The sequence below is a fragment of the Enhydra lutris genome, unplaced genomic scaffold, assembly GCF_002288905.1.
Source record: "Enhydra lutris kenyoni isolate GAN:26980312 unplaced genomic scaffold, ASM228890v2 scaffoldscaffold36, whole genome shotgun sequence".
Classification (NCBI taxonomy): Eukaryota; Metazoa; Chordata; class Mammalia; order Carnivora; family Mustelidae; genus Enhydra; species Enhydra lutris.
In genome coordinates, this window is record NW_019154120.1 from 7,704,933 (window position 1) to 7,777,021 (window position 72,089).

Genomic DNA, 72,089 nt, shown 5'->3' on the forward strand with positions numbered 1-72,089 from the left:
GATCTACTAAAGAAGGAGGAGCATCAAAGAAGGAATAAATGAAGGTAAAATAAAAACTTTTCCTAATTGACCTAACAGATAACTTTTGTTCAAAATAATAGCAAGAATGTATTCAACTATTGTGCGCTGATGTCTATACCTCGTGTACGTACATATGCCTATATATGCTGATAACTGAAATGAACGACAGCAATGATTCAAGGGCTAAGAAGGAGGACTAGGATTATTTTGTTGAGTAAGGCATTCACAATATCCAGGAATCAATAAGCAATTCAGGGCTATTTAAAGGTGAACTTGGGTTAGTTGTAAGAGTACATGGCAAACTCTAGGGCAACTACTAAAAAAAAAAAAAGTAAAAATAATAAAAATAAAAGCACAACGGATGTGCTAAGAATGAAGAGAAAATAGGATTATAGAAAATGCTCGATCAAAACCATGAAAGACAGAAAAAAGAATGGAAGACAAAAGTAGGTATTAAAAAAAGAGTAACAAATAGAACACAGTAACAAATATAGTAGATATTAATCAAACTATATCAATAATCACTTTGAATGTTGATGGTCTAAATACACCAGTTAAAAGACAGATTGTCAGAGTGGACCAAAAACAAGACCCAGCTATATGTTGTCTATAGGAAACCCACTTTAAATATAAAGGTACATACAGTTAAAAGTAAATAGGTGGGGATGCCTGGATGGCTCAGTTGGTTAAGAGTCTGCCTTTGGCTTAAGTCATGGTCCAGGCATCCTGGAATCAAGCCAGGCATCAGGTTCCCTGATCAGCGGGGAGGCTGCTTCTCCCTTTCCCTCTTCCTGCAGTTCCCCCTGGTTGTGCTCTCTCTCTCTCTCACCCTCTCTCTGTGAAGTAAATGAATACGAATCTTAATAATAATAAAATAGCACAGGGGTGAAGAGTTAATTTATCTGAAGTCTCTAAGGCAAAGCCTCACTTAGAGTAAATACTATATAATTATCTTTTATTATTGGAATAATTCAATAATATCAATAGATTTTTTAAAAAATATATTCTATATATTTTTTTAATATAAACATTTGGAAGAGTTAAAGAACTGATCATATTTTAAAACATTAAGAACACCTCAATAGATACTAAAAATCACACAATATAAAACACATTCTCTGGCTAAAGTGCAATAAGTAACCAATAATTTTTTTTTAACTGGTAAAATTTAAACATCCTCTCCCTGCCACTTAATCCTAATTCTAACCCTGAATATCTTTTTTTTTTTAATTTCTTTTCAGCGTAACAGAATTCATTGTTTTTGCACCACACCCAGTGCTCCATGCAATACATGCCCTCCTTAATACCCACCACCTGGCTCCCCCAACCTCCCACCCTCCGCCCCTTCAGAACCCTCAGGTTGTTTTTCACAGTCCATAGTCTCTCATGGTTCACCTACCCTTCCAATTTCCCTCAACTCCCTTCTCCTCTCCATCTCCCCATGTCCTCCATGTTATTTGTTATGCTCCACAAATAAGTGAAACCATATGATAATTGACTCTGTCTGCTTGACTTATTTCATTCAGCATAATCTCTTCCAGTCCCGTCCATGTTGATACAAAAGTTGGGTATTCATCCTTTCTGCTGGAGGCATAATACTCCATAGTGTATATGGACCACATCTTCCTCATTCATTCATCCGTTGAAGGGCATCTTGGTTCTTTCCACAGTTTGGCAACCGTGGCCATTGCTGCTATAAACATTGGGGTACAGATGGCCCTTCTTTTTACTACATCTGTATCTTTGGGGTAAATACCCAGTAGTGCAATGGCAGGGTCATAGAGAAGCTCTATTTTTAATTTCTTAAGGAATCTCCACACTTCTCCAAAGTGGCTGCACCAACTTGCATTCCCACCAACAGTGGAAGAGGGTTCCCCTTTCTCCACATCCTCTCCAACACACGTTGTTTCCTGTCTTGCTAATTTTGGCCATTCTAACTGGTGTAAGATGGTATCTCAATGTGGTTTTAATTTGAATCTCCCTGATGGCTAGTGATGATGAACATTTTTTCATGTGTCTGATAGCCATTTGTATGTCTTCATTGGAGAAGTGTCTGTTCATATCTTCTGCCCATTTTTTGATATGATTATCTGTTTTGTGTGTGTTGAGTTTGAGGAGTTCTTTATAGATCCTGGATATCAATCTTTTGTCTGTACTGTCATTTGCAAATATCTTCTCCCATTCTGTGGGTTGCCTCTTTGTTCTGTTGACTGTTTCCTTTGCTGTGCAGAAGCTTTTGATCCTGATGAAGTCCCAAAAGTTCATTTTTACTTTTGTTTCCTTTGCCTTTGGAGACATATCTTGAAAGAAGTTGCTGTGGCTGAAATCGAAGAGGTTACTGCCTATGTTCTCCTCTAGGATTCTGATGGATTCCTGTCTCACATTGAGGTCTTTTATCCATTTTGAGTTTATCTTTGTGTACGGTGTAAGAGAATGGTCGAGTTTCATTCTTCTACACATAGCTGTCCAATTTTCCCAGCACCATTTATTGAAGAGACTGTCTTTTTTCCACTGTATAATTTTTCCTGCCTTGTCGAAGATTATTTGACCATAGAGTTAGGGTCCATATCTGGGCTCTCTACTCTGTTCCACTGGTCTATGTGTCTGTTTTTATGCCAGTACCATGCTTGGACATCTTATTTTATGAAGGTGGAGAGCTGGTTGATTATTGGTGATGGTGTTTCTCATGGAAACATGAGAAATTTTCCCCAAGATAGTTGGTCTTAAAGTCCTTGAGTTCTGGGTTTTCTTACCTTAAAAAAAAAAAAAAAGGCTAAATTTGTTTTGTGAGACACAGTCAGGGAAATGAGTTGTGCTTGGAGAGTAATAGATAAGGTGACCCAACTTGGAAAGACTGTTGGATTCCATAGATTAAGGCTTGGGGGCTTCTGTAGGACTTGGTGGTGGGCTGGCTCCTCGGCCCCCAGTAAGGAACCAAGCACCATGGGTTTTGGAGTTTCGGCCAGGATCTGCAAAACCAAATATAATCTTGAGGGTGCAGAAGCTACCATTAGAAGTTGCCTTCTAATAAAATATTTTACAGTCATCTATTACTATATTACAAACTATCCCCAAACTTTAAATTGTTGTTGACTTACGACAAAAGAGTTATACTACAATTTCTGGTTAAATCATTATCCAGCTGTTTACATTATTATAAGCAAGTAAATTTTTTAAAAGATTTTTTTTCTTTATTTGACAAAAATCATTTTGTTATATTGCACAGTTTTGTGGGTCTGGAATGCGAGTATGGATCACCTGGGTGATTCTTCTGTTCCATGTGGGTTTGACAAAAATGACTCTGGTATTCAGTTGACAGATGGGCTGGCCTAGAGGGTCCCAGGATGACTTCTGTACATGAAGACTCATGCATGCATGTCTGGACAAGGATGGTTGAAGAACCAGTAGAACCAGGTGTATTAAGTAGAGCACCATGCATGACCTCCCAGCATGTGATGTCAGTGTAACCAGACATTGTACCTGGTAGTTCAGGGCTCCAGGAGTGAAGAAGGCAAAAGCAGCATGGTCTTGTATAATCTAGGCCCACACGTCACCTCATGCCACTTCTACTGTTGACTGGTAAAAACCATCACAAGCCAGCCCAGATAAAAGCAAAGGGCACATAACCCCAACTCTGACTAGTACCAAAAACTTAACAGCCACTCTTTTAAACCACCACAACTATATAGACATGGGCTTAGACCACTTAGAACTTCCAAAATGGACTGAAAATCAGGGGCCCTTCTACAATTTTAGGAACTGCATAAACCACCAGAATTCATATATAACATGCTTAATGGAAACAGAACCAAAAGGAGGTTGACTATTGGCTTAGTTATGTTTTTAATTACATTAAGAAAATATCAACTCTTATTTACTAAAGCTTTAAAAATATTACATATTTAAAAGATTTATTCACATAAAAAGTAAAATGTTCTACAAAGCTTAAATAAAATACCTCTTCCTTGCCATATTAGTTTTCTATTGGCTGCTATAACACATACCACAAATTCAGTAGCTTCAAACAACACATATTTATTATATTACAGTTCTGTAGGTCAGAGTCTGGCACAGGCCTCGCTAAGCTAAAATCTTAAAGTCCACAGGGCACTTCCTTTCTAGAGGCTCCAGGGGAGAATCTGTTTTCCTTGTTCCTTCAGGTTCTTGGCAACATTTGGTCCTTGAGGTTGTAGAACTGAGGTCCCTGTTTCTTTGATGAGGGTTGATCCCGACTCTTAGATGCTACCTGTGTTCCTAGGGTCATGACCACTCCTGTGGTCACATCTCTCTCTCTCTCTCTTTCTCTCTCTCCCTCCTCTCTGACCCCAAATGTTCATGTGATTGGATTCACTTAAATAACCCAGGATAATCTCCCAATCTCAAAATCCTTAATTAAATCACATCTGCAAAGTTCCTTTTACCATGCTACTTAACATAGTCATGTTTTCTGAGGATCAGGACAGAAGCATCTTTGGGAGGTTCTACCTACCATACTCACTACTCCCCATCCCAATTCCAAAGTCTTTTTTGTTATACCAGTGTATAGCATGATTTCTGGATGTTCTTTTAATTTAACCCTTAACACTAAGATAATGATTTAACTCTTTTATGTGCCCACACATTCACACACACATACATATTCTGTCTTCCCCCATTCTCCCAAAAAGAGTTATACCACAATTTCTGGTTAAACCATTATCCAGCTGTTTACATTATTATAAGAAAGTAAATTTTTTTTTTCAGATTTTATTTATTTATTTGAGAGAGAGAGAGAGAACACAAGCCTGGGGAGAGACAGAAGAAGGGAAGCAGACTCCCTACCGAGTAGGGAGCCCAAAGCAGGGCTTGATCCCAGGACCCCAAGAACATGACCTGAGCTGAAGGCAGATGCTTAACTGACTGAGCCACTCAGGCACTCTTAAGCAAAGTAAATATTTTGGTAACTAAAAACATGTTATGCTATGATTATTTCTTTCCTGCATAATTGCAATCACTATTTGCCATCTTTCTTTCACTCACTTAATTTTCAGTATATTGATCATCTTGGAAGTTTTCATCAGAATTGGAAATCATTTCTCAATACATTTTAACACAGCAAGAAATCTATCAAATGTTTTCCTTGCTTGAAAACATCCCTCCTTCGCCTTATTCCCTTTCATTGGAACTTGGATTGATTGCTATCAAATCTATTATAGCTATTGAACTGGAAATATTCTTTTAGTATCACTTCCAGAATTGACTTTTTATTTCTATGTTGAGGATCACCTGTCTCTTGGTCTACTCCCTTTTTTTTTTGCTGGAGTACATGTACCAGTAACTCTCTGAGAAAAGGCGCATGATTTATTTTATTTTATTTTTTAGTTTGTATGTCTTAAAATCTTTTTTTTTTTTATTCTACCTTCATATTTGCTTAATGTTTAGGTTTTTTATAGTATGCTGGGTTGGACTTCTTCCTCCCCCATCTCTAAAATGATGTCAAGATTTGAGTGAGGATGGTATGGGGAGCAGCCTGTATGGTATCTTATAGCAAAGGAATAACAGAGGTCAGTTGTAAAGAGGGAGTTAACCAGAATGACATCTCCACCACAAGTTTGTTCTTAGGCACATCATTTTTATAAAAGAGCAGATGGTATTTGAGGATCTGGGAAAGGATTCCTTTAAACTATCTATGCTTGCATATTTTAGAATAGTTATGTACTTGAATTCTTGACTTTCATATACCTAACCAATTTGAACACTTCATTTACTTAACCAGTTTGAATAATGCTATTCTAAAGCATCAACTCTTCCTGGAAGACGGGTACCTCCAGGAGTAGAGGTAACACTGGCTCCCTCATTCTCTCCTTCTTTTTCACTTACCATCCCTGAGGACCAGAAACAAAAAGCTTTAGAAAACAAAAGTAATTTCTTTCTACTATATCACATCCTTCTTCCACCCTATAAATGTGGTTCAATGGCCTCTTTGTGAGTCTGTTGCTTAATAACCCAAATTTCTCTAGAGTTTAGAATACTTATAAATAAAATCACCAATAATGGCTATTTTCATTTATTTTTCCTTTTAAAATTTATATCAGAAATTTATATGGTCCCCTTTGAAAGATGATAAGAATTTAAGAAATATATACATTATAAATTTTTTAAAAAGACTCACGATTTGTAAAGATTCAAGATAAAGAAAAAAAGAAAGACTTCAATGATTTTCTAATCACATTTATCATGAACAATTTTGGCCTATGTTTCTACTAATGAAAACCATTATTAATTTTAGTCAAGTTGTAAAGAAAGTAATCAAGTCCTAGACACTGGATATTATGGTAATGTTATAACCTTATTTCCCAGGCTTTTATAATCTCCTTGTAGAAACCAGACAGTTTTATAGTGAACAGTTAAGCAGTCTATGATTAACTGCTAAAATGAGAGCTATAAGCATATAATATCTGACTCCATATCATGAAAGACCTAGGTTATTAGCAAATGTGTTGCAGAACTTTATCCTATAACCTACTTAAATAAAAAATAAAAGTTACTAAGCTGTAAGTTGGTGAGAAATGCAACTGAAAAACTCATAGTAAAACTCAAACAGATTATCTTAATATATATATTCAACCTCGTGGTCCAAGCATATTCATGTCTAACACAAGTTCTGAATAGAAACAAACATTATGATATTAAAATTGAATTTTTACCCTAAAGCTAACATGGATGAAAACTGAAAAAAAAAAAAAAAGTACATTTATTTCTTTTACCCAGATTTTTCCTAAGAGTTTTAAGTTATTTGTACATTTGGACCTTTTGCATTTTAACTTCCTCTGAGAACAATAGAAGTATATTCCCACCCTGTTACAACCTTATCAGCCAGTTCTATAGAGAAACCCTTTCAACTAAAACAGTTAACAAGGTTAAAATCCAGATTCTATCAATTAATGATGAAAGTTAGCAATTTAGTAGTTGATCAATGTTACATGTTTAATGAACTTAGATGAACAGTTTCATGCCTTTGAACTAACAACTCACAATAATTAATTCAGTTAAATGCAGAATTCATATTTGATCTCCCTATCACATAGCAAATGTAGACAGCTTGAAAAACCATAAATGGCTACAAACAATGTAAATGTGCAGGAATTTCAGTATAGAAAAGCAGAAAGGAAAAAAAATCTAGAGCTGGTCCAAATTGTTCTAAAAACTAAAGTTTAGATTTCCCTTTCTATTTGGCAGTTGCTGAATTTCTGGATTCCACCAATTGTCTTTAAATTCTAAACAGTGAAAAACTGCTTCCTCAGAAGTACTGGGGAAAAAAAAAAGAGGAAAGAAAAAGGAAACTAAATTGCTTTTTAAAGTATTCAAAACCAACCATCAAATATCACTGCTGGGGAAATAAGCAGCCAGTATTTGAGTGAGACCTCAAAGTATAAATACCAACTTCTGTAGTCCATGCCTTGGCTCTACTTCTCAACTGAAGACTCCTAAATTACATGATTTCTAGGAAGAGAATTACATTTACATTTTTCCCATAATCAGAGGATCCAGATCAAAGTTTGATTTCATAATCTTGTTGCTTCCTGAAGAGGTGTTCTGTTGTGAAAATGAGGTCATTGCCTGGGTTAATTGAGAGACCAGCTCAGAAAGTTATCAAAACTATGAAAAAACTGGTTTTGTGATTTAAGGATGTACAAGCACATTTTATTGAGAGCCCCAAGGTCCCAGGAAAGTACTGATGTATATTTTTGCCTCATGCTTTGGCATATTTTTTTTTTCATTACAATGGTTACATTTGGAGATCCATAAGGAAGAGCAGTGCTGTACCAAAGGAAGGAAAAGGGGTTGGGCATATTAACCTTTAATGGAATAATTTCAGCAATTTAAATTTCCTTTTAGCTTTAATCTATTCATATGCTAAGACTGGAGGAAATATTTTGGGATTGACTCTCTACCCCAAAAAATCAATTCTTGTTTTTGAAAAGGGAGTTTTTGTTAGACCCTGGAGTAACATGCACAAGTGCAAACAGAATTAGTACAAATGCTATCTCTGGAATAAAAACAAAGGCTGGGTTGGGGTTAAAAGACTCCTGGGATGGAGGCCACAAGAACACAGTAAAAGCAAATTAACTACAGGATGTTTTCCATCCAGAGTGGATTCATCCACTGACAATGAAAGGGGAAAAAGTTCTCTTGGTTATGGATTGGGTTTGTCTAGAATTTTTAAACAACCAAAATACCATTGTAGGTTCATATGCCTGTGAGAAATATCATTACAACTAAACATTAAACTAAAGAAGGAAAAAAATTGAAGTTTTGCCCATTAGCCAATACTAAGTTCTTTAAATTGTTATCATAAAAGTTGCTCATTTAAATAATTCAGTAAGACAAATATTTTTCTTTATTTCCATAAATGGGTCAAAGGTACAAGCAATACCTGGTAATGTTCTATAGAGTTCATTCTGGGCACAGCTGCAGAATCTTTATACTACCACAGACAATTTTTTTAGGAAAACAATGAAAATTGGCAATGCAGATGCTACAGGAAATTTTATGCTTAGGCAATCTTGCATCTATTCTGTAATTCATGTATCTGAAAATTGCTAGCTATTAAAAGATTGTTAATCAGAGTTATTCTTAATTACGATGCTTTTGAATTTTTAGATATGTTTTAGTTTAGATAATATTTATTAAAATTTAAATATAGTAAAACCAGTAGCAAAGTTAAGATAGTCTCCCCCCTCTGTGTTCCTCATCTTAATGCTCCTTAAAAATCATCAAATTTTGGGGGGTGCCTGGGTGGCTCAGCTGTTAAGCAGCTGCCTTTGGCTCAGGTCATGATCCCAGGGTCCTGGGATCAAGCCCCGCATCGGGCTCCCTGCTCAGTGGGAAGCCTGCTTCTCCCTCTCCCACTCCCCCTGCTTTTGTTCCCTTTCTCGCTGAGTCTCTCTCTGTCAAATAAATAAAATCTTTAAAAAAAAAATCATTGAATTTTTAAATTAAGAATTCCAAATAGTGTGTTCCCTTTTCTTCTCACTCCTTAGGCCCAAACAACTAGAAAAGGCTTTATTTTGACACGATTTTTACATTTTCTTTGATCTCTATTAAACTCATGTACACTGAGTGACATAGTCACTAGATTTACTAGGTTAATAAATGGTAGTTGGAGATATAACACAACAATTTCTGACTAGAGATGAGCTCCCTCAGAATGAGCACAGAAAGGAAATTTTTCAATCAGTAAAGCTTGTTCAGCCATTAATGAATCAATAAAAAATCTTTAAATCACATGACACCTAAAAGATTTCAAATGTTTTCACATAATTTTCCAAGAAATAGTCAACACTGGTATACTATACTGTCTCACATCTCTACATTCCAGGTACTTTATTCCTTGATAGGCCAGATAATTCCCTATTCCACCAAAAAAACAAACAAATCACACACACACACACACACACACACACACACACACACACAAACCCTAATTATGCCTGTAAGTAGGTGACCTTACTCTATTATTCTTACACTACAGAAAGAATGTGAAATATCCCACAATATTTAAATATGTTTCATATAAAGTGTTCATTTTAATACAAAACCATTAGTGGTAAAGTACCTACATTTTTATACATATTTAAATGTTTTTATTTTATTAGCAGATGTTCTTTATTCATTAACATATCTCCCTAGACTGAAACATTCATATACCACCTTCCCCACTTCCCCAATAAGGAGGGAGCAACCCTCAGAACAGACTCCTGTTTCCTGACCACAGGAGTAGCCATGTGACCCATCATTCTGGCCACAGTGAAGCATGAACATGTGATCCAGTTAAAGCAATGTGGAGTCTTGCCTAGGACTCTCTGCTGGACCTTAGTGGAAAGAAATTCCAGTTCTCTGCTGATGACACAACTCTAACAATGTGACCACAGGCCTGCCAGCCGCTACGTTCCCCACCTCATGGAAAAGTTTAAGAGAATAAAGTTGATGTGCTGACCATGGCTAACCAGGCTCAGGACAGCACAAACTTCCAGGTTTGAGTTCCCGAGACCCACCAACCAAACCACAAAATTAGAATCTCTGGTTTGGGAAAGTAGGGGCATTCCTTCTTTAACGATGGAGTAAACGACATTCTGCTTCCAGATAATACCTCCCCAAAACAAAACAAGTTAGGTCTTGCTGAATCCTATCTTTCCTTGACACTCATCTCCCTTACAATGACTTTTACAGTCCTGGCACATAATAGGAGCTCAATAAATACGTTCTGAGTGAACGAATGAATGAATCAATGAATATGTTAGCACTGAACTATACCGTACAGTTAGTGAAGGTGAGTTAGTAAACAAAGGAACACAGTAATTTAGAGCTTACATTGAGAGGTGTCTTTAAATGGCTCTGTAAGCAGAGTATTTTCTGGGTACCATATTCAGCTTAAGCAAAGAACACCCAAAGAGAGTGAGGGTCCCATGGAGAGAGGAGTCTGGTGCTATACAAATGGGGCAAGAGACTTCGGGCTAAAAGCTGGAGAAATAGGTCTCCCAGCTACCAACTGGGATCTGAACCACATCAACTGTTATGGATGGAATGCCTGTGTCTCCCTAAAAGTCATATGTTGCAACCTCCAACCTTACCTAATGTGACAGTATTTGTAGGTGAGAATTTTGGGAGGTAAATAGATTTAGGTGACAGCATGAGGGTGGGGCTCCCATGATGGGATGCGTGTCCTTAAAAGACCCCAAAGAGCTTGCTTCCTCTCTCTCTATCTGCACATATGGAGGAAAGGCCATATGAGGACACAGGAAGAAGGTGCTGTGAGCAACCCAACAAGAGAGGCCTTACCAGACTTGGATCCTGCTGGCACCTTGATTTTGAACTAGTAATCTCCAGAACTGTGAGAAATAAATGCCTGCTGTTTAAACCACCCAGTCCATGGTATTGGTTATAGCAGTCCAAGCTAAGACAAATTTTCTTATCAGGATCAGGCCCTATGTCTCAGAGTCCGCCTCACTACAGAATGTGATGGCTAGTCTCAGCTCCTCATAGAACACTTAATTTTATTTAAGATAAGTTTTACTGTGTTTACTGAGGCTATACAAAGCATAATAAAATTTACATTTTATAAAGTCATACCATTTGTTCACTCTGAATTTTATTTGGCTACTATTTTTCTACTAGGTTGAGTTCCATGATTGACTATTGAATATAATAAACATTTATTATGTACCTTTTACATATTGAATTCATTCTAGATCGAGGGATATTGAACAAAATGCCTGTCCTTATAGAGTTTATATTCTAGTCGAAGGGGGATGGGGTGAAACAGGGGATAAACCAACAAACATGTAAACAAATAAACATGTAGTATGTTAGATAGTGGCCTCCAGTTCTGGCCATGACAAACCATTTCATAACTGATTAACTATCTCATCAAAAACAACTACAGGAAAACATGAAGAAGGCACTGGAGAGCAACCAAATTTGACAGATTACAATGCTCAAAGCAGGAGAACATAGGAGGTCCACATTTACCCTGTCATTTTCCCTAAGCATATTTTCCAAAAGGCAGAACATAGGAAAAGTGTCCAAGCTGAATGGCAGTCTTAGCAGAAAAAGAGACAACAGTCAGTATTTGGAGCTGTCAAAGCATTTGGATCTGGGCAAAACCAAAGAAAGAAGAGAATCACAGAGAAAAAGCCTAAAGATCTTCACACAAAGTCCTCCCAAGTCATTGTCTGACCCTGAACATTTTCATGGACAGTGTAAGCCTTCCTGAAGAAGAAAATAAAGAACCCTGGAGAAAAAAACAGAACAGGGTGGCGAAAGAGTCAAACAGAACCTTTAGCATCTAAGAATTACTGGGGAAACAGATGTCAGAGTTCAAGGTAGAATGATCTTGGTTAACATTCAAGCTTGAATTTGAGATCCTAGAGTGGCCGGGAACTATGGCTTTGTCATAAAACTAAGGGGATAACCTTAAACAGACCAGACTTAACAATGCTTGCAATCAAGTTTCAAAAGAATCAAGATGATCTGCCAATTTCCTAGTTGCCTTCCAGAAGAAAATTAGACCTCTTCGGAAGAACAGAATAACAGTCCAGAGTTCTTAAAATGTTTTAACCATAAGGTTCATCATCCAAACAAAAATTACCAGGGGTAAGACGTAAGAGGGTGGAGGAGTAGCAGACTGAAATGACATCAGATCCCAGGAGTTCAGCTAGATAGGTATCAAACCATTCAAAACATACAAACTCAACAGGAGATAGAAGAGAAGAAGAGCAGCAATTCTAGGAACAGAAAATCGACCACTTTTTGAAAGGTAGGATGAGCAGAGAAGTGAGTCCCAAGGGATGGGAAGATAGACTGCGGGGGGAGGGGCTGGCTCCTGGCAAGCAGCAGAGTGGTGGAGCACAAAATCAGAACTTTTAGAAGTCTGCTCCACTGAGGGACATCGCTCCAGAGGCCGGGGGCTTGGGGAGGGAGGGGAGATCCTTGCAAGGACAGTGTGGTCTCAGGTCCTGTGGGGTCACAGAAAGATTGGGGGTACCAAAGTGTGGCAAAGCTGCCAGGTATTGGAGTGGGGAAGCCGACTACAAAGACAGAGCCAGAGAGTGAGCTTTCAGCTCAGGGTTACATGAAACTGATCCGTGGCACAGTCAGACCACTGCTCTTTGAGCAGAGACCGCACAAGTGACAGATCCGGGGAGACTCACCTTTCTCCACTGGGAGGAACAGTGAGGCAGGAATCTGCTGGTTTTGGAGACTCCAAATGGGGCTGTGCGCCAGAGATACAAACACTCAGTCACAGGCAGGTGAGCTCCGAGTGTAGCCAGAGACCAGGGAGACAGGAGTGATTGACTGTTTTTCTCTGAGGGCGAACTGAGGAGTGGGGCCCCAAGCTCTCGGCTCCTCCAAGCCAGAGATTGGGAGGCCGCCATTTTCATTCCCATCCTCCAGAGCTGTTGGAAAAGTGTTCAGGGAACAAAAGCTCCAAGAGCGAACCTGAGCAGATTATTTAGCCCAGCCCCTGGCAAGAGCAGTGCAATTCCACCTCAGGCAAAGACATTTGAGAATCACGGCAAGAGGCCCTTCCTGCAGAAGGTCAGCAAGGACATCCAGCCCGACCAAGCTCACCAATAAAGGAGAACAGCGCAACTCCAGAGCTAGAGGAAAGCAATGCATAGAATTCATGGCTTTCCCCCATGATCCTTAAGTCTTGCAAAGTTAAATTTTTAAAATTTTACTTTTTTTCTTATTCTATTTTTTTAACTTTTCCTCTTTCTGCTTTTAATGTTTTTTAACTAGTTTAACAATATCTTTCTAAAAAATCTTTTTAAACCATATTATCATAATCATATTTTATCCCTTCATTGTATTTAACCTTATTTTTTGTATATCTATAGATTTTTTTTTTCTAAAAAATTTTGGGATACAGTTTCTTATAATAGATCAAAATATACCCTAATCTAGCACATGGCTTTGTTCTAGTCTCCAGCCTAATCACATTCTTTTTTTTTTCCTCTTCCTTTTTCTAACCAACTTATCAATTTCTTTTTTTAGAACTTTTTTTTAAATTTTCACCTTTACAATCATATTCTGTCCCTTCATCATGTTTACCCTTATTTTCGTGTATATATATAAGTCCTTCTTTCTTTAAAATTTTGGGAGGTATTTTCTTCTAAGAAACCAAAATACATCCAAAATCAAGTGGGTGGCTCTGTTCTATTCACCAGTCATATATATATATATATATATATATATATACACACACACGCACACACACGCACACACACACACAATATTTTATTTTTTATTTTAATTGCTTTTTTCCTCCTTTCTTCTCCCCCAGTTTTGAATCTCTTCTGATTTGGTTAGTGTATATTTTTCTGGGGTCATTGCCACCTGTTTAATATTTTATTCTCTTGTTCGTATATTCTTATCTGGACAAAATGACAAGGCAGGAAAACTCACCATGAAGAAAAGAACAAGAGGTAGTACCGACAGCTAGAAACCCAATCAATACAGACATTGGTAATATGTCAGAACTAGACTTAAGAAAGACGATTCTCAAGGTGCTAGCTGGGCTTGAAAAAGGCATGGAAGATATTAGAGAAACCTTTTCTGGAGAAATAAAATCCCTTTCTGGAGAAATAAAAGAACTAAAATCTAACCAAGTTGAAATCAAAAAAGCTACTAATGAGATGCAGTCAAAAATGGAGGCTCTTACTGCTAGGATAAATGATGTAGAAGAGAGAATTAGTGATATAGAAGACCAATAAAGACACTGAGCAAAAGAGAGACAAAAAACTACTGCACCAAAATTCAGAGATAAGTGATACCATAAGACGAAACAATATGAAAATAACTGGGATTCCAAAAGAAGAAAGAGAGAGGGGGCAGAAGGTATATTGGACCAAATTATAGTAGAGACTTTCCCTAATATGGGAAAGGGAACAAGCATCAGAATCCAGGAGGCAAAGAGAACTCCTCTTAAAATCAATAAAAATAGGTCCACCTTGTCATCTAATAGTAAAACTTACAAGTCTTAGTGACAAAAAGAAAATCCTGAAAGCAGCTCGGGACTAGAAGTCTGTATCACTAAATGGTAGAAATATTAGATTAGCAGCAGTCTTATCCACAGAGACCTGGCAAGCCAGAAAGGACTGGCATGATAGATTCAGAGCCCTAAATTAGAAAAATATGCAACCAAGAATACTACATCCAGTTAGGCTGTCATTGAAAATAAAAGGAGAGATAAAAAGCTTACAGGACAAACAAAAACTAAAAGAATTTGCAAATACCAAACCAGCCCTACAGGAAATATTGAAAGGGGTCCTCTAAGCAAAGAGATAACCTAAAAGTAGTAGACCAGAAAGGAACAGAGACAATACACAGTAACAGTCACCTTACAGGCAATACAATGGTACTAAATTCATATCTCTCAATAGTTACCCTGAATGTAAATGGGCTAAATGGCCCAATCAAAAGACACAGGGCTTCAGAATGAATAAAAAAATAAGACCCATTCATATGCTGTCTATAAGAAACTCTTTTAGACCCAAAGACACCTCCAGATTTAAAGTGAGGGGGTGGAAAACAATTTACCATGATAATGGACATCAAAAGAAAGCTGGGGTGGCAAACCTTATACCAGATAAATTAGATTTTAAGTCAAAGACTATAAAAAGAGATGAGGAAGGACACTAAAAGGGTCAGTCCAACAGGAAGACCTAACAATTTTAAATATCTATGCCCCTAACATGGGAGCAGCCAATTATACAAACCAATTAATAACAAAATCAAAGAAACACATTGATAATACAATAGTAAGGGACTTAAACACCCCCCTCACTGAAGTGGACAGATCATCCAAGCAAAAGATCATCAGGGAAATAAAGGCCTTAAATGAGACGCTGGACCAGATGGACATCACAGATATATTCAGAACATTCCATTCCAAAGCAACATAATACACATTCTTCCCTAGGCCACATGGAACATTCTCCAGAATAGATCACATTCTGGGTCACAAATTGGGTCTCAACCAGTAGCAAAAGATTGGGATCATACCCTGCATATTTTCAAACCACAATGCTCTGAAGCAAGAACTCAATCACAAGAGAAAAGCTGGAAAGAACTCAAATAATGGAGGCTAAAGAGCATCCTACTAAAGAATGAATGGGTCAACCAGGAAATTAAAGAAGAAGTGAAAAAATTCATGGGAAAAAATGAAAATTAATACACAACATTTCAAAATCTATGGACACAGCAAAGGCAGTCCTGAGAGGAAAGTATATAGTGATACAAGCCTTTCTCAAGAAACAAGAAAGTTCTCAAGTACATAACCTAACTCTACACCTAAAGGAGCTAGAGAAAGAACATCAAAGAAAGCCTAAACCCAGCAGGGGAAGACAAATCACAAAGCTCAGAGCAGAAATCAAGAAATAGAAACCAAAAGAATGGTAGAACAGATCAACAAAACTAGGAGCTGGTTCTTTGAAAGAATTAGTAAGACTGATAAACCCTTGGGCAGACTTATCGACAATGTGGAGGAAATGGATGCATTCTTAGAGACACATTAACTACCAAAACTGAACAAGGAAGAAACAGAAAACCTGAACAGACCCAAAACCAGTAAGGAGATTGAAGGGGTCTTCAAAAATCTCCCAAAAACAAGAGCCCATGGCCAGACGGCATCCCAGGGTAATTCTACCAAACATTTAATGAAGAATTAATACCTATTCTCCTGAAACTGTTTCAAAAAATAGAAATAGAAGGAAAACTGCCAAACTCATTTTATGAGGCCACATTACCTTGATCCCAAAACCAGACAAAGACCCACCAAAATGGAGAATAACGCACCAATATCCCTGATGAATACAGATGCAAAAATTCCCACCTAAATACTAGCCAATAGGATCCAACAGTACATTAAAAGTATTATTCACCAGGAGCAAGTGGGATTTATTCCTGGGCTGCATGGCTGGTTCAACATCCACAAATCAATCAATGTGATACATTAATAAAAGAAAGAACAAGAACCATATACTCTCAATAGATGCTGAAAAAGCATTTGACAGGGGTGCCTGGGTGGCTCAGTGGGTTAAAGCCTCTGTCTTTGGCTCAGGTCATGATCCCAGGCTCCTGGGATCAAGCCCTGCAGCTGGCTCTCTGCTCAGCAGGGAGCCTACCCGCCCCCACCTGCCTCTCTGCCTATTTGTGATCTCTGTCAATAAATAAATAAAATCTTTTTTTAAAAAAGCATTTGACAAAGTACATCATCCTTTCTCAATCAAAACTCTTCAAAGTGTAGGGATAAAGGGTACATACCTCACTATCATCAAAGCCATCTATGAAAAACCCACAGCGAATATCATTCTCAATGGGGAAAAACTGAGAGCTTTTCCCCTAAGGTCAGGAACATGGCAGGGATGTCCACTACAACCACTGCTATTTAACATAGTACTAGAAGTCCTAGCCTCAGCAATCAGACAACAAAAATAAATTAAAGGCATCCGAATCAGCAAAGAAGAAGTCAAACTCTCACTCTTTGCAGACGATATGATACTTTATGTGGAAAACCCAAAAGACTCCACTCCAAAACTGCTAGAACTTGTATAGGAATTCAGAAAAGTGTCAGGATATAAAATCAATGCACAGAAATCAGTTGCATTTCTCTACACCAACAGCAAGACAGAAGAAAGAGAAATTAAGGAGTCAATCCCACTTACAATTGTACCCAAAACCATAAGATACCTAGGAGTAAACCTAACCAAAGAGGCAAAGAATCGGTACTCAGAAAGCTATAAAGTACTCATGAAAGAAACTGAGGAAGACACAAAGAAATGGAAAAACTTTCTGTGCTCATGGATTGGAAGAACAAATGTTGTGAAAATGTCTATGCTACCTATAGCAATCTACACACTTAATGCAATCCCTATCAAAATACCATCAATTTTTTTCAAAGAAATGGAAGAAATAAGCCTAAAATTTATATGGAACCAGAAAAGACCCCGAATAGCCAGAGGAATGTTGAAAAAGAAAGCCAAAGTTGGTGGTATCACAATTCTAGACTTCAAGATCTATAACAAAGCTGTCATCATCAAGACTGTATGGTACTGGCACAAAAACAGACACATAGATCAATGGAACGGAACAGAGAGCCCAGAAATAGATCCTCAACTCTATGGTCAACTAATCTCCGACAAAGCAGGAAAGAACGTCCAATGGAAAAAAGTCTCCTAAACAAATGGTGCTGGGGAAATTGGACAGCCACATGCAGAGGAATGGAACTGGACCATTTCCTTAAACCACACACAAAAATAGACTCAAAATGGATGAAAGACCTCAATGTGAGACAGGAATCCATCAAAATCCTTGAGGCGAACACAGGCAGCAACCTCTTCGACCTCAGCCACAGCAACTTCTTCCTAGGAACATCGCCAAAGGAAGGGAAGCAAGGGCAAAATGAACTGTTGGGACTCCATCAAGATCAAAAGCTTTTGCACAGCAAAGGAAACAGTCAACAAAACCAAAAGACAACTGACAGAACGGGAGAAGGTATTTGCAAATGACATAAAGGGCTAGTATTTAGGGGTTAGTATCCAGACAAAGGGCTAGTATTTAGAATCTATAAAGAACTTACCAAACTCAACACCCAAAGAACTAATCCAATCAAGGAATGGGCAGAGGACATGAACAGACATTTCTGCAAAGAACACATCCAGAGGGCCATCAGACACAGGAAAAAGTGTTCCACATCACTCGGCATCAGGGAAATACACATCAAAACCTCAAAGAGATACCACCTCGCACCAGTCAGAATGGCTAAAATTAGTAAGTCAGGAAATGACAGATGCTGGCAAGGATGTGGAGAAAGGGGAACCCTCCTACACTGTTGATGGGAATGCAAGCTGGGGCAGCCACTCTGGAAGGTAGCACAGAGGTTCCTCAGAAAGTTGAAAATAGAACTACCCTATGACCCAGCAATAGCACTGGGTATTTACTGTAAAGATACAAATGTAAAGATACAAATGTAAAGGTACAAATGTAATCATCCAAAGAGGCACATGCACCCATATGTTTATAGCAGCAATGTCCACAATAGCCAAAGTATGGAAAGAACCTAGATGTTCATCAACAGATGAATGCATAAAGATGTGGTGTATATATACAATGGAATACTATGCAGCAATCAAAAGATATGAAATCTTGCCATTTGCATTGATGTGGATGGAACTAGAGGGTAATGCTGAGTGAAATAGGTCAATCAGAGAAAGATAATTATCATATGATCTCCCTGATATGAGGAATTTGAGAGGCATAGCGGGGGGTTGTAGTGGGTAGGGAAGGAAAATATGAAACAAGATGGGATTGGGAGGGAGACAAACCATAAGAGACTCTTAATCTCAGAGAACAAACTGAGGGTTGCTGGGGGGAGGGGGTGTGTGTGGAGAGGGTGGTTGGGTTATTGACATTGGGGAAGGTATGTGCTAAGGTGAGTGCTGTGAAGTGTGTAAGGCTGATCATTCACAAACCTGTACCCCTGGGGCAAATAATACATTATATGTTAATAAAAATAATTAATTCAAAAATTACCAGGAATGCTTAAAAACAACAAACAACAAAAATAGGGCCAAAGGACTGCAATTCAGGCAATAAGGAAAAAACACAATAGAAATGGATGCAGATGAAAAAAATCTCAGCTGAAAATGGAAACTATCAAATAGAACCAAATAGAAAGTGGAATCAAAGAATACCATTAAAAATTTACTAGCTAGGCATAACCAACAAACTGGAAATTGCAGATGGGAGGATTAGGTAACTCAAAGATAGATCAATGAAAATGATACAATATGAAGAGGTGAGAGAATGGTTGAGAAAATAAAGAGTTTTGAGGATATTTTGGAAAGTATCAGTCTAATACACATGAAATTGGAAGTCTACCAGGAAAGAACAAGAAAGGGATAGAAAAAGAAGTTAAAGAAATAATGATGAAAAATTTCCTGAAGTTAGCAAAAGAAAAAAAAAAAAGATTTAGAGATCCAAGAAACACAACAAAATCCAAGTAGAATAAATACAAAAAGAGCCACACCTCAGCGCATCAATAATTGGACTACTGAAAAATAAAGACAAAGAAAAACTAAAATATAAAAAGAAGAAACAAAAGGAAAAATCTTAAAAGTGTGTGGTGTTCGATAGTGAAAGAATTACACATAATTTACAGAGAAAGAACAGTGCAAATGGCAACTAATTTATCATCAGCAAGAACAGGGTCCAGAAGAGAATGGTATGACATTTTAAAAGTAGTTACAGAGCAAAGGAAAAGGTCAACCTAGAATTCTATAACCAGTGAAAATATCTTTCAAAAACAAAGGGTAAAATGAAGATAGTTCTGTTAAACAAACGTTGAGAGAATTCATTGCCTTCAGATTTACACCATTGGAAACATTGAAATGCAATTTTTTAAAAGATTTATTTATTTATTTTAGAGAGAGTCGTGGGAGGGGCAGAGGAAGAGAATCTTCAAGCCGACTCCCCCTGAGCACAGAACCCAATGCAGGACTTGATCTCAGGACCCTGAGATCACAACATGAGCCGAAACCAAGAGTCGACACTTAACCGTCTGAGTGACCCAGGCACCCCTGAAATGCCTTTTAAATAGGATTTAGCTATTTTCAGTTTCAGTTCATTGTCCTAAACTTGCCAGGCTAGTCATATGTGCTGATAGGGTTTAGGACAACTATTCAAAGTTTATAACAAAGAGATTATTTCTGTTTTAATGATACTGGGCTAGGTATAATATAAATGGCTATTTTCCATAAGTGGGAAAGGGAATTGACCTTGAATTCATCATAACGATTACCATAGGAACAGAGATGGTGATTTTTTTCCTATCCATTTAGGTGCAGGCCAAGAAGTTAGAATGTAGAGTGTAAGTATAGTTACAACTACTTCCAGAAGGAAGTTCCTGTTCAGGATGTGCTTACCACAAAATGACAGGAGTTTAAGAGAAACAGCTGAGCATGGGTATATGAAATAAGAAAGAGAGGGTGGATGGTTTCTTTTATCTGTTAGAAAGCATAAAACTGTGGCTCTTTGCACAACAGGGCACAAGTGTCTCAGGCAATCTGATCAAACACATAAGCAAAAAAGAAGTAACATTTTCCTTTATGCACCAAACATGTGGAGAAGTCCTCCCAAGAGTTACAATTCAACTTTACCTAATCGTGTTCCTATATTAGCATATCAGACAGTTTTCTTTTTTTTTTTTTTTTTTTAAGATTTTATTTATTTATTTGACAGACAGATCACAAGTAGGCAGAGAGGCAGGCAGAGAGAGAGGAGGAAGCAGGCTCCCTGCTGAGCAGACAGCCCGATGCGGGGCTCGATCCCATAACCCTGGGATCATGACCTGAGCCGAAGGCAGAGGCCTTAACCCACTGAGCCACCCAGGCGCCCCTCAGACAGTTTTCTTTGAAGTGAACCTTTCCAAGACCATGCAAGGGAAAGCCATGTTCCCTTCCTCAGGATTAAAAGGCGAAGCCCATAAGATACACAAGTCAGGTCCCATAAATTGTTACCTGCCAGTGCCCGGACAGAACATCTTTGTTTAAGCTAAAGTAGTCCCCTGGAGAAGAAAGCAGTAGGCAATTCATTTGCTTCTGCTAAGGTTTCCCCCTGACAATCAGAAATAAATATTCTAAACAACAGAAAACACCAAGTAGAGGAAGTATATCATACTGCATGACAGCATGGATTTTGGAACCAAACGGCGATAAGTTTGTAAGCCGGTTCCGTCACTTAGTATCTTTGTGACCTCCCAAGGTTCACCTTTGCATCAGTTTTCTTTTTTTATGATGCTAAGGTGCCTGCCTCACAGTGGGCTGTTTCAAGGATATAAAATATATGTTAAGTAAGAGTTAGTAGTACATACATTAGCACAGTTTAAGTTCACTATTATTTTACTAAGAGATAAACGATGTAAAATCCAGCTCTCCATTTTCACCTATTGATTCCAGGAGATTCCAAAACCCATATATTGCAGAGCAATGGATTCTTCTGTATTGCAAGATATACATCCCTTTGTTTTCTAGGCAATTGTTACACCCCACAGCACTATGAGGATGGTGACTCTCTGGGGCAAATGGTGCTCACCACCTGGCAGCCACAAGAAAACAAGAATGCCAAGGTCTACAGTGAGGAGAGGGAAATGGATTGTGGCAAATGCAGGAGGTAAACAAGTGGCTTGAGAATGAGTTCTCAGTGGAAGAAGAGATGCCACCTCTTAAATTTGCTAGGGGTGTGCACCTGGATGGCTCAGTCAGTTAAGTGTCTGACTCTTGATCTCAGCTCAGGATTCCATCTGAGGGTTGTGAGTTCTAGCCATGCATTGGGCTCCGAGCTAGGCATGGAGCCTACTTAAAAAATTGTTAGGGGTAAGGTGGGGCCAGAGAGCAGATTATCTGCACAAGGGAAGAGGCTTTCTCTAGTAAGAACCTTGGGTAGATTTCCACACACATATATGGAAAATACATACATACATAAATAACGTATGTTTGTGTGTTTATTTTTTTGAAAGAGCGCACACACACGAGTGTGAGAGCAGGGGAGGGTCAGAGGGAGAGATCTTAAGCAGACTCCACACTCAGCACAGAGCCTATCATAGGGCTCGAAATCCCAACCCTGAGATCATGACCTGAGCTAAAGTCAAGAGTTGGATGCTTAACCCAGTGAGCCACCCAGGCACCCTTAATTCCATGTACTTAAGAAAACATTTTATAAATTCACTTGTGACCTAGGCCCAGGGCAGGATTTGATGGCCCAAAGTGACCTCTAGGCAAGACAGCTGGCCCTGTTGATAAACCATATAGAAATAACCCCTGCTCTGGCCAACCACTCTTTGGCTTTTCACACTCTTAAGGGAGCCTTTCCCAAGAGGACGTCTAACTCCTTAGAGGAGGTGGCAAAGCTGCCTGGTACTAAGTAGGGAAAATGCAGTTGAAGACGAAAAGTGTAACCCCCGGAGTTTGGGTGCAAAGCCAGCTGTGTTCAGAAACATACTTACTCAGATGCCACTACGACTGGGTTCTCTGCCAGTGTCAGGCCCAGGCATTACTGCGCCATGGACTTTGGGGAGAAGGCTTCGGGGGGAGGGAGAGTGGGAACAGACGAACTGGTGTACATCACCCATTAGCAAGACAAGTCATGCAAAAGAAGAAAACAAGAGTCAAAATTTTTAAAAGATATTTCAGCACAACCTTCTTCCAGTGAAGTTTTGTTACTGCACTCATTTTAAGTAGTCTTGGTCTCACAGATGTTCTGCCTGCTTACTCCCAGCTCTATGTTGAAGGCTTTCAGGACAGTAATTAACATTAGCTGATTACTAATTCATTTCATGTCTCCCACGAGCAAGCTATTTCACTTTTTCCTAATTTTTTTTTTACTAATTTTGCTGGTCCCTACCCTCCAGTCTCTGCCCAGCTTATGGGGCACCCAGAAACTAACTAGTTAACCTGATTTAATTAAACTTCAGACTCTGTATCCAGGTTATTAAGTAGACTACAAGGCAGATCTTGTGAACGAAATTTTTATTTACACACTGTATCTAGAAGCAGATACATAAATTCTTATACAATTAATTTCCAAAAATGTGCAAGAAATTACTATAATTTGTTTACAAACCAAAACACATATTAAAATCAATGGACTTTGGATAATTCATTCTGTGGTGTTCTCAGTACAAATGGTACACACCTGATTTGAAACATACAGAAAAAGTGTAAACTACAGCAATCTGGATTGCAAGTATTAATTTCATGGCACTCCAACGACTATAAAATTTCTTTAATCCAACATGTATACTTATTACAAAATTCTATAAGAATTTTTCATCATCTCTGGATGTAGAGTTTAGATCACTTTTCAGAAACAGCAACTACACATTCACCATATTATGACTGATCAATAAAAAGAATGTTTATTAAAAAGACCCTTAATAGGATTTTTAAAAGTAGCAAAAGGAACCAAATTTGTGATTACTAACGTACCAATACTTTATTTTGGAACTTTAAAGTTATTTATGGAGCTGGTAACTGCTCCTTATTAGAGTTTTCAACAAAACTGTCTATTGCTGGTAGTGTGATTTCATTTTCAAATTGACTTCACATTCAATGACAAGCCATTAGGATTTAATATATATTATTCTGAATCATTCATGAAACAAATTATCTCTCATATATAATGTGAAATGTACAATGATTAAAACTGGCATTTCTGAAAGCATTGTTAAGATATTTAGATTTGTAGCACTAGCAGGGGCACTGCGTATAACCTATTTAAGATTTTAGTAATTTTTATCCTGTTTCATTAATACTGGCTCAGAAATTATAATGTATACTTTGTGTTTATTTCCTATATGCCAATGATTTTTGTCTTTTGGCACACGATTTTCTTCAACAGCAAGATGGTTACCCTTGTAGCCGGTTTCCTTAAAAACTATTCTTAGTTCTATGATCATTTCCTGTGATATGTTTTTGACCTTCTAGATTTTCAGATTATTGCACCAAGTAGAAAGAGAACAGTTTTCCTTAGAAAGAGAAAGAGTGAGATATTTTTCAAGTACTTTCTATGCTTTCTTATTATTTATAAAAATGCCTAATAGTGTCCTAGTAAGCCTAGAATTAGCTTCTGGCCTCCATCGTGTTTTGTGACGAAATGTTCGATTAAAAAAAAGACTCTGATTCATTTACTATGACAAAAGGATACAGCTTTCCTGTATTTTCTCTTTCTTGCCTTGAGCTCATATTTTTTAGAAGCACATATTTTGAAAATCACTTATAGGTTTTTCCCGCGCCATCTAAACTGCCATTCAGTAGAATCCAGAAATTTACCCAAATGGTATCTAAGCCAAACCACAGGACAGAGATTTCTCTCTTTTCTCCTTTCCATTTTTAAAGACTATTTTATTTTAGGATCCTATAAAGCCAGTCTCTCACATTATGTTGTGCTGCCTATGCCAAATGGTTCTCTCTACACAAAAGCAGAAAATATTCCAATACTCCTTTGTTGGTAAATAATTTCTTGGCAAATACTTTTATTTTTATCAGTACACTATCAGACCGTAGCAATTTCAAACTGGATTAGAATAGGGAATTTCACCTTGAAATATTTTATATTACGACTACACACAAGCACATAAAAAACTGGCTTTCTGAATTAGAACAGCATCAAGACTTGCCCTCCATAAAACACAAAATACAATTTTAAAAACATTTAGATGAAAATCAAACTAATCTTAACTTGAAACTAAATAGCTAGATCTTGAACACGTGGTATCATGAGGAAAACATGGGGGGCAGGCTTTGCCCACATGACAAGACAGGGTTCAGGGCAGTCCAAAGACCTCTGTGCACCATGATCTCACAAAGAGTACATGTAAATGCTTCTAGAAACACGGAGAAGCCATTTCAACATTTATTATTAATACACAGTGACTCTGTGACAATACCTGCCATCTAATATAGATGCACAGGGACTTTTAACTCACCCTAGATATATTTTAAATTGTTTAAAAATAAATAGTTTTGCAAAAAAATAGTTTAAATGTCTTGCATTAATTTGATAAGTTTACAACTCTGTTATAGTTCTTAATCCAAATAGCTTATAGTGAACACTTAAATTATATTATTACAGTATACTCCATATTCCATCTTACTAGGTGAAAATGTATCAGAAAATGAAAGAGGAGTCTTTGCGACAAGGTACAATCAACATTCCACCGAAATTAAGTACCTTTCCCCCTTTAAGTCAAAATACCATAACACGGTATTATTGTGCCTTTTCTTGGTATTTCTCAGTTCTGACCCTAAAAAACAGAAACAACAACAGCAACAAAAAACAGGGACACTGGCGTGTCTGAATGACAAAGCCATTAAGGGTGATCTAAGACCTTTACTCTTACTTTTAATTGAGGGGTAAGAGATAGGAAAACTGAGTGGCAAAGGAAGAAATGTCTTAAATTATATGTTTCATCAGAGGTGGAAACATTTTCTAGATGGGGTGCTTCCAAAACACTCACTGAAGCGAATAAACACTGAATTTCAAAATAATCAAAGTACTGGGGATAACACACTCCTTTCTGTGCCCCAACCCAAGCGACTGAATCAGAGATAAAACAACTAATGCTGGCTGCCAATTTACTTAAGATTTAGCTAAATTTAAAACAAGACAAAACAAAAAAACCAATTTTTAAATTGCAGTATATACGATGGGCAACAAGACTTCCATATACCTGATATGGTTTTAATATTCTTCTTACAGGAGGCTCCACAAGTTCCACAATTTTTCAACTAAAGTCATCAGGTTTTTTGGTTTTGTTTGGTGGAGAGAAGGAAGGGTCAAATCTAGCACATCTTAACAGTGACTACATAAAAGAAGAATATAAACCCAAATCTAAAACAAGGTTTTCTACTCAAATCAACTTAAAACTTTATATAAACTTAAATGTCGCAAGAGAATCTAGTCCTTTACGAAGGTCTGTTCTACATCAAGTTCGCCCAAAGAAAATGTTGGCTAAGCTAAGGAAATCACAGATAAAACACTTTACCAAAGGAAAGTATAATTAACACAACAAAATTACTATCACAGGAAACTATGATCATCTAGTATCTCTTCAATAATAGTTCTAGTCCCATAGGTCTTCTTATGTTATTCCAATTTGTACCAGAGCTTAATGACAGAAAAGGCAACAATTTCTAAATTGGTGGTATACACTTCTTTATGATTTTTTTTTCATGTAAGGCCATTTATTAAAATAGACAAACCACAAGATGAAAATGAAGGCAACAGAAAAATTCAACTTTTCACAACCAAAAAACAGCACAACCTCAAAAACAATTTGGAAATAAGTGTTGTAGAAGTTATGTTGCAGATCTGCATTCCAATACCCAAGATTATGTCAAATCATAGTTCTAAATAAATCCTTCTGAAGTACGAGATTAAAAATCATTTTCAGTGTATGTGTAAATTCTGCGTTTTTTCATATGGATATGTTTATTCAACACGATCTTTGAAAACGGGCCATTTAAAGAGACATAACAATATTCATTCTGTAAGTTTCATTCAACTTTACTTAGGGTTGAATACACATGAAATGTGCTTTTAATGCATAAAAATCACAGTGGATAGCAGCAAAGGACTGGGGGGGGTGGTTAAGGAGAATCTGATCATTCACATTGTGATTATTCTGCACATTTATGAAAGATAATTCACACTTCCAAAACCGCAAGACTTCCCTTTTTAAAGAACCAAAATAAACCCAAGACACCTTGCTGACACTTCCCCACCCCTGAACAAATTGATTACTTTTACACATAAAACTGAAATAGTATGGCAGCAAAAGATTTTGATAGCAATGTAAGTTTGTAAACTGTATTTCAATCTCTTTTTCTTATTCCCAAAGTGCAAGATGCAGGGTTCTCGTAATCTTTCAGTAGTGCTTCTCCTGTAAGTAATCCTTCATTTTGTTTGGCAAAGGCAGTTTCTGAATCAAGTCTATCCTAGTATACTGACGTATAACAAAACGACACAGGTACTGCAAAGAACGCACCTGCATGAACCGTGACACGGGATTGGTCAGTCTGACCGGGTAAGTTGCAGATCCAGGCAACCGAGACCTTGAATAACAAAAAGCTCCATTTTCAGAGTCCCTGATTGAATGCTCAATTAGATCAACGATGGACGTATGTCCTTCTACGTCCGGCTGTTCATAAAAGCTAAACCTACCATTGGAGTGTTCGATTCTCGTGTGAAGTGTTTTGCCATGGGAGCGGAAGCTCAAGCTCAAAAGGTAACGGTCGTCAGAACTGTCCCGAACAAGGAAAGAGCCATCTGGCACATTCGCCAACTTCCCTTCTGCCTCCCAGCGCGTGATGGGTCCCCAGTACCATCCTTGTTTCGCCAGTTTTTTCAGCTCCTCTGTAAGGCTCGTCACAACCATGGGCCCGCTGCTCTGCACCGAGTCATACACTCTCGCCACCCCAGGGGCGGAGTTCGGGTCAAAATTCAAATGGCAGCGCACGCTTTCGGCCACGTGGGCGTCTGTGCCGGCGAGCGCACCGAAGTTCCTTTGGACTGGATTGGTCTGCATCGGAGGTAGCAACGGTGAGAGTGGGGGGGCGTCGTCGTGACCGGCTCGGGGGCTCTGCAGCATGACTCCGGTGGTGCCGATCAACAGGCCGTTCACCGCCTGGTCCACGAAGATCTCCGGGGCCACCACGAGGTCCTGGTCTACCTGATTCCCGTCTTCGGCGAAGGAGCCGCCTCCCACCTGCGGAGGGACCGCGGAGACCTCCATGGGCGAAGAGGTGTCCAGACAGTAGCCGCGCGGCCCCTCCAGCGGGTACATCCCCTCGTCTAAAGGCACGGTGTACTGAATGTAGTCCTGAGGCACAAGTCCGATAACGACAGGCACGTGTTCCTCGAGGTGCAGGTGCAGGTCCCCGTGCTGGGACTCGGAACCCTTGAGGGAGCTGCTCTGCTCCGGGCACACGGTCTCCGACTGCAGGTCGTGAAAATCCTTCCGCACGCCGTTCAGGGCCGGGCTCGGGCTGGACGTGTGAACCAAGGCCTTGACCCTCACCTCCATCTTGATGCACGTCTCCTCCGAGTTGGTGGGCCGCAGGGGCCACGGCGTGGGGCTGTAGTGGTGGCTGCGGAGCGACGTGGAGCGGATGGGCCGCTGCGCGCGCACGTCCTTGAAGACCAGCGGCGCCGACGAGGAGGAGAAGGTGTCCTCGTCGGCCGAGCCGCCGGACGCCGCGCCGCCCTTGCCCTTCTGCTTCTGCTTCGCCGACAGCCGCCGTTTCAACGTACCCATGAGGCTCTCGCTCTTGGAGCGGCCCTTCCCGCCCTTCTCGTCGTCGCCGCTCAGGTCGCAGCCCGCCAGCTCCTTCCCGTAGCAGCCGCCGAACAAGGGCTCGTCCTTCCCGAAGTCGCCGGCGAGCGCCGGCTGCTGCACCACCATGAAATCCGTCTCCTCCTTACTCTTGCTCAGGTTGAACGACTTCCGGAAGGTCTTGAGGCTGATCTTCTTCATGGTGACTCGCTCCCGCACGAGGCTCACCGGCTCTCCGCAAAGCTCTCCTCACACATCCGGAGAGGCCGCGATGCCGCATCTACGGACTCGTCCGGCCTCGCAGACCCTCCGGAGCCGTCCTCTAGAAGAATAAAACGTAAAATTTAAAAAAAAAGTCTCATTACGGAGTATTTCCACAAACGTTTTATTTTACTGTTTCAAGCCTTTAGCTTCTGGAGGACGCCGCGCGTGTGGCGGCAGCAAGGTCGGCGCCGTCTGCGCGGGGCGCCCCCCCCCCCCCCCCCCCGCGCCCCCCGCCCCCGGAAGAGCCCGCGGTCCTCCGGCGGGTCCGCGTCTGACAAACACCTCGGGATGCCTCAAGAACAAACCCTACTCTTCCTCTCTCCTTTCCGCACCTCGCTTTTGAGAGAGTCCAGGTTCCCGCCTTTCCTAACAACGCTCTGCCGGAGCGACGCTCGGCTGCTGTCCCCTGCGTCCCCAGCAGCACAGGCTCAGTGACGATGACACCAGGTCCAACTGGCAGAGTAACAAGCCTGGCTGATTCCTCAATAGTTTATACACACTTTCAAATATTTAATCATCTGTAGGGACACATAAAAAGAATCCTATCATCCGCGAGAACCTGCAGAAAGTCTGGAGATGTCCCCGCATGCCGCGAGTTCCCCAAGAAGGCTCCTGCACCTCAGCTTCCTGGCGCCCAGCACAGCCTGAGCCCCGCTCACTCTGGGGCACACGCGGCGGAAGCCACGCAGGTCTAAGTGTCGGTCTATTTCGAAGAAGATTATGAAGCATATTTCCAGAATGATTATTTCTTCCTCCTCTTCTCCTCCTTCTCCTCCCCCCACCCCGCCCCGGCAAATTTTTACTTTTGTATCCAAAAATATGTTTTCTAAACTATCGTATAAAACATTCCATCATAGAAAAGACAGGATTTTAACTCTGTAAAGACCTTCTGAATATAATTTTATAGGGAAAATTTTGGGCCCCAGAAGTGATACTGGTAACAGTAGTACCTGCCTTGCAAAGACATTCTGTTTTAAGCTACACATGTTTTATTTCCTCTCTGTCCAAGCTCTGCAGTTTCTGCAACCATCAAAGTATAATATCCTAAAATAAGATGATTAGCTTGACTTGAGCAAAATGCTAATAAAACTAAGAGCAAGATTCTCCCCACCCATCAGTTTAGCACCACTCTGTTTGTTGGCAAAAGAAAAAAAGCTCTAAGCTTGATGACATTCACAAATTCACTATGCATTTGCTAAGTCCCTGCTACACACCCAGCACTGTATGGTCATACACAGATTATTAAATCGTTTATGGCCTCATAATCTAGTAGCACAGAGAGATGTATGAATGTATGTATGAATGGACAATTTTTAAGACAAATCTATTAGTAATATACTGATGATAACACAAAGGGAACTAAGAGGAGAGACATCTTACAAACGTTTACAGATAGACAGGATTTGGTTACTGTGTGCATAGAATCTGAATGAAATCATTTTTAATAAAAGCCATTCATATCAGACAATCTATCAGGGGATCAGCAATATCATCTCCATAAAGGAAAAAGCAATTTTAAAAAGTCTTACTGTCATGTACTATGTTTTCGAGAAATTTGTAAAATTAAAATGCATATATGTACTTGGAGGGCCAGTTACTTTTAAACATACTAAGTTGTCTAGTAGATGAACTCACTATCCAAGTACCATTATCTTCCACCTAAGCATAAACATGTAATATTTAAATTATTAACAATATTAATTTAACAAAAATATGACCACTCATAAACATGAAATGGAGAGTGTAACAATATACTTTAGTTGGCAAGTCACTCCTTCTGAGTAGACCACATAGGTTTTGTAGCCAAAGACAAATTCCAACATGTAATCTTTTCTGATAATAATAATAATCCAACTGTGGTTGTGATAGGTACATCTCTAAGTATAACACCGCCACGCAGCAGAATTTAGAGATTTTGTTGCTATACGATAAAGATGAATTACAACCACTAGAAAGAAGCAGATATGAAACACAAGTTAAGTAAAATAAGCTCTTCTCTTACACAATACGTGTAAATTATGTTGAAATTTTAAAAGGTCAACAAGAAAAAAGAACAACAGAAAGGAGCCGATATCCTGTGTATCATAGAAATAATAAATAGTAAGTAAAAATGTACAAAGTGGCTTTCTGGTAAAAATCAATATTGTGTATTTGCATCAGATGAGCCCAATCTCATGGGCTTGTGGATGAGCAAGTCCTGGGCCAGGACCGTGACACCCTGCACCCCCAACTATGCAACCGCTCCAGGGGTCATCAACCAATGATGTCACAAAACCTACCACACTTAGAATTTCCATAGTAATTATCATATCAACTTGCCTTGCTACAGAAATATTTTAGGAAGGCAAGTGTATGTAGCTCCATGAAAATCTGTACGCTGCATGTGCACATCCTTCATGACAGTATGAAGTTTTAAAAATGCCTGAAAGTCAGTCATACATTCTGCTCCAACTAAATACCACTCCAGAGTAACATAAAGTAATGTTGTGATACTACATATGAATGTGCCATGGAAATATCTGGAGAAATCTTTGCAAATAAACACTATCACACACAGAAGCAGGTCCATGCATACATGGAAACAGGGCACATGACAGAAGGCAAACCGATGGCAAAGGACACAATTCAGTCCTCAGCACGAAGACAACTGGTTATACATCTGGAAAAACGAGAAAACTGGATTCCATACCTCACACCAGCAGTGGAAATAAATTATGAGCAGATTAAAGATCTAACAGTGAAAATCTCATTTTAGTTGGAACAAAATATAAAATATCTTTAAGACTTTGAGATAGGAATAAAATGTCTAAGTGCTCGCTTTGGCAGCACATATACTAAAAATAGGAATAAAATGTCTTAAGGCACAAAAAAGGATAAAGAATAAAATCGGGCACCTGGCTGGCTCAGTGGGAAGAGCATGTGACTCTTGATCTTGGGGTCTCACATCAGTTTGAGCCCCATGTCGGGGGTAGAGATTACTTTAAAAAATAAGAGCTTTAAAAAAATAATAAAACTTGTTCAAAAGATACCACAAAGGGACTGAGATGTCATCTGTCAAATTCTTTTGTGAAGCTAAGAAAAACAGGACAACGTAAGTATACCAAAGCATCCACTAACTTCTCTTAATCAGAGAGAACTTTTTTTTTTTTAAAGATTTTTATCTACTTGATAGAGAGCGAGCATGAACAGGAGCAGCAGGCAGAGGCAGAGGGAGAGGCAGGCTCCCCACTGAGCAGGGAGCCCGATGTGGGGCTTGATCCCAGGACCCTGGGATCACAACCTGAGCTGGAGGCAGATGCCTAACGAATAAGCCACTCAGGCATCTTCAGAGAGAACTTTTTTTTTTTTTTAAGATTTTTTTTTTTTTATTTGACACAGAGAGAGAGAGGTCACAAGCAGATAGAGAGGCAGGCAGAGAGAGAGGGGGAAGCAGATTCCCTGCTGAGCAGGGAGCCCGATGTGGGGCTAGATCCCAGGACCCTGGGATCATGACCTGAGCCAAAGGCAGAGGATTAACCCACTGAGCCACCCAGGCGCCCCCCCACCCCCATAGAGAACTTTAAAGTACAATTCTTCATACCAGTAGAAATTGCATTTAATTGTCTTAACAGGCTGAAATGGTGACCTGAAGACTAATAAAACCTCCTGTGTTCGTGATAATTTTCTGGCTCACTAGCACAATGAATCCAATTTTGTTCATAAAAGAACTGGGCATCAATTCACACAGAGATTAAGAAAACTTAATTACCAATAGCTATAAAACATAAAATTAAAGGATGCAAACATGAGACAAAACAAACATGTTCAACCCCAGTAACAGGGATGTTGCAAAGAAAGTACTGTCTGCATTAATTCTTTAACCCTCTCAGCCACCCAGGCATCCCATGTTTGCATTAATTCTTGAAAATCAGCAAATTCTCCACGAACTGGGTAGGTCAACATATCAACAACCAGAATGGCTTATATATGTTCTGTCTGGACTGTCACTTCAACATCTCTCAAACCCAAAACATGTACATCAACCTAAAATCTGACCCACAGGCTCAAGCCCAGTTCATTTTCTAGGAGTAGTATAAAGTGTTAGCTCAGTTTCGATCTTAATAACAAAGGTTTTTGTTCTCCTGTTTCTGTGCCTGGTTATGCTATTCCCTCCTCCTGGCAAAAGTTCTCTTTATTTTTCCTAGTCCACCTTTCAGAGAATTCCTTAAAAAAATATTCCTCTTCCTGAAATCTGCTCTGATCACCCTCCAGAAGGGAGTTCTCTCTCCCTTCTCCGAACACAACCTGCATTTATTTAATAGTATGTCACACAGTGACCTAGAACTGCTTGCATTCTATTCCTATCTTACTCCCCAGATGGTAGTGCTTGAAGAAAGAGGCCATGTCTCATTCATTTTTCTATTCCTAACCAGGAACTACCACTACATATTTATTATAATTTGTTTAAAATCTTTGATACCAAATAAATATTCCTTCACTATTAAGTAAATGATAGGAACGAAGGGATAGGAAAATCATAGTGTACAAAACTGGCTAAATCTCCTCTTATCAAAATGGAGCAATTGATCTACAAAATCAAAAGTCATTATTACAAATGATGCAGGACTGGCAATTCTATCTAAAAAGGCCACACGGAAAATATCTGCCGATCATGACAAGATCCACCACACAGAATCCAGTCCCATACTTCCACATGGCATGTGTTCTGTGTTCCATCATGTAAAGGCTACTGAAGAAATGCTACCAAATATACTAGTTAAGAGAAAGAAGTAAAAATACTAAATGCCACCCCCCCCCGTTACTTACTTCCACCCAGTTACAGCAGTACATCTAAAAAATAAAAAATTTGTTTTTGAAAACTGAGCATCCGCGGCAATATCAATACACTGAATTATGCTATCATTAGGAAATAAAAGTTGTACGAAGTAACTGAATCTTCCAGTAGGCACTTTGGACTTCCTTTTTGTCATACGCTGTTATTCATAAAGCTCTCTATGGTCCTTCCCCCCACCTGCCATGTGTAAGATACTCTATCAGATCTAAGAGAAGCTCAACGGATACAAAACTAAGAGAGGACATCTGTGAGCTCCAAGAGAGGTCAAAGAAATGATAGGAAAAGGTTGGCCTGAGACAGTGTGATACAGTATCCTCAAGCAGTAAACTTTGAACGTGACCAACAATTAAAAGCTGTCAGTCAGACTAGACTGCAAACAAAGAGATGGCGAGAGTATATGGTGACTCTTAACTTTGCTTCCCAGCTGCTCCCTGACTGCCCCATGTAGAGATGTGGGTGAAAGCCACAAACAGGTCTTAGTGGCTCTGAGATGCCCCTGAACTTGGACTAAACATTCTGTCCTTGTTCTTTTCATCACTATCATCAGATCCTCAGAGGAGTCTTGACCCACAAAAAGTCTGTCTTCAGTCGAAGGAACAGCCTCTGATAGCCACAGAGCCCAGTCCATCACGGTGGCCACTATATGGGGAGAGGCTGTCTGGGCAGCACAGACAGGAAACAAGTAAACCAAGGGACACGTGACAATTAGTAACTGTGAGAGATACCATGAAGGAAAGGAAGCCATCAGAGAACACCAGGGGTTCCTACTCTAGGTTCCAAAAACACTGAAGACCCCTCCAAGGCCTAACAAGCCAATATTTACGCCGATGCCAGTCACGCAAAGGAAGGTTGAGGCAGAGAGAACAACTTTCCAGACTGAGGGAGGGGCAAGCTCTGGGCTGAAGTAGGAACTGCAGATGCAAACAGAATCTAGGGGTGCCTCAAGTGTATGGTGTGGAGTGGGGCATAAGATGGCACATCAAGGTATTTGGGTCTGACTCTAAGTGTGTTCAGAGGAATGAAAAGGTTTCCGGGGCGCCTGGGTAGCTCAGTCAGATAAGGGCCTCACACTCGATTTTGGCTCAAGTCATGATCTCAGGGTTGTTAAGACTGAGTGCCAGGCGGGGCTCCGTGGTCAGCGGAAAATCTGCTTGAGATTCTCTCTTTCCCTCTCTCTTTGCTCCTTCCCCCACTGTGTGCATGTGCGACCACGCTAAAAATAAATAAATCTTTAAAAAAAAAGGTTTCAAGTATCAACATGTTCTAGTTTAAGTATGCATTTCCCAGTTGTGAGCCCACATATCATCCTCCTCAAAATACATGTATATACAAACCCACTAGGACTGTAACTTGGGATGGCAAAAACAAAACCCAGGGTCTCCCATTACCTTACCCAAATAATGGATGAACACTTTCTTCATAAAAATGCAGATGCTAAAACAATCAGTTGGGACTACTTGAGTAGCTCTAGGAGAACTACAGGTCCTCCCCTGGTAGACCACACGCTCCCATTTCTCATCAATAGTTGGGCTGAGAGAATTTCAGGTTCAACATATGAACACTGGAGAGAGTCAAACATGAGTCAACTACATACAAAGATTTTATTAATATCTAATTTCCATTTACAAGCCATTCTTGATAATGCCTCACTTTGTGATGTAATTTTAGTGACATTAACATTCAACTTCATTAAAAATTGCTAATCACTTGAAACATGATCTCTGACAGGAAACACTCAGAGCTGCAAACCCTTCTGGGTCCGCAGTTATGAATACACTAGTCATCATGCGAGAAACATGTGTCTGTGTGTGTGTGAAGGTGTGCAGACACAGATGATACAGTAGAAATACATACAGACTCATCTCGGGGCTGGGTGGAAAATATCTGGAGGACATGCCACATGCTGTAAGCCTACACTTTAGAGATCCATAATTAGGTAAGTTTTGAAAAGTAGGTATAGAAGCCGAAGAAAGCTCCAGACCTGATTGGAAAAGTAGGCCTGAACAGGAAAGAGTATGGTGGTGGATCGGGGCAGCCAGTATGGAGGCCATATATACGCCAACCTGCCCACAGACACTCTGCTTTTTCTGGAATTCAATGGACAAACTACAAGAAGAGTAACACCCCAAATGCTTTCCATTTGCCTCACGAAAAAGCACAAGTCTTGACGGCCGTAAGCCTGCCATAATGTGCCTCTCCCATTCTCACACTTGCTCTCTCCCCCACCTGCCACTCTGAGATCACCACCAACACGCGGCCGTTTGGGGCAATGGTGCTGCTGCGACCACCACCCTGCGAACCCCTCACTTCCCCCAAGTCTTTGCCCTGCTGTCACCTTCTCCGTGAGACCTGGCCCGACCAGGCAGGTGAACTGCAGTACAGCTCCCCGCACCGCGTCGCGGTACTTTTCCCCAGCCACAGACGCTCCTCGTTTATTGTGCTTTCTCCCCCTCCAGACGCTGGAGAATGTAAACTTCACAAAAGCGGGGATTTCAACTCCGCGTTACCCACTGCTGCCCCCCAAGAGTCTGGGACCATACCAAGGGCGCAGGAGACACCGTCACTATGAGTAAGCCGATGTCGGACCTGCAAACCTCATCCGGCATGGCGATCAGGTACCCTGCCCACCTTGACCTCAAGCCATAATTCGCCATTATTTACGAAAAAGTCACTTAACTCCTTAACACGGCGTGGCCGTTCTTTCCTTGACTTCTGCTCCAGTCACACGGAAAGCATTCATACTCACCACATTCTCGCTCAGCACAGAACTTCTGACATACTGCCTCTTTGACTGGAAACGTTTCCTTCATCTTCCTCACCAACTAATTCCTTCACGCCTCAGCTGTTCCAGCAGTTCCTCAAGGAACTACATTCTGCTCTTCCTGAGGGTGAAAACCGCCCAAGTCCAGGACCGCAGAATACTGCATACCTCTCCGGCCTAGAATTTCATCTGGGATGTGTCCTCAGATTTGTCTCTATGAACAAGTGATTAATGACTCTCACCGCAGCAGACGATCTATACTCAATATGAAAGCAAAGAACATGTTAATTTTTTTTTGACATTTTTATCCTCCACACCTAGCATACACCTGGCCCCAAAAAGGCACTCAAAAAAATGTGCTGAGTGAACATGGCAGTGAAATGAAGAACACTGGTCCACAGTGAGAGGCAACATGACGTCCACAGCTGCCCCAGCAGCAGAACTGGTAACTGATTCTGAGGGGCTACGTAGTCCCGTTTAAATTAACCTCACTAAACTTAGGGTTCAAATGGCTCTGATTCCCATTACTGCATCCCTTTTGTACAAAAAAAGACTGACAACCAGAGTAAAAATACTTGGTAATTATCTACTTGATAATTATTCCTTTTCCAACTACCAATCCATATACAACTCAACATTAACATTAAATAAACAAAAACCAATCCTGGACACTAAAATACTATAAAAAGTTCTGTTAGGCCATATGGCCTTTTATCTCTTCCTTTCATTTTCTAGGCAAAGATCACTCTGGAAGTTTTAAGAGTATCTGTTTTTCTGTTTGCACCTCCAAAAATATATGCCATCTTTTTATAGGATTACCATCTGCCTCATCATGCCTAAGTAAATGTTCTGAATTAGTTTTATTGCTTTTTAATTGTAAAATTTTAAGTTTACACATACACTTGAAAATGTGTCTAAAGGTTCAAAGGAAAAGGTTTTAGACATGAATACTTTATTCACATGGGCAAAAGCTAACCTCTTCAAATAATTTCCCAGCCTGTTTTCAAAGGAGATAGTCAAGCCTGACATTAAAACACCTAATGAAAACATTTAAAATACAACATCAACTATTTAACATTCAACAAGTAATACAGCTTTATTATTGCCGGTTTACGAGGGAGGAAACCAGGTCTCAGAGAGATTAAAACTTGCCCAACCAAGTTAAGTAATGTGTCACGAGGAGAGATGTGGAATGTGATCGTGGCACATCGAAGCTCCCATTCTCCCCCCCGTGACAGGCTGCCACGCAGCCAGCCCGCTGCTAACTCAGCAGTTCCCAACTTCCCAGTCTGGGGACCCCTTCATCCTCTTACAAATTACTTAAGACCACCAAAAGCTCGTCTATGTGGCTTTTATCTACTAAAACTTTCCCAGCTAGAAATTAAAACTGAGACTTTAAAATATTTATTCATTTTTCAATGACAATATACTCATTACATGTTAACATAAATAACATTTTCCTGAAAAATAAATATATTTACCCAAACAATAAAAATTCAGTGAGACAAGCGGCACTGTTTTACATTACTGTAAATCGTTTTTCTGTCTGACTTAAGACAGCTGGACTCTCATGTTTCCATCTGCATTCAATCTGCTACAATATGTTGTTCCAGTTAAAGCATAATTAGAAAATCCAACCTCCTACAGATACATAGCTGGGAAAGGGAGAAATATTTTCTTTAATAATCGTTTCATATAACCGTGGGTATTCTTTCCTGTGATATTATACCAAAAATCAACAAGTGATAGTTTTTTAAAAAGTCAGTTGCACTGGGAAATCTGGAACCCTTTAGATAACTTCTTTATTACATTCAAATCCAATGGTCTAAGCTTGCATTTTGAATCAATCATCCAGGTATGTATTATTTTGTAGTATCATAGTGATTTCATTATGCAATCTCAAAAAATCCCATTTATTAACATTACCATTGGCTGATCCCATCAGGAAAGTCTAAGCACTGGGAAGCAGTAAACTAACAGTGGGAGACACAAGCTCTCCACAATTCTGATTTTTACTTAAAAGCTTGGATTTATCACTGACACCAATACTGTCTGTAAATTTATGAAACTGTATTTACCAAAAACCTGAAGCTGAAAAACCATAGTTTGTCAATAGGTCTCTTGTTAATTTATTTAGTTTTTTTTTTTTTTTTTTTAAGTTAAGTTCTTTGCCCAATGTGGGGCTTGAACTCACGACCCTGAGATCAAGAGTCACATGCACTACCGACTGAGCCAGCCAGGTGCCCCTGTCAACAGTTCTTTCAGGTAAAAGTGATATTTCCTGACAGATTTCATGAAAGAGGAGCTGTAGTGCAGCATCTCCAACAACAGCACAAATGCTTCCCCTGAGACCCCTTCTTCCATTAGTCTGTGGGAGAAACCATGCTCTATACACTTGCATTTCATCACAAGGATTTTGAAAAGATGTGTACTCAGGGTCAAGATTTAATAAATGTAACAATTTTTACAGCTTCCTCAGTGACTTTTTTTTTTTTTTTTTAAGATTTATTTATTTACCAGAGACAGCACACAAGCAGGGGGAGCAGCAGGCAAAGCAGGCAGAGGGAGAAGCAGGCTCCCCACTGAGCAGGGAGCCTGATGGGGGACTCGGGATCATGACCTGAGCTGAAGGCAGACACTCAACCTACTGAGCCACCCAGGAGTCCCTCCTCAATAACATTCTTAAACGGAACTGTGACTTGCTTTTTACTGCAAGTGCTTAGAGGTGAAGAACAGGAGACTGCTATGAATGCTCAAATCACAGCTGGGGCCACAACCGTGGCCACGGGAGGGCACCACCAATTGTATCCACCATTGCTTCTGCACCCTCAGAGAATGGCAAATAATGTTTCAGCCTCATTATCAAAGGGGATATCCACAGACCATACTTAGAACTACCAGCTTAAACTATCTGTGAAGACAGTTTAAAAGAACAAAGACAAAGAATTTAAGATAAGCAAGGCATCCACATAAGTTAGCAAGACAAGGAGTTTCACTATCCTCTCTGCCCTAAAGGTGGCCAGTTTCTTAGCAAGCCATGGTTTCATGCCCTTCCATTTCAGCTCCTCAGTTTCTATTCCGTTGTCCCTGACTCTGCCAATATATTACTTGCCATTAATTTTATAAAAAATGAAAAATAAATAACAGATAATAAAATCCTTCCAGAAAGGGAGGAGAAAGGAGAGAAAGTAGACCATATGATAAAAAGGAAAATAAAGGCAATGGCCAATATTACATGAAATGCAACAGAATTAGGTCCCAATGTTTGTTATACCAATATATATAACTGGGATAAACTCAACTATTAGAAAAAGATTTTCAGTCTGGTCTTAAAAATCCCATCATATACGAAACACACTAAAATCAATGGTCTCAGAAAGCTTCAAAACACCATAAAATCTCTGCTAGCCACTATCAGACTATCCTCTTCTTCAGCATTCCTGCGATTATCCTATTCTATCAAGTGAATCAAGTTTACTTGTATTCTACTTGAGATCAGGAATGTTATCAGTCGCTGGTTATATCCCCATCACATAAAATACCTCCTGGGTTTGACTGAGGTTCATCCAAACTTTTTTTTGAATTTAAATTCACCGCATGTTTTAAGCATGCAAACAAGTAATTTTTTTTAAGTTCTTCCTACAAAAATAATTGATTCGTAAACACTAAATAAATGCAGATGGCTAAAAATTTCCTGTGGAATTAAGTGTAAACAAAACCATTCTAAAAGCCAACAACACAGTACTTAAAAAAAATGTAGGCTTTTGTACAAAGATTGCTTTGCAAATATGATTAACTTCTACTTAAAAGAAATGTCAAAATGGAAATCACATATAATATATCATTTAAGGACAGATTTTACATAATTCAGATTGATAGAATTTAGTCAATGGATATTTAAAGAAAGACACTGGTCCTACATATGGAAATTACGAAAGAGTGCAAATTTACTTGTTTCAATTAAAAATGAAATGTTTAAAAATACGTGAGTCCATACTTAAGTGAAGTTTTTCAATTAACTGACAAACACCAATCTTAATTGCTTCAGGAAAAATCCTCTAACAGAAAAGAATGAAAAAAGGAATATGCGAACAACAAGAAAGCTAGTGTAACAGTAACAAGATAGTGAAAATGGTCATACAAATACAAAGGGGCACATTACATAAGGTATAACCCACACAGAAAATAAAAATGCCAAAAATCTTTACACACAAGGAGGCCCGGATGGCACAGTTGGTTAACCGTCCAACTCTTGGTTTCGGCTGAGGTCATAATCTCAGGTCGTGAGATTAAGCCCGAGACAGGCTCCACACTAAGCGCAGAGTCCACTCGAAATTCTTTCTCTCCCTCAGCCTCTCCCACACATGCTCTTTCCCTCTCTAAAATAAATAAATCAATCTTAAAAAAAAAAAAAACTTTGCACACAAAATGGAGCATTAAAATATCTTTTTCAGCCCAAGAAAAGAAATGAAAATGAAGATTACAGATTTAAATTACATAATTACTTTATTTCTTTAATGTATGGATTCTGTACTCTAAAAAGTAATGTATGGATTCTGTACTCTAAAAAGTAAGAAAGCATCTGCTTTTTAAGAACTTATGGTATAGTTACCAAATGTGCCAATATATGAGGTCACAATGGAAATATCGGTAAACTGAAAAATCAGAAATATCTCATTGGGGCACCTGGATGGCTAGTTAGGGATCGGACTCTTGGCTTCGGCTTAGGTCATAATCTCAGGAGGAGGGGATGGAGCCCCACACTGGGCTCCACTGGGCAAGGAGTCTGCTTGGGATTATCTCTCCCCCACTCCTCCGTCCCTCTCCCATCTCTTTAAAAAAAAAAAAAAAAAAGAAAAAGAAAAAGAAAAAGAAAACTCCTCAAATGACAAGACAATAAAAACGTAAAAAGGAAAACAGAAAAATAAAAATGACCAAACATCCTCTTGAATCAAAGAGGAAATCTCAAAGAGAAGAAAAATGGTATACTCTTTATAAACTAAAATCATGGAAATGCAACAGATCAAAAACTATGTGATTCTGCAAGACCCTATTAACTGCGCTCCCAGAAAACTTCTAAGCCTTAAAGGCTTACAAAACTAAACATTAAGGAATTTTAAAATAAATAAATAAAAATAAATAGTAAGGAATTAAAAGAAACAAAGTATGCATTCAATTCCAGAAGTCAGCAATGAGAACCACCCCCCCACCCCCGCAAAAGATGAAAACACAAACTAATGAATCAGAAAACAAAAAATAGTAGTGGTAAACATTATAAGAGTTGATTCTTCGGTCAAACGACAAAAAACTTAGTTGATGAGCAACTGGCTGTTTTAAGAAAAAGGAAAACTGTATTTATATGAATTAGAAACGAAGTAATTACAAAATATGTAAGAGTACTGTGTAAATTCAATAAAAATTTGAAATTTAGATGAAATGGGTAATTTTAAGGCAAAATATATATTACCAAAATTTGCCTTACAAGAGGCAGGAATCCAAAAGAGACTAATAGTTGTCAAACAACTTGAGGAAGTTCTGAAAGAACTACCACGACCCCTCTTCCTTTGGGGAGAAAAAGGAACTAATTATTAAAAACACAAAATACAAAACTCACTAAACCACTTCAGGACATAGAAAAAGCAGCCTCCCAAATTTACTTCTGAAGCTAAAAAATATTGATACCACCACTGGACAAAGACAATACATTAAATACAAAACAAAACAAAAAACCCCACAGATCTCACTTGTGAATACTGAAATACAAATTTTAAACACCAGAGTGGTGAGGGGAAACAATTCAGCTATGTAAGGTACATCCCAGGATTGCCTGCACAGCTGATTATTTATAAATTCATTATAATTTACCATAGAGCAAAGGAGCAAAATCATATGACAACAGCCATAAATCTCTCTCTCTCTCACACACACACACACCAGAAAAAAATATCAATCCTAACCCTTCAAAATAGCAGATGGACATTTAACACACGATTTATATAACAAAATTAAGAATCAGATGAATAAAGAAATGATAAAAAGCCAGCAACAAAGATGTGGATTATCAAGTATTAATTAACATTATTTTCAACATGCTAGCTAATTAATCAGAGAAGGGTAAGGAGTATAAATATTGGAAAGGAGAAGGCAAACTGTCATTATTTACAGATGGCATGAGTGAGTACCTAGAATACAACAGATGCAGCTGAACAACTATTATGGAAAAAAAGAAAAAAAAATTCCCTCTAGTGACTACTTACAAAATTTACATGTAAAAATCACTAGTAATTACTTTTAAAAAGCTGGTGGGGGGGGCGCCTGGGTGGCTCAATAGTTAAGCCTCTGCCTTCGGCTCAGGTCATGATCTCAGGGTCCTGGGATGGAGCCCCACATCAGGCTCCCTGCTCCGCGGGAAGCCTGCTTCTCCCTCTCCCACTCCCCCTGCTTGTGTTCTCTCTCTCTGTATCTCTCTCTCTGTCAAATAAATAAATGAAATCTTAAAAAAAAAAAAGGATGGTTGGCAAATATAGCAAAAGACTAGATTTGATTTATAATAGTTTCAAAAAAGATGAAATTATTTTTTTCAAGATTTTGTTTATTTATCTGACAAAGAGAGAGAGAGTGAGCGAGCACACAAGTAGGGGGAGCAGCAGGCAGAGGGAGGAGCAGACTCCCCACTAATCAAGGAGCCCAACCGGTGCTCAGTCCCAGGACCCTGGGATCACAACCTGAGCCAAAGGCAGATGCTTAACTGACTGAGCCACCTAGGCACCCCAGATGAAATTAATTTTTCAAAAATGTCCAGAAATACATGAAAAACTTTAAAACTCCTCAAGAGGATCATAACCGATTTAGATATATAGAAAGACACATCTTATTCTTAGATAAAACAATTAAATCCTGTCAAAACATTCTTCAAGACCCCAAGAAAACATCAATGGTATTTGCAAGAAACCAGATAAAATTATATTGAAATTGGACCTATAAACAAGGAAAAGAGGAAAAAAACTAAAGGATAAAATGAGCTACACAAGATATTAAAACATACAGCTTAGGGCACCTGGGTGGCTCAGTCAGTTAAGCGACTGCCTTCCGCTCAGGTCATCATCCCAGAGCCCCCTATCGAGTCCCACATCGGGCTCCCTGATCAGGAGGGAGTCTGCTTCTCCCTCTGACGATCCCCTCTCTCATGCTCTCACTTTCTCTCTCTCTCTCTCAAATAAAAAAAAAAAAATTAAAAATTAAAACAAAACATACAGCTTAAAACTGGAGGGGGGAAAAAAGACTAGAAAGTCAAGAAACAGACCAAACACACATCGAAAGAGTATGTGCCCATCAGAACACGTGACACTACTGGGGGAAGGAGAGATTCTTCCAAGAAATAATGATGAGCAGGCTGGATCACCATTTGGGAGTGGTGGAGAAAGCAAAGCTTTTACTTTCTTATGTAAAAGTACTGTGCAGAAGGATCAAATACACAAACATAAAAGAAAATACAAAAGTTGTAGAAAAATCTTTTAAAAAAATCTTAGCACTGCAGAAAGCTTTTCTATGCATAACATAAAACCATGAAACCATAGAGGAAAAGAATGACAACCCAACAATGCAAAAGTTATAAATCTCTGGATAGCTAAAAGAATGGCATAACTAAAGCCAAAAGATAAACCAGAGGAAAACTGCGAGCACATGACAAAGGACTAATTTCTGTAGCACAGACTGTGCTCTTAGAAATCAGTACGAGAAAGGCACAAAATCCCATAAGCAAACAGGCACAACATAAAAAAGAACAGTTCACAGAGAAATAACGGAAGGAAAGAAAAAAGAAAGGCAAGCAAACAAGAGAAACCAAGCAAGTGAGAGAGGGAGAGAACAAATTCAAGTAGCCATTCATCACCCTAGAAGATTTTCAATTCATTCATAACAATGAAATTAAAGGAATCTGGGGTGCTAGAAACTGTTCTATATCTTGATTGTGGTAGTGGTTACACGACCGAATATATTCGTTAAAAATCAACAGATGGTACGCTATAAAGGCTGACTTTTACTCTAAGTATATTCCAAAATTTTACTTATTTGAGAGAGAAAGAGAGCGAGCACACATGCACACACACGCAGAGTGGGGGGTAGAGGGAGAGGGACAGACCACTCCACGCTGAGCGTGAGCCCAACAGAGAACTCAATCTCATTACCCTGAGATCATGACCTGAGCTGAAATCAAGGAGTCAGATGCTTAACTGACTGAACCACCCCGGCGGCCCTCCCTGGAGGATATTCTATCTCAACTTTAAAAATGCACTGAAAGGAAAAGCAAAATGGTAGTATCTCTCACCTATGAATTTGAAAAAGTTAAATCAGTAACAATGTTGGCAAGGGTATGAAAAACGGATAAAAAACTTAATACAAATTGGTACGATTTGTGGAGAATTATTTGAAAATATTTATCAAAATTTTAAATTCACATATGCTTTAAAGAAGTTAATTATGTGATCAGGAATTTGTGTTTTGGATATATACTCATGCCAAAAACAATGACATACGGAAAATGATGTTCCCTAAAGCATTAAAATTTTTAAAAGCTACTATTACTTGATCATTTACCTTAGTACTGGTAAATATAGGCCACACATTAGCCCAATGCATGCCAGGCTCTGGTTTAAGCCTTCCGAATACACAGCATCTCACTTAACCCTTAGAACCCTGTGTACTCAGTACTGCACACAAGGCAGTCTAACACAGTGGAAAGTACTCTGGAACCACAAAGCAGGAGTTCATGTATTTCCTGGGTCTACGATTTAACAGTTGTGTGATCTTCAAAATAACGGAACCTACCACTCAAGTCAGTTGTGAGGTTTAAACGTGTTAATATATGGCGCACCTGGGTGGCTCAATGGGTTAAGCCTCTGCCTTCAGCTGAGGTCATGATCCCAGGGTCCTGAGATGGAGCCAGGCATCAGGCTCCCTGCTCCGTGGGGCGCCTGCTTCCTCCTCTCTCTCCGCCTGCCTCTTTGCCTACTTGTGATCTCTCTGTCAAATAAATGAATAAAATCTTAAAAAAAAAAAAAAGCGTTAATATATGCGGTGTCCTCACAACATGGCCTAGTGTGTATTAGGCTGATATGTGTCTGCAGCTAATAGTAGTAGTCAAAACAGTAATATCCCCACCGTAGAAATGGGGAAGCTGAGGTAGAGATTAACGGTATGATTCAGGTCAAAGAACTGATTCTACAGAACGAGCCCATTTATTCACTCTACAGACATATACTGAAAAATTTATTTTGGCAAAAATGCAGAGTTAACCTAAATATCTGAAACAATAATAGACAACAAAAATCAGTGGACTACTTTAATAAACTATAATCCACCAATACGACAGGATATCATGCAGATAAACCAAGAGGTCCAAAATACATTGTTGGTAAAGGGCGAGCTACAAAACAAAACGCAAACATGATCCCATTTGTGTACGTCTTTATATGCCTACACGTATAGAGTAAATGTCTCAAAGACTATCCAGCATCGATGACTGCAGCTCTAGTGACGAGGGCAAGGGGTCAGGAAGCCCGACAGACTGCTCTTTTCCTATACAGGTATCGTCCTCTTTTTGAATGCGCCTTACACCATGTTAACTTTTACAAAAAGAGCTCCATCTGTACCCGGTTTGGCTGACCAAAAGAAATCCACAGAGGGTTTTGGCTTTTGCAGAAACGGCAAAGAGCAGAACCAGCATTCCCTGTGTTTGGCAGTGAGCAGGGTGGGAGGCTGTGCTCCCTCAAGCCGCGAGCGTGGCGCCCCCCAGCTCCTGCCCGGGGAACTGCACTCAAGTGTCCAGGCTTCCAGCTACGGGAGCTTGGAACTGGGCCCGTGAGCATGTGTGCTTTTCCTGATTCACTCTGTGCTTCCATTGGCAAGACGTGTTCTGAGGTACCAGAAAAACCTCAAAGAGATTATTTTGGGGGGTATGGAAATGCTCAAAACATATCCCATGTAATTTATGATAACTGCTTCTTCACTTTACATACCATTTTGGCTCATAAAAGGTTTCACAGGAACGCCCTACTTTCAGATAGTGGGGGAATCCTGTATTAGATCTTTCGGTGACCAGGAAGCACGTTTTACTTTACTACAAAACAACCACCCCCACCACACACCCTGAGAAAAGAAAACAGGCAGGCTAGGTAAAATATGTATGTGTGTGTTTTCGGTCACCTCTTATCCAGAAAAGCAGGACGCTGATGCCCTCAGGGTCAAAGGTCTCAATACTTTTCCTAAATCCATCTCTCCCTAAACCTTCCCAAACCATTCCCAGTTCTCCCTCGCTGTTCATCTCAAGGATGCAAACTCTTCCCCTCCATGCCCTGTGTCATTTCAGGTCCCTCACTCTCGTCTTTCGCTCCCCTGTTCACAAGCGGGCCTCTTCCTGTGGCGCCCCTCCCTCTGCATACCAGGAATGAGCACCTTATCCAACCCAAACCCCTGACGCCGGACAACCTTGGCACCCTGGGGTTCGCCCCACATGGCAAGTGCTTCTCACCACATTCACTATGATTTCTGTTTAACTTACACCACTCACCTCTGTGAGTCCCTCTCCCACCTTGTTCATCATTTCAGGTGACATCCTGGTCTTGACACTGTAAGACACTGCACTTCCTTGAAAAGCTTGAGGAGATGCTGCCAGACCTACACAGAGTTGAAAGGCCTTACGTAACCTCAAGGACCGTAGACTCAAGTACAGGCTATAAGCAAGCAGCATCTGCAGAAGACAGGGAGGGGCTGCACAGGCAGAGTTCGGGGGCTATCCCCATTCACAGGAGATACCCAGGAGGAAGAAGGAGGGGGTCCTGCCACCCGTTACTACCTTTACACCGTACAACTTCCTTTACTAATACCAGCAATACCACTGCCCAGTCAGAGGGGACTACATCCTAAAAAACGTACATTCATCTTCTTGGATCCTCAAAAGAACTCTATCAGAAGGTATTGTCGTTATATCTTTATCTCCATTTTATAGAAGAGGAAGCTAAAGCTTAGAAAGTTTGAGTCTGGGACACCTGGGTGGCTCAGTCGGTTAAGCATCTGACTCTTGGTTTGGGCCCAAGTCATGATCTCAGGGTCCTGAGAGAGAGCCAGCATCAGGCTCTGTGCTCTGGGCAGAGTCTGCTTGAAATCCTTTCCCTCTCCCTCTCCCCTTCCCCAACTCCAGCGCATTTCTCACTCTCTCTCTCAAATAAATAAATAAATAAAATCTTAAAAAAGGTTTAAAAAAAAAAAAAGGAGGGGCGCCTGGGTGGCTCAGTGGGTTAAAGCCTCTGCCTTCGGCTCAGGTCATGATCCCAGGATCCTGGAATCGAGTCCCACATCAGGCTCTCTCTTCTACAGAGAGCCTGCTTCCTCCTCTCTCTCCCTACCTGCCTCTCTGCCGACTTGTGATCTGTCAAATAAATAAATAAAAATCTTTAAAAAAAAAAAAAAAAGGAAAGAAAGTTTAACAATCTGTCCAAAGTCACAAGAGAAGGGGCCAAGTAACCCACCCGAGTGCCGACCCGCGGTGCATAGTCTAGAAACTACCACCTTTTCGGACGGTTTAGAATGGAAGAGCAGAGCCTAGTGACTAAGAGCACAGACCCTGGAACCAGGCCACTTGAACTCAGATCACAGGCAGCATTTCCTAATGAGCGTGCGCACCCAGGCCTCAGTTTCGTCATCTAGAACAGACATCAAACAAGCGTCTACCCAGGGGAACTCGCTTCTGGCGTGATGGCACGAGGAAGCTGACAAACCCTCTCTGCAAGAGGCAACCATACAGTTGGGTCAAACTGTAGAAAGCAACCACTGCAGCACTCTGGAGATGAACTAACAGCATGTGAGAACTGAGAACCTTATTCGTGAAAGCCACTCAACTCTGGGACTGCATTAAAATTACAGACTTTTATGCTCCAAAACACGTTGAGAGAGAGCAGGTCACAGACTAGGAAAAAATATTTGTACATCACATATCTGATATAGCATCTTTATGCAGAACAAATAAAAAACCTTTACAACTGAATTAAGATAAACCAAGTTTTTAAATTGGCAGAGGACATGGATAGATCTTTTACTAAAGAAGACAGAAGACGTGCAAATGGCTAATAAGCACACGTTGTTATTATTAAGGTGCTTAATATTACTGGTCATTGATATAAATTAAAAGCCACAATGATACCAGCACACAGCCACCTGAATGACCAGACCTAGTGTTAACAAGTACGTGGGGAAACTGCAACCTTCATGCATTGTTGGTGGGAATGCAGAACAGTTTGACTTTTGAACCTTTCTCTGTTTTCCTTAGTGTGAGAAAAATGTTAAAGTGCGTGGCTAAATATATGTAACAAAAAGATTTTAGATAGAGCAGGTACATTTTAGACCCCCAGAAATCAGTGCCTATCAGTTCATAGGGACCCTGTATTTCCTTTTTCCTACAGCTGTAGAGTGCTTGTGTATGGACTTCATTCTTTTTGTGGCACCTTGAGGAAGTTTCTCATTTTATTTTAGTTGATTTTGTCAGTTTTCTTTTATTGTTTGCTCCTTTTGTTGTCCTAAGTAATCCTCCTGATGCTGAAGTCTTATACTCTTCCGTATTTCCTATACAAGTACTTAAGTTTTGTTTTTCACCTGTAAGTCCTTGATTAATCTAGTACTGATTTATATAATGTAAGGATTAATTTACAGTTTCCCACATGGACAACCAAGTGGCTCAACACATAAAAAAAAAAATACTGACCCTCCGGCACCTGGGTGGCTCAGTCGGTTAAGCCTCCAACTCTTGGTTTTGGTTTCAGTTCAGGTCATGATCTCAGGGACCATAAGATCAAGCCCTGAATGAGGCTCTCCGCTCAGTGGGGAGTCTGCTTCAAAGATTCTCACCCTGTGTTCCTCCCTCGACTCACAGGAACACTCTCCTCTCCTCTCCCCTTCTCCCTAAAACAAGTAAGTAAATCTAAATAAAATTAAAACAAACAAACAAACAAACAAACAAAAAAACCTGACCCTGATAAGATCAAAGAAACAAAATTAAAATAGAAATTACTTTCCACAACCCAAATTAGTAAAGATTTTTCTAAATGATAATATTCATTACTTGAAAATGTCTTAACATAGCTGTTTAAAAAAAACTTGGTTCCATGCAACTCTTAGAAAAATATTCATACTCTTTGATCCAATAATGCTGTTCTTATAACTCTTAAAGAAATAACACAAAACCAAAGCATGACAACATCCCCTACATTATTATATATGATAAAAAAAATAAATTTTAAGAATCAGAAACATTCTAATTTCCAACAGTCTGAGAACTGTAAACAAAATTCTAGCACATCTACACACTGGAGCTTTAGGGAACCACTAAAACTGATATTTATACAGGGTTATAAATAACATGAGGGAAAAGTTCATATTGTTCATTTGTTAAGTACAAAAACACAGGAAACAAAATCGTATGTACAGTGTGGTCTCGATTATGTAGAAAGAATAGGGAGGCACACCAGACCAGAAAGAAATACAGCAGAACTGCCATCTGGACCACAGAATGCTCCGTAAATACTATTTTCAATACTTTATTTTCAAAATATCCTATAAATACAGAGTTTTTATAAGAAGAAGGTCTGTGAGTTTTCTAAAGGCAGTGGCTGAGGAAGACCATCAGGTTCAAGCAAAATGCAAGGCCTTTTCTTGGCTTTCAGTTCTACCACGAATGAACAAAAATATAAATCAATAGATAAGAATATTGTATTTTTTAAATGAGAGCCTAGGCAGCCTTCTCTTTCTCTTCACCCCACCCAAAACAAATTTTTGCCAATCTGACACTTGATTTTGATTTGTGTATAGTTAGGTCTGGCCTGAAATATTCAGTCTAATGAGTATTATATCAATATAGAGTTAATACAGGCTTAATATATAAATATTAACTCAGAATAATAAACTCATCAGCTTTTCAGTGACCCTCTTAACTCCTTACTCAGTTTATATTCCACACTCAATCATAATCATTCCCTAGCATGTACCCTCAATTCCCTTTCTCACTTTACTGTGACACACTCTCTTGGCAAAACATCACTGCTTCGATCCAACTCTGCCCATGCCAGGTCTACACCCTTACAGGAAAATGTGGCTGGAGAAACACATACGACTCTGCCTGGTCTCACTTAACGTCACGACCATGAACCTCAGCTGGAAACTTAATGCTGCCTGGAAATCAAACTACACTTCCCTGATCCATTCACTCTCTCCTGTTTCTTGCCAACCAACCCACATCTTTCTTTGCACCTGTAACATGTACTCCCCCATCTTTAATCTCAGCTGATGGCCCAGCTTCCTATCTCACTGAGAAAATTAGGACATGAGAAGAAAACTTCGGACAAAACCATCCTGTTACTTTACCTATCCGTGCACCTCTCTCTCAAGGCCCTCCCCTCCATTTGTCTACTGGATCTCCCTCACGTCCCAACAAGCTCCCCTCTCTACTGGATTCCTCCTAAAAGCATCATTTCTCATGTATACAAACTTGTCTTTAGCCTACCTTCCCCACCAGCTATGGTTCCATCTCTTTAATTCCCTCTGCAACAAAACACCTTGGGAGAAACATACATACTGGAGACCTACTAATCCTTTTCTCCCGTTTTCCCGCTATGCACATCAGACACCTTCTCTACCACATCAAACAAACTGCTCTGGTCAAGGTCACCAATGATGTCCCACTATCAATCCAGCATCAGTGCTCAGTTCTTACCTACTCTGTCGACAGCACCTCCCAAGGCTGATCAGTCCTTCTCAGACTACTGTGTCTCCAATCTGTCATGCTGGATACCCGAGCACTCACGCTGGGTCACTTTTCCTCACACCCCAGTGACTTCACTCGGTCTCATGCCTGAAATAGCACTGATGTCTCCTCCACTCCCAGATCCACATCCTTCACTAGCCTCGTTTCAGTCAACTGCCTTCTTGACACTGCCATGCGCTGTCTTAGGAATATCCGAGACTAAATGTGTTCAAAACTAAACTCTGGATCTCTCCCATTGCAGCCCCATACCTGCTCTACTTGCAGCCTTTCCCACTTCGGTCTATGGTTACCCCATCTTTCCAACTGCTCAGCTCGAGTCCCACATCAGGCTCCCTGCTGGGCAAATAAATAAATAAAATCTTTAAGAAAAAATATCTTAAAAAAAGAAGGTAGCACACCTATATACCAGTTCATCACCGTCTATGAAGTATACACATATTAAATGTTTAATGTATACATTTTTATACTTGTGTAAACACTTACCAATGTACTAGCTAAAAACTCCACAAGTTCCCTAAACAATTGTACCGCTTTCATTGCCGATGACCAAGTACAACCTCACTGGTTAAGTACCCAGTAGATAAGGCCCTTTGAGAACTTTTTTTTACCAACTGCTTAAAAGTAAGGTCCAAAGATCTATGTTTGCTGCTTTTGTTTTTATTCTGGCTTTAAAAGTTGAGGAAAAAACTAAAAAAACTAAGATACTGATCCATGAAGTCCAACATCTGGTGAAGAGCTTCAGTCAAGACAAGAAAATGAAAGGGAAGAAATTACAGAAGACACTGGAAATCTTCCTGTAAAGGAACGACACAAGCTCACAGACTGAAAGGATCCATGTACGCTCAGTACAGAGAAGAACAATAACCAGGCACACCGTGATGGAATTTACAGGAGATAACAAAACGAAACTAAAAGCTTCCCCCAAAACGAGGGGAACATGACGTACAACTGATGGGAAACAGCAACTAACTCAGTAACGCTGCAAACTGCTGGTCCAACATCTTCAAAATTCCAAGAGCAAGTTTCTTTTCAGCGCGGAATGCGTTCCCAGGCAGTGACTTTCGCGCGTGAGCACACTTCTCGGCACCCGCGCAGGGCCGCAGCTTCTGATAAATGGACTGTGAGGAACATGACATGTGTCACTTCTGGGCCAAATAGTCCAGGGCCAGCGTGACCTGTGAGCGCTCCCCGCACCTGCTGTGGCAGCACAGAGCCGTCGGGGGACGGGGACGAGGACCTGCGGGTGAAAGCGGACCGGGCCCACAGAAGGCGCAGGAAGGGCCCGGCGCGGCGCGGCGCAGACTCGGGGAAAGCAAGAACGAACTTGTATTCACCCGCGGAAATTTCCGAGTTCATCTGTCACTGCGCCATCACCTACTCCATCCTGACTACAGCAATAACCGAGGGGCGCCAGGGTGGCTCAGCTGGTTAAGCATCTGTCTGCAGCTCAGGTCATGATCTCGGGGTCCTGGGATGGAGCCCCGCACTGGGCTTCCTGCTCAGCGGGGCGCCTGCTCCTCCCTCTGCCTGTCGCTCCCCCTGCTTGTGTGCGTACACATGTTCTCTCTGCCTCTGACAGATAAATAAAATCTTTAAAACAAAACACACAAATAAATAAAACAATAACCTAGAATTCTACACACAGCCAGACTATAAATTAGATATTTGGAACATACATGCTTTTGACAAAGACTAAACAAAACACAATAACCCCACCTTTCTCAGGAAGTTACTGGAATGAGCTCCATTAAATCAAGGAAGTAAACTAAGAAACAGAATACAGGTAGCCTCACTCTGGAAAGAGGAGGAAAGAATCTCTAGGTTGCTATTATAGCTCCTGCTGTTCAGCCTATTTAAGATAATGTCCCTGCCGCTTACGGCTCTTCCCAAACACAGCTCACCCTCCAAGAGCCGGCTCAACTGTTACCTCCTCCACGAAGACACAGATTCAAGTTCCCCACCTCCCAGGAGTGAATGAAAATATTGCGCATCCACAGGACGCGCCCTCCAGTTGAGACTCTGCTAGCGCCGTGGTCTATGACTTGGGGCCAACTGCTTCACCTTAGTCTCCCTTTCCCCAGGATCTATGCAAGGATGAAGCTGGCCAATAGTCAGAAGCTTCCTTTTAATCCTCAAATGCAGTAATTCTCCAAATGCACAAAACTAGCAAAATCTTAAAATAATTCTATGTGTGTTAAATGCTTACATACTTCCACAGTCTGTGACACTTGGTAATAATATTATTCCCTAAGTATAATTTTTTCACTTTCAAAAGCAATTGTCAACAGATAAATATGATTATTGTCATAGGGATGATATTTCCTTTAAAACCAAAATTAAGCTTTAATAAGAAACATCTCATTACTATAAACACCAAAACAAAATTTGCGAAAGGAAAATCATACTAAGTAACAGTACACCAATTCACCTTACTTTACCGGTGAATTAACCCTGTTGCTTCAACCATCCAGTGTTGCTGGGGTACCCAAAATAACACCTATTCCCTACAAGGACAACCATTAGCAGTTCCAAGTAATAGGCTATCTAGAGCACGTGATGAATTCACCTTTCCTAAATCATTCTAAAGAATAACATCAAATTCTTAAAATTATTTTTGATGGACATTTTTCCCATTGGGAGCCATAGAGTCCTCTGTTCTCCTAAAAGGGAAACCTTAAACACAAGCATGCACACCAAATATAATCTCGTGCTGTCACTGAAGTGCTGTACATAGACAGGTGCCTCTTCGGATGACCACATTTACCTGCTGCAAAACTTCAGGATGGTATAGTGACATCTTCAGGTTCACTGATGCTGAGATAACGGTTTGTCTCCCAGGCCTTCAGTGATCTCCGTCTTTTCTTCTTTCTTTCTTCTCTATTTCTCAACAGTCTGCTCCCAACGACAATGGGACAGCCACTGCTCCCCAAACATAGTCTCCAAGTGTGATGCCCTTTTAATAATTTTAAAAAAACATTTCAGTGTGACGGCTGCTAACAGTGATAAAAATATACGTATACATGTTGCACCAGTACGAAACAAGAGCCTGGAGCCCTGCTGAAGGCCGAGTGCCACACCTTTGTTGGTCCCCATCTCCCACCAGCTGCGTGCAGTGACCCAGTGTCAAGCAACTCGGTAGCTGCCCACATCTGTAACCCTCGCGATCCTAGTAGCTGGCACCATCAATACTTCCATGGGCTCCCACTGTCTTTCCGCTTTTATTTTCATTTTTCTTGTTCCTTTGGTCTTACATCCTGTCCCACACAGGGCTTCCTTAAGAAAAACCAAGTCTTGGGGTGCCCGGGTGGCTCAGTTGGTTAAGTGTCTGGCTTTGGCCCCGGTCACGATCTCACAGTCCTGGGATGGAGCCCCACATCGGGCTCCCTGCTCAGCGGGAAGCCTGCTTCTCCCTCTGCTGCTCCCCCTGCTTGTGCTCTACCTCACACACACTCTCTCAAATAAACTAAATGCAAAAAAAAAAAAAAAGAAAGAAAAACGAAGTCTTGCATACACGTTACTGATCACCCAGAATGCTCCTTTTAGTAATCACAGTATATTTTAAACTGATTATTTTTTTTAAAGATTTTATTTATTTGATGGAGAGAAAGCATGCAAGCAGGGGGAGCAGGAGAGGGAGAAGCAGGCTCCCCAGTGAGCAGGGAGCCTGATGCAGGGCTCAATCCCTGGGGATCATGACCTAAGCTGAGGGCAGATGCTTAACTGACTGAGCCACCCAGGTACCCCTAAAGCGATTATTAATATTAGCATGTTATATTCTGCACTGAATCCATACATTTCTGTGCATTTTCTCATTTAATCCCCACAATCTCAACAATGCTGAGAAAGGCACTATTACTATTTTACAGATAAAACAAGTAAGACCGAATTTATTTTAAAAACCTACCCTAGGGCGCCTGGGTGGCTCAGTGGGTTAAAGCCTCTGCCTTCGGCTCAGGTCATGATCCCAGGATTCTGGGATCGAGCCCCGCATCGGGCTCTCTGCTCAGCGGGGAGCCTGCTTCCCCCCCCACCCCCCGTCTGTCTGCCTCTCTGCCTACCTGTGATCTCTGTCAAATAAATAAATAAAATCTTTTTAAAAATAAATAAATAGAAATAAAAACCTACGCTATAAAGTCACAGAGCTGAAATTCAAACCTAGATCCGCATCCCTATGAAAGACCGCCTTCCCCAACCAGTTAGTCATCTAGGCCTTGTACTGGTCTGATTCCAAATGAGGTTTTTTCCCTCCTGCTGAATTCTGCATCACAAAACTGAAAATGCCAGAGGTGCCAGATAACCATGGGTTTACCTTATCAAGCTACATGAGCTAACATTAAGGGAAATGTGCCCTGGAGTTGTTACTCTCCATACACTCTAGAGAACTACACTTCCAGAAGCGATGAAGGCCTGTGCATCTTCGTGACTGGCCAGCTGGACACTTGAATAAGCTCGGACCCACGTTATGGGTCTACAGCTAAAGACAGTTCCTGGGGTATCTGCCTGGCTCAGTCAGTAGAGCATGTAACTCTTGATCTTGGGGTCATGAGTTTGGGACCCATGTTAGGAGTAGAGCTGACTTAAAAAAACATAAACAAACAGACAAAAAAAAAAAAACAAACCCAAAAAACAAAACGGTTCTCTCTGTGTAGGGTGAGTTGGGCCCTAAAGTTACAAGAACGTTGGTCTTATTAGTGTTATGATTTATTCAGCTGAGCAGATCAGATGGGGATAATAAGCAACACAAAAAGCCAACAGATTTCTAGAATCTACACTGTACACCCTTGCCTTTAATGTGTACACAACAACATAAAAACTACAAGCACTTTCTGAAAGCCATGTCCCTATGGGATGTGTTAGGGAGACACAGAAACACAGAGCACATTTTGCCCACGTGGGACTTTGAGGACGAGAAAGACCAAAAGAAATAAAATAGTTATACGCTGCAGTAAATGTTATGATGAAAACATACAAACTGGTAAGACAGGACTCCTGAAGGGCCTAGAAGGAAGAGTAGTCGGGAAAGACTTCCCTGATGCCATGAACCTAGGATTGAGAGAGAATGAACTGACCATAAGAACAACACTCTAGGCAAAAGAACCACCACGTCACAGATGAGGAGGCCAGAAGCAGCCTGGAACGCGAGAGAACAGAAAGGCTAGAGGGTTAACTTCATGGTGAGGAAGACAGGGTTGTTCGAGATTAATGGAAGAACTGGGCAGAAATCTTGCAGCGCATTGTAGAGAGTTTGGAGTTTACTTTAAATAAAAGATATATTCACAATAACTCTGTCAGGTGGATTTATTATCCTCACTTGAGCCCCACAGGAGGAGGACATGGAGGGGATATAAAAGGTGTTCAAGGTCACAAAGCTAGTAATGTATATTAAAGATCAAACACCACCAAAAGGTACTCATGACCCTTTGCAACATGAGAATTCAAATCTTAAATGACTTTATCTAAGTACATCCTTTCTCGAAACATCAGTAAGTCCACGGGCACCTAAAAATAATTGTCCCATTGAGTAAAATTTAATGTTTGTATGCATCATCAGAGATCCTGAAGTCAGTTTAAAATGTGCCTTTAGTTCTAACACCTTCACTACTTATCTGCTAAACCAACATACTATACAGAATAACAAATTAACCACAAAAACATTAATGACAATTTCACTGTAGATGCAATTTAAAACATGTCCCAATGCTCTTTCGTTTTTACTCCCCGAACTACTCTCTCAATCTAGTCATAGAACAAAGATCCCCCTTTTTATGGCATACACTAGTATTATAAATTTCTCCCTTGTAAAAGGAGTAAATTTTACAGAAACACTCAGGCATCACAGATGTGCCATTTCTAAAACTGGAAAAAGATTAGGGATGGGGACCAAGAACTGAAATAATCTTCACTTCCCATAAAAGATCCAACAAACAAAATAGCAAACAGTGATCCTAGCTTAGGTCATTTACTTACCTACCTACCGTTATTGAGTATTAAAATCTATGAGCACACATCCATTAGCTATATTATATATAAATAACACGGGGTATCTGACCTCATATTCAACGTATTTGTGTAACAACCCATTCATTCCACATGACTGCGTATTTTTGAGAGAACAGTAATTGCCATAAATTGAAAAATGGACATAACATTTCCATTTTTCAGACTATTTTGTGACCTTTAAATAAGATCACACAATTACTTCTATGAGCAAAATAAAGGATACTTGCTATTTTTTTTTTTTTAAGATTTTATTTATTTGAGAGACTGAGAGAGAGAGAGAGAGAGAGAGAAAGTGAGAGAGAGAGAGCACAAGCAGGGGAAGCTGAAGGCAGAGGGCAAGGGAAAAGCAGGCTCCCAGCTGAGAAGGGTGACCGATGTGGGGCTTGATCCCAGAACCCTGGGCGGAAGGCAGACCCCCAAAGACTGGCGCCACCCAGGTGCCCCAAAGATACTTGCTATTAATAACACAAGTTTCCTGAAAACCAACCACAGTGGAGAAAAACTACCAGAGTTTTCTCTGAGGAGTGAAGTTACATAACAAGACAGTCTTAAGCAGACACTTGCTTCTGTTCCCCCCAAAAGAGGGGCGTTAAAAGGAATACTCCGGATGGCAAAATGGGTGGGAATCCAGTCAGCACAGCTTTTCCTCCCAGGTCATGGCACTGCCCAGGTAGGCTACAGCCCAGGTCAAGGTCACCCAAACCCCTTCCCTGCCACTCCCTATAAGGTGCTGCCTTGGGACGATGCCACGTGACACCCGAGGGTGTGCCCCTTGGTTCTGGGGAGGCCATGTTTAAGGCCTGCCCTATCTTCCCACTAAAAGAAGGCAAAGGGGCAGTGCCAGGTACCTCCGATCAATTTAGAAGGCATTTAAAGATCATAATAAAGGAAAAAATATTTCCAAAGAGATGCTGAATGGAGACCCAAAAAGGGTAAAGGCTCATCCTTAACCAGATCAAAGAGTGGAAAGCACTTGACCAACCCCAGGCAGTAAGTTCTTCTGAGATTCATTATCAAGTGGACAGTCTGTGAGCCAGCTTCCCCAAAGGCAAGGAGAAAACATTTCAGAAGGTACTGGAACCAAAGGGTTGAGGCGATAGACTATGTTTCGAACAGAGACAGATTCTGAAAGTTACCGCACCCGCGTAGAAGATGCAGCAGTGAGGAAAAATTAGAAAGCCCACAGGAAAAGAGAAATATCACAGGCTACATTTTCCCGCTTTATCTGTGAAACTCGGTAAACAATACCATTGATGTTTTTAAATAACGAGGATTCTCCACAGCACTGAGTATTCCACTTAACATTCATTCATTCAAATAAGCTAAGTGGATTTCACGCTATTTGTTGGGTTTTTAAAAGCCAAGATAAATGTGCGCCTGCCAGGGCTGAGAACACCTCCAACATCTCGTCCTGAAGTCGATGGCAGTTTACTTTTGTTTGATTACAAATATCTGTATTCCAAGAAACCCCGGCAATTAAAAACGTACTGGGGAAACGTGTGATGTCTCGTTCACATGTTTATTGTGATTACTACATTCTCCGTCCTCGCACCCAGGAGCATGGTGCCTCAACCAGGACAGACATTCAAGAAACATCTGCTAACTGAATTCAACATGGTCCATTTCGTTACCGGCAGCCTGAGCTTTGTCACCTATTCCCACCTGGCCCTTAATTCCAAAAAGTGGGGACGGGAACCCCAAATTCCACTTTCCGACTGACTGTGAAGTTGGCATCCAGCCTGCTGCGCACATTCCAAGTTTTGTGCCAGGACCTGCCACCGAGAAATGTCAATAGTTGTGCTACATAATGAGCCACAATGGTGTCCCTGAAGTTGCCAACTCCTGAAGCAAATTGAAAATTAAGGCCTGTCTCGCTTCCAGGGGCCGTTGAAAAGCCCACAGCCCCCACATCCGTGCGAGTAAATCCCATCCAGCAGCACCGTCACGCGCGGCACACGCGCGGGGGGGGGCGGCGCGACCTCCCGGCGGGCGGGGGGCGGGGGGCGGCGGCGGCACCGGCACGGACGCTGCCTGGGCCCTCCCGAGCCCGCGCGCCCTCCGGCCCCTGGACCGCAGCCCGAGCCCGAGGACCGGCCGAGCGGGCCGGGCGGCGGGCTGCGAGCCGCGCAGGCCCCGCGCCGCCGCCCCAGGCCTTCGCCAAGCCCCGGCCTCTCGCCGGCGGGGCTGCGGGCAACAAAGGCGGAGGCCCGGCCCGGCGCGCCGCGGACGGGGAGGCCGAGGGGTCGCACCGGCGCTCGGCGGAAGCAGGCCTCGGCCCTCCCCCGCCCGGCTCCCCGCCCGGCCCGGCTTCCCGGACGCCGCTTCCCCGCCGGCCGCCCCCCCTCCCTCCCCGCCCGCGGACCCGCCGCGGCGGCCCGGGCCTCGCGCCGCCTGGACCCTCGGCCGCAGGCGCGCCGGGCGGCCTCCCCAGCCCCGCGCGCGCCGGATCCGCCCCCGCCGCCCCGAGGGGAGCAGCAGCCCCCGCGGCCAGTTTCCCGGGTTACGGAGGAAAGGGCGCAGACAGCAAAGCCCGGACCCAGCCCGCGACTCGGCTCCGCAGACGCTCACCCGGCGGCGGCCCGCTCCGCTTCCTCGCCCAGCGCCGGCGCGACTGCCGCGCTCGTCCCTCCTCTCCCGCAACTCCTCCCTCCTCCTCCTTCCTCCTCCTCCTCCTCCTCCTCCTCCTCCTCCAGGAGGGGCGCGTGGCGGCGCCTGGGCCCGAGCGCCGAGCCGGAGCGGAGTAGCCGAGCGGGCCGCCCCGCGCCCTCTCCTCGGCCCGCAGCGCAGGCGGGCGTCCCGGCGCGGGGGGCGGGCCGGGCGGGGGGGCGTCCGGGGCGGGGGGCGGGGACGCGCGGGGTCGCCGGCGTCCCGGAAAGGGGAGCCGGGGCGCGCGGAGGGCGCCGGGGGCACGGGCGCGTCGGGGGACGCGAGGGGCAGAAAGGCGCGCGAGGGGCGTCTGGGGGCCGGGGGCGCGCGGGGTCTGGGCGCGTGCGGGAGTCGTGCGGGCGGGGTGGGGTGCCGCGGGTCGAGGAGGGGTGCTCGGCGGCCGGAGTGGGGGGGGGGGGTCCGAGCCGCGTCCTGACCGGCGTCCCCCCAGCCCTGGGGGCTGCTCTGGCCGCTCGTCCCGCGCTAGTTCTTCGGCCCTGCCTCCCCTCTTCGGGTGGCCGGCGCAGAGAAGAAAATCGCGGCCCTTGGGCGCCGGCCCTCCCTTTGCCTCTGCGGTGGGGGTGGCGGCCGAGGGGCACCCACCTGGCGCGGCGACCCGGGCCCGGTCTCCGCCGGGAGCGAGGGACGGAGGACGGCCGAGCACGCCTTCCGGAGCAGGGCCCCTGTGGGGCCCTTTCCCCACCCCTTCTCCGGCTTCCTCGTCAGATGCGTTTGCTGACCGAGAACTTAGGGCTTGCTTTAAGCCATCTACTTCTCCATGTAGTACTTTTTAATGTTTTATACCATAGTTCGCTATTGTTTGTGCCGCTGAATTTCACGGTAGTGTGATGTAAAAAGTTTCCTGTTTGTAACTTGATTTCTTTGGAAATCGGCTGAATGTGCCATTGACGTGTAGCAATACCAGCGGATTTTATTTTTTCAATGAGAAGCCACAGGAAAAAAAATTCATTTCTCTTTTGATGAAAAGCTATTAAAGCTAAGTGTCGTTAAAAGAAGTATTTTTTACTTTAAACGTTGTATTTCTTTAATAGGGCCTTTTAAAAGAGAAACATAAGTTCATGTTCAAGTGTGAATTTATGTCTGAATTACATCTCAATAAAGCTATTAGTTAAAAAAAGCTCAAGTAATTGATCTTAATTACTATAAATGTCTAATTACAATATTCATCTAAACAAAATCTAGATTAGTAATTTAAAAATTGGATTATCGGGTAATTCGATTGTTTTTTATGACTGAAGAGTATGTATGAGGCTGATGTCATCTAGTGTGTGTGATTCACCAGACCCGGTGTTCTTTTCAGTTCTTACCTGTATTTATGAATAAGCCTGCACTGTTACTGTTATCCATAACGATGTAAATGCTACTCAATTCTCAAGTGTCTACTTGGAGTGAATGTAAACTAAATAGAATGGCCAGAGAGGTTAACAGTAATAACAAGGAATAAGAAGCAAACTTTTCGGGGCGCCTGGGTGGCTCAGTGGGTTAAAGCCTCTGCCTTCGGCTCCGGTCATGATCTCAGGGTCCTGGGATCAAGCCCCGCATCGGGCACTCTGCTCCGCAGGGAGCCTGCTTCCTCCCCTCTCTCTCTCTGCCTGCCTCTATGCCTACTTGTGATCTCTCTCTCTCTCTGTCAAATAAATAAATTAAAAAAAAAAATCTTAAAAAAAAAAAAGCAAACTTTTCAACCCCCCCACCTCTTGTTTTAAGCCCCCTCAGAAGGAGAGTGTGTGGTATGGATTAGTGGGGTCTATCATCTGATCCAAAGAACCCAGTAGCCCCCCAGGGGCCATGGGCCTGATGAGCACTTAGCCAAACAATGCACTGACTCCTCCAGCAGATAGGATCAAACCCTGGGCTTCTGAGTCTGTCTCAGCTAGTCAGCATCTTGGCTTTAATAGTTCATACAGTTGTGACCTTAACCAAGGTTCTCAGCTGTAATTTCAGACTCTACTTGTAAAGAAGCAGGGTGGGGATGGGGGAGTGGCTTTAGAGGTGAACTGTGTCAGATAGCTGTGAAGATTACATGAAATAATGCACAAAAACCACTTAATTTGGTGCCTGGTCCAGAAGGATTATCATTACTAGGTAATGTATATTTTATGAGCCAGGCATTGCATTAAGTGCTTTTGAATATATAATCTGCTTTAATTTTAACAAGTATCTTTAAGTTGAGTATTATCATCTCCACATTACAGATGATGAAAATGAGCCTTCTTGTGTATAAGTAGGAAATAACTTTCACACAGTTATTATGGGGCAGAGCTGAAATTTAGACTTCAGTCTCTCTGACTCCAGAATATGAGCTTTTAACCACTAGATTAAAATAGTATTAGTAATGCAGCAACAACTTTAGTGTAGAGTTGCTAGTGGCTGAATACACTATTAAAATCTTCCTGTTTGCCTGAATTCCAAACACTTCTCGGCAGTAGACACGTGCTCTCATCCAAGCCTTCCTCTATCAGCAGCTCAATCACCCTTTGGGAGAAATCTTATCTTTGCTTATACTCAGCACTGCTGAGAGGCAGGCCCAGGACTAAGACTGCTGTTTACACTCTTGCCCAGGATTCTCACCCTGCAGCAAGGGATGCAAACAGGAGAGTGGAGGGGAGAAGGGGATTGACCCACCCTAGTAGGGTCCCTGGACCAGATGGTTCCTTGTGCCTGCCCCCTAAAGCCTTCTAATAAACTCCCGTTTTGCTCCTGCTAACCAATTTCCATTTTCTGCAACCAAAAAGGCTATATGATAGATACATGTACTTGCTAAAAGATAATAATAGCAAAGGGTCTTATTGAAACTCTCCTATTGAGGGAGCATGGTTCCACTTTTTCCTCCTAAAGTCATAGCTTCTACAGCCAGAAAGATCTTTCTTGGTCAACAACATCAATATCACCATTTTACGGAGGAAGAAAGAGACTCAGAGATGGTATGATCTGTTCAAGATGAAAAAGTTAAAAGCAGCTGAGTCATGACTTGGGCTGCCATCCCCGGACTTCCAGTCTGGTTTGACTTCTAGTATTAAATAAATGTCTTACCTTACCCGAGAAGGGGAAAAAAAGGAGCCCAGACTTGAGAAAATTGGGTGGAAGCAGGATGGGATACAGTGGCAGCCTTCCACCCTCTGGGTCCCTGGGGAAAGCTGCCCAAGTGAGAATTCCACACCCTTAATTTTCCTTTTTCCTTCCCATGGCCCTTCTGCTGCCTCCCACCTTCCCGTCTTTGAGAATCCTGAGCTATCCCCCACTCATTCAAGTTCCTCATTTGGTACTTACACTGTATTGAAGAGGGCCCCTCAAGATTCATGTCCTTCCCAGAGGCTTGGAATGTGACTTGGTTTGGAAGTGGCATCTTTGCAGATGTAGTTGAGTTAGTATGAGGTCATATTGGAGAAGGCTGAGACCCTGGTCTAACATAATTGGTGTCTTTATGAGAGAAACAGAGGCAGATGCATGGGGAAGACAAGGTAAAGACACAGGGAGAATGCTAGGAAGGCAGAGATGGCAGTGAAGACAACCAAGGAAGCTAAGGAACTCCAAGGATAAGCGACAGCCAGCAGAAGCTAGGAAAAGGCAAGAAAGGATTCTCCCATGCCTTCATAGCCAGCAAGGCCTTACCAACACCTTGGTTTTATACTTCAAGCTCTCAGAACCATGAAAGAATATATGTCTGCTGTGTTAAGCATCCAGTTTGTGGGGGTGCCTGGGTGGCTCAGTGGGTTAAGCCTCTGCCTCCAGCTCAGGTCATGATCTCAGGGTCTTGGGATCGAGCCCTGCATCAGTCTCTCTGCTCAGCAGGGAGCCTGCTTCCGCCCCGCCCCTCTGCCTGCCCCTCTATCTACTTGGGATCTCTCCCTCTGTCCAATAAATAAATAAAATCTTAAAAAATAAAAAGCCCCTAGTTTGTCGTACTTTGGGGTGGTACATGGGGAATGCATCCAGGACTCCTAGGTCCACCCACCCCAGGTGGCTGTTTGCTGGAAGTCTCCTCCCAATTCAAGCTTCTCTTTGCAGAATCTCCCGGTTACCAGTGTTGACCATAGGTCCCAGTGTGCCAGACCAGTACCACATTATAACTGTTGTTTTGTCATCTCAAAATTGTTCCAGCTCAGATAATAAATTGTGTTCACCTGGCCTCCATCCTAATGTATAAAATAGTGACTCAGTTACACAACATCAAAGCTCCTTGAGAACTGGACCCAAACTGCTTCTCCAGCCTCACGGTCCACTTCTTTATATCATACTTTGCTAGGCCACACTGGACGACTTCACTTCCAGATAGTTCCAGCTCTGTGCCTTAACTCATGCTCTTCTCTCTGCCAAGAATGTTCTTCCATTTCACCCACCCCTACCTTCTGATTATTTCTGTTTATTGAAAATCTTATCATCAGTCAAGTTCAGATCTGCCCAGTCAGAAGTGACATCATTCTATTCAGAACCCCCACCTTGGGTTCAACCTCTTTTAGAGCACTTTGCCCTAAATTGCAACAATTCTCTCTCCTCCTTTGAATGCAGATTTTTTTTTAAGGTTTTATGTATTCACTTGACACAGAGAGAGAGCACAAGCAGGGGAGCAACAAGCAGAGGGAGATGGAGAAGTAGGCTCCCCGCTGAGCAGGGAGTCCCATGTGGGGCTCAATCCTAGGACTCCAGGATCATGACCTGAGCCAAAGGCAGACGCTTAACCAACTGAGCCCCCCAGGCGCCCCTGCAGATGCTTTGTCTTACTCATCACTGCATTATGCTACTAGTGCCTTGAGTAAAGACTTTTCACACAGTAAAGACTCAAATGTTTGGTAAATAAATATGAATATTCCATTCCTCTCTCCATCTCTTTGGGGATGGCTCAGTGACAAATGGGCTTTCAAAATCCCTTTTAAAGATCCACTTCCAGATGTAGGGTGGCTCGTTAGACCTTTGGGAAGGGACCAACACCTGCTTTCTGGGGGAATGTCTGTGCTATTTTGATCAGCAGCTAGACCCTGCTTGCTGCGAACGGGCTGAAGTCAAAGGAGCAATGCCCACCTCCCAGAACAATGAGCTCTGAGGATTTTTTAAGACCAGGCGGAAGGTCTGTGGACACCTGTTGAGTCAGAAAGGCGGCACTGCGACGAACACTGTTCCTGTGTAACGAGTCCGCGGTGCTGCAGGCCTAGCTTCACACAATTCTATTTCAGATCAAAAATTCCTATTTGTAGACAATTTAAAGAAATACCTCACTCTTTCCTGTCCTCTCCACTTCCACGATCCAGGGCCCTTCTGACTGCTTAGGAATGTTTCACTGTGTAAGGTAATCCTGTTGATTTAGTGCAAAAAAAATTTAGCAAATACCCATTCCGATGAGAAGTTGATGGCATGAATTTGCCTCCCCAGAAATGTAGGAAGTATGTTCTGTTACAGAAAATCACCCTGTATTACCCTCGCCCCCACTAAGCCAACAATGCAAGAATGTGCTAGAATTCTTCCCTACAGTAGGCAGAGAGCCAGAACTCCTATGGCCTGCTCAGAGTAGTCTGAAACTGCCATCACAGCTCGGGGTGACGTGCTAGCTGTGCAGAATCCCATCTCTTTGGGTCGCCTGGATGGCTCAGTTGTTAAACATCTGCCTTGGGCTCAAGTCATGATCTCAGGGTCCTGGGATCAAGCCCTGCATCAGACTGTCTGCTTGGTGGGGAGTCTGCTTCTCCCTCTCTGCACGCTCTCTCTCTCAAATAAATAAATAAAATCTTAAAAAAAAAAAAATCCCATCTCTTAGAGAACCCCTATCTATGGCAAGGCAGAGTGAGTGGTTGGCTCACTGGATTCAAAAGCTAGAGCCGACACTTACAGAAAAATAAACTCTACCTATGTTTGTAATTCTAAAGCATTAGAAAGTCCTGGCAAACCATAAAAAAGGAAAAAAAAATACTGTGCCTCCTATGGCATTGACTAATATTCTGTATTAGAATTTTGTTCCTTTAGATTTGAAGGTCTTAAAGTACAAATACCTTCCCAGAAGCAATAGCACTTTCAGGTATCATTACCCTGTGATCCATGTATTACTATCATATTGTTATTTGATTCTTGCGTCATTTTCAACTTTTTACGTCTACGTGTTCCCCAATTTACCTATACAATTCCATTCTAAGGGATGCCTGGGTGGCTCAGTTGGTTAAGCGACTGCCTTCGGCTCAGGTCATGATCCCAGCGTCCTGGGATCGAGTCCCACATCGGGCTCCTTGCTCAGCAGGGAGCCTGCTTCTACCTCTGCCTCTGCCTGCCACTCTGTCTGCCTGTGCTCACTCTCTCTGACAAATAAATAAAAATCTTTAAAAAAAAAACCAAAAAACAAAAAACAATTCCATTCTAAGAGCTTCTTCGTAATTTATAAATTCATTTTACAATTCAGTGTTTCTAAGGAAAAAATGCAATGTCAGAAATGGTCCTTAGATTCCCAAATTATCTCCTCTACCCAACAATAAAGCTTGTAATACAATTCAACTATATGACTAGAATGAATATTAAATCTTCCCGGTTATCCAATATGCTATATGTTATTCGAAAGCTACCCTTGTCTATTAGCAGCAGGCTCTTGAGGAATGAGTAGCAACTGGGAACCACATGGTTCAGTGAACACATCAGGACTCAGCCCCCAGGAGGAAGGGCTTTGCAGGACCCACATGCTGGCTTCCAGTCTACGCTGGAAAACTAAAGTAGGGGTCAGAGAAAAGTCAAAATTGCAAGGAAAATGTCCCCAGTGTAAGTATGGTGTTAGGTACTGATGTGGGTTGAATTGTATCCCCCAAGAGATATGACTGATGCCCTAACCCCCATACCTGTGAATGTAACTTTATTTGAATATAGAGTCTTTGTAGACATAATCGATTTAGAATGAAATCATACTGGATTCGGGTGGGCCCTATGCCACTGACAGATTCTTGCATGAGGGAAATCTGAGGATGTACACATGCTCTCATTCAGGAAGGCAGAGACCCAATCACGGAGACCGGTGAGCTGTAAGGAGCCAGACGGCAGCTTCCACTCATTCCATATCCAATAAGTAGTTCCTGAGCATCTAAGTCCCAGGACATAACTACGTTCCAGGGGTAGCTCTCAGCTCAGGGGGTGTTTCTGCGGACCTTAGCTGAGCACCCACTGTATTCTAGGCATAGTTCTTCATGTGGTCGATAAGGAATAAGGACGTGAAAGTGCTCTTAAAGGGTTTAATTTAGTGGGAATGGGGGAGGAGAGGGGAGGGAAGAGTTGACACTAAATAATTAAGCAAATAAACAGAAAAGTCTAGATTATAAATGTGCTACAAAGGCAATAAAATGGGTGATGAGAAAGACAGTAACTGGGGGAGGGTTGGCGGCACTTCTGTAAGAGTCAATCCAGGAGGGCTGCTCCGAGGAAGTCATCCTCACTCTGAAACTTGAAGGATGAGGATGAGAAAAAAATGTGAAGGTCTCAGCAGGGAAGGCTTCTGGGAAAATCTCCAAGGTCTGACAGAATTTGGCATATTTGAGGAAGAAAGAAGACTGGTGTGGCTAGAACATGGTAACAGGTAGGTGGGAGATAAAGGCGGAATGGGGAGGGTGTTGAAAATCATTTCAGCCTTATAGGTAGGGAGCTTTAGTTTTATTCTAAGAGTGATGAGAAGTAACGAGGGGATTTAATCAGGGGTTGGTGCAAACTGTCTCCTTGCTGCACGGAGAACGGATTTTTCTCCAGACAAGGTTAGAAGTAAGAAGAGAAGGAGCCCAGGTGAAGTGTGATGGCAGTTGGGACTGGGTTGGACGTCACGAAGTCAACTGCATTGATGTGGTTGGCCTTAGGAATTTAACAGGAGAGTACAACTAGGCAAAGAGCTAGATGAAGGGGTTTTGGTGATTATAAAACATATCCAGAAATTCTTTGACACTCTCCTCCCCTTGAAATTGGGCTAGTATGACTCCCTTTAAACCAACAAGGCAAATTTATTTAATATAAAGTTTAGGCAACATGGCATCTTCACAAAATGAAGATGTGAAGAATTGGTGAAACCTACGTGTTTTCATACTAAGTATGAGGGACAGTGAAAAGTCATGGCAAGACACCAGAGGACGAAGAGTTTGAGCGTAGCAAACTGGAGGAGACTTAGCAAGGTGTTCAGACTCCTCGAAGTGTCCCTTTATCTTTGGAGATAACAATGCTCCTTTCCTCTTGGATAAGGAGGACACCTCTGACCTGCTTCACATGTAGGTCAGAAAGTCTTTCCTGTGTTTTATGACCTGCTTTGGGCAAAGAAAATTCTTCCTGCTTATGCCATTTCTCAAATTCCTTCAGCTTCAAATCTTCAGTATGTCAAGGTGCCATATTTTGGGGTAGGATGTCCTGAACCCATCAAGAAAAGCCTAATTCCATCGGGCACCTGGGTGGCTCAATCATTGGGCGTCTGCCTTTGGCTCGGGTTGTGATCCCGGGATCCTGGAATTGAGCCCCGCATGGGGCTTCCTTCTCCGAGGGAAGCCTGCTTCTCCCTCTCCTGCTCCCCCTGCTTCTGCTCCCTCTCTCGCTGTGTCTCTCTCTGTCAAATAAATAAATTAAATCTTAAAAGAAAAGAAAAGCCTAATTCTTTACCAGAACTTTTGTGTCTCTGCTATCTCTTCAAAGGATATAAGCCCAAAGGGTAAAACAAGAAAAACTTCTCTACTGACTTCTTAAATTATAATTCTGCAAATTAAACTGACAAAAGACAGAATAACAGGCAAAAAGGCATGTACATTTTTTAAACTAATGTTAATATTTTTATGGGCATAGGGGCTTCATGGAAAAGAAGTAGAAACCCAGGGGCACCTGGGTGGCTCTGTTGGTTAAGCAACCGACTGTTGATTTCATCTCAGGTCATGATGTCAGGGTCCTGAGATAGAGCCCCCAGTAGGGCTCTGCACTGGCCGTGGTGCCTGCTTGGGATTCTATCTCTCCCTCTCCTTCTTCCCCTCCTCCTTCCTCCCCACTCATGCGCCCCCCTACATGCTCTCTCTCTAAAAAAAAAAAAAAAAAAAAAAAAGTAAAAACCCAAAGAAGCATTTAGAGTTGGGCTTACATATAATTTTTTAAAAGGGCAATAAATTGTAGAGAAATAACCAGGCAGAGGAAGAGGGACTGGGCTCAAGGGCAATAAATTGTGGGAAGGGGACCAAGAAAGGCATAGTCATTAAGAGTAAGGATTTTTACCCAGACTCCTCTCCTGCCCTCCCCTCCCCTCCCCTCCCATACTCTCCCCTGCTCCCCTCTCCTCTCAGTGCCTCTTTGATCATCCTGGGAAGAACACCCTACAAATGGAAATGTATATCACCTTCGCAGAGGGAACATGCGCCCTGCTTTTAGGCAGAAAAAAACGAAGGCAAAGAGCTCCTCCTGTGTCTGCCATTTCGGACTACCTTCAGCTCAGAAGCATCGATCGATACGCCTAAGTGGCATATCGTGGGGTGCCATATACTGACCACCTCCCAAAGTTAAAGCTGCTGCACTGGCAACAATTTTCCTGTCTTAGAATTTACTATGCAGCTAGATTCTTGAGAATGAGACTAGTCACAGATTACAGAATACCTTAAATGTGCTGAAAGTCAGATTTATCTCAGAGAAAATACTGCAAGGGGCAGACACTGGAACTGTAAAAAAAAAAAGGAGTCTTATATCCCTTAGCAGGCAACCCAAGACAAACACATAGAATGTCAGTAGTAATACATAAGGCCACCAGTCAATGACTAGTAAAGCATTCATACCAATTATAACTTACATGGAAGTAATTTTACTCTTTTCAGCTAACAGCGGGCCTGTTTGAAAGGGAGGAGATGTGTGCTCAGGCAGGGGAAAATATTGGTCATGCAAACATCTTGTTGCGTAACAGTAAGGAACATACCTTTGGTATTGGTATGTGTAAAATTTCCTATCCTGAGTCACATCTCAGCAGTGGCAGGTCGTGGGACTTGAGATCAAAAGGCACTCTCTTTGAAGGAAGTGTAGAAATGTTTTCAGTGAATGGTTTCCCCACCAGGATCCATTTTCATGGCCCTTTGGTTGGGAACAATGGGTGCTAAGTACCCTCACACTGAGTGCTAATCTATGCCAGGCTTGCAAGAGGAGTGGCTCCGGACATGTTTTGCCTGAATTAACCAACCTACCCAGCTTCAGGGTACAAAAGAAAAGAGGCTGTGTGTCTGTCCTTCCACAAGGGAAAAGGGAGTTGTTTCCTCCCCCATTTAAAGCCAAATGGTGACAAGCTTCAAGAAAACCAGAGAGTCTGATCTGGGGCCTTGGTAGGGGTTGTTGGGGTCCTGATGTTACGTTCACACATGAAAATGCTGAAGGATATGGACACACTAGGGTTGCCAGACCCAGTAGCAAAACAGAACAAAAGACTCACAACACCTCTGCAGTGTGGCAGGCCGAGGGTATGGGAACCACCTGTGGGCTTTGTGGGCCTGTAGACAGAGCTGGAATCAGGTGACTTACAACAAAGGACTCTGCCCCAGAGGGTGTTAAAGAGAAAAATTATTGTGATGCTTGTTAAGACAGTAAGGGAGACTTTCTTGTGATCTATGTAAAGACAACTGGAACAGCGGAGAGAGACTGGCTTCACTCTGAACACAGCAAAGACCGCTGAGGCTTTACAGCCCACAAGCAGAGCGAAGGTGGCCAGTGGATGGAAAATTACTCAGTGGAAATAGGACTAAGTGGAGGGAGTCTTAGAGAGTCTTGCTAAATCATCACCATCTTGTGAGGAGACCCAAGCTACCCACAAAGAAGCCTAAGTAGGCAAGAACTGAGGCCTCCAGCCGACAGCATGCACCACATGAGTGCGCCATCTTGGAAACCCTCGCCCCACATCAGCCTTCAAAGGACCCGCAGCCCAGCCATGTCTTGCCTTCAAAATCAGAAGAGACTCCACACCAGACCCACCCAACCAAACTACTTCTGAGTTCTTGGCTCAAAGAAACTGAAATAAAATGTGTTTATTGTTTTAAATCACTAAGTTTTGGGGTGATTTGTTATGTAGGAGAGAAGTAATATACCCCATTTTACAAATAAGGAAAATAAGGCACAGAGAGGTTAAATAACTTGTTGGTGTCATTCAGCTCTAAGTGACAAAATCAGGATTTGAACTCACATCATCTGGTTTAGTGTGCCTCCTTGACATACCTATGCCTTTGCCATGGAAAGAAAGTGAGTTGTGACGCTCAGCATGGAGATGGATGGGACCTCCAGGTGGCCAATAGGTATGTGAGTGTGCCCATGTATATTTGACCACGTTCGTAGTCTTTTAGTTTTCAGAATTTTGAATGGACTTTTATTTTTAGAGGAGTTTTGGGTTCACAGCAACATCAAGCAGAAAATACTAATCATTATTTTTTAACCATCAAACCTTTGCACGTATGTGAACTTATTCGGTAGCCAATAATAATTGAGTATTTTTTTTTTTTAATTTGACAGAGATCGAGATCACAAGTAGGCAGAGAGGCAGGCAGAGACAGAGGAAGGGAAGCAGGCTCCCTGCTGAGCAGATAGCCGGATGTGGGGCTCGATCCCAGGACTCCGGGATCATGACCTGAGCTGAAGGCAGAGGCTTTAACCCACCAAGCCACCCAGGAGCCCCAATTGAGTATTTTATAATAAAGATTAGTCTGTGCTCTTTACACTAAAACTATTTTTGTGAAGGAAATGTTTTCTTTTACCTGATTTACCTCTCCATTCATTTTCACCTGGCTTTTATGATTTAATTTGTAATAGGCAGGATGTTTGATTGATTTATTTTTTTTTTAGATTTTATATTTTTATTTGACAGACAGAGATCACAAGTAGGCAGAGAGGCAGGCAGAGAGAGAGGAGGAAGCAGGCTCCCTGCTGAGCAGAGAGCCCGATTCGGGGCTTGATCCCAGGACCATGGGATCATGACCTGAGCCGAAGGCAGAGGCTTTAACCCACTGAGCCACCCAGGCGCCCCAGGATGTTTGATTTAAATAACTGAATGAAGTACTAACATTTTAAGAAAATAATATTCAACATCCACTTGTGAGGGTTCAAAATATATAAACTGCTTAATCTTTCAACCTTACTTATGTCCTCATAAAAGGTGCTGCACACCCTGGTCGTGTTCTTGGTCTCATCTATCTTCCACATTCTCTCTTTCCGGTTGACTTCAGGGTAATCACCTTGCCATGTCCGTGGTAACCGTACTTTGCAAAGAAGAAAGTATGTATAATTACATGGGAAAGGGAGTGAGGGGAGCAAACCAGTTTCCAACACTATCTCATTCCTAAACTTTTGTTCAAGAGGAGCTGGGAAGGTAGAGTTAACTTCTATCTATTAATAAGTATCACAAGACAAATGCTAAGTCAGCCAA

The 72,089-nt window shown here is 41.6% G+C and overlaps 1 protein-coding gene across 3 annotated transcripts; it reads right to left on the reverse strand.

Annotated features, from left to right (window-relative positions):
• Nucleotides 1-23,073: 23,073 nt before the first annotated feature.
• On the reverse strand, nt 23,074-54,225 carry LOC111154286 (suppressor of cytokine signaling 6). 3 transcript variants are annotated; one of them, XM_022513791.1, is made up of 3 exons: nt 53,829-53,849; nt 28,993-29,178; nt 23,074-28,718 (listed from the first exon to the last, which is right to left on the reverse strand). In XM_022513791.1, exon 3 carries the CDS (start codon nt 28,595-28,597, stop codon nt 26,990-26,992), a length of 1,608 nt encoding a protein of 535 aa, XP_022369499.1. In that variant the 5' UTR covers nt 28,598-28,718; nt 28,993-29,178; nt 53,829-53,849; the 3' UTR covers nt 23,074-26,989. The 3 variants fall into 3 exon arrangements, with proteins under 3 accessions (XP_022369499.1, XP_022369500.1, XP_022369498.1); XM_022513792.1 differs by lacking the exon at nt 28,993-29,178 and having other exon boundaries at nt 53,829-54,225; XM_022513790.1 differs by lacking the exon at nt 53,829-53,849 and having other exon boundaries at nt 28,993-29,326.
• Nucleotides 54,226-72,089: the final 17,864 nt, after the last annotated feature.

Coding starts and splice junctions, on each gene's coding strand:
- LOC111154286 (XM_022513792.1), bottom strand. CDS start 28,597: ATGAAGAAGATCAGCCTCAAGACCTTCCGGAAGTCGTTCAACCTGAGC.